This window comes from Pygocentrus nattereri, chromosome 2, assembly GCF_015220715.1.
Source record: "Pygocentrus nattereri isolate fPygNat1 chromosome 2, fPygNat1.pri, whole genome shotgun sequence".
Lineage (NCBI taxonomy): Eukaryota > Metazoa > Chordata > Actinopteri > Characiformes > Serrasalmidae > Pygocentrus > Pygocentrus nattereri.
The window spans coordinates 55,560,978-55,632,250 of record NC_051212.1 but is presented as its reverse complement, the minus strand read 5'-3'; the positions used below and the strand labels follow the sequence as shown (position 1 = coordinate 55,632,250).

Sequence of the window (71,273 nt, the reverse complement as noted above, 5' to 3'; positions counted from 1 at the left end):
TTTTAAATGAAACAGTAGAAGCCGTATCGCCCCCTACGCTTCCTGTAGTGTATTACAGTCTGTCAGAGCGACTGTGTGGATCATATGAACATTATAGAGCTTTTTAAATGAAACAGTAGAAGCCGTATCGCCCCCTACGCTTCCTGTAGTGTATTACAGTCTGTCAGAGCGACTGTGTGGATCATATGAACATTATAGAGCTTTTTAAATGAAACAGTAGAAGCCGTATCGCCCCCTACGCTTCCTGTAGTGTATTACGGTCTGTCAGAGCGACTGTGTGGATCATATGAACATTATAGAGCTTTTTAAATGAAACAGTAGAAGCCGTATCGCCCCCTACGCTTCCTGTAGAGTATTACGGTCTGTCAGAGCGACTGTGTGGATCATATGAACATTATAGAGCTTTTTAAATGAAACAGTAGAAGCCGTATCGCCCCCTACGCTTCCTGTAGTGTATTACAGTCTGTCAGAGCGACTGTGTGGATCATATGAACATTATAGAGCTTTTTAAATGAAACAGTAGAAGCCGTATCGCCCCCTACGCTTCCTGTAGTGTATTACAGTCTGTCAGAGCGACTGTGTGGATCATATGAACATTATAGAGCTTTTTAAATGAAACAGTAGAAGCCGTATCGCCCCCTACGCTTCCTGTAGAGTATTACAGTCTGTCAGAGCGACTGTGTGGATCATATGAACATTATAGAGCTTTTTAAATGAAACAGTAGAAGCCGTATCGCCCCCTACGCTTCCTGTAGTGTATTACAGTCTGTCAGAGCGACTGTGTGGATCATATGAACATTATAGAGCTTTTTAAATGAAACAGTAGAAGCCGTATCGCCCCCTACGCTTCCTGTAGTGTATTACAGTCTGTCAGAGCGACTGTGTGGATCATATGAACATTATAGAGCTTTTTAAATGAAACAGTAGAAGCCGTATCGCCCCCTACGCTTCCTGTAGTGTATTACAGTCTGTCAGAGCGACTGTGTGGATCATATGAACATTATAGAGCTTTTTAAATGAAACAGTAGAAGCCGTATCGCCCCCTACGCTTCCTGTAGTGTATTACAGTCTGTCAGAGCGACTGTGTGGATCATATGAACATTATAGAGCTTTTTAAATGAAACAGTAGAAGCCGTATCGCCCCCTACGCTTCCTGTAGTGTATTACAGTCTGTCAGAGCGACTGTGTGGATCATATGAACATTATAGAGCTTTTTAAATGAAACAGTAGAAGCCGTATCGCCCCCTACGCTTCCTGTAGTGTATTACAGTCTGTCAGAGCGACTGTGTGGATCATATGAACATTATAGAGCTTTTTAAATGAAACAGTAGAAGCCGTATCGCCCCCTACGCTTCCTGTAGTGTATTACAGTCTGTCAGAGCGACTGTGTGGATCATATGAACATTATAGAGCTTTTTAAATGAAACAGTAGAAGCCGTATCGCCCCCTACGCTTCCTGTAGTGTATTACAGTCTGTCAGAGCGACTGTGTGGATCATATGAACATTATAGAGCTTTTTAAATGAAACAGTAGAAGCCGTATCGCCCCCTACGCTTCCTGTAGTGTATTACAGTCTGTCAGAGCGACTGTGTGGATCATATGAACATTATAGAGCTTTTTAAATGAAACAGTAGAAGCCGTATCGCCCCCTACGCTTCCTGTAGTGTATTACAGTCTGTCAGAGCGACTGTGTGGATCATATGAACATTATAGAGCTTTTTAAATGAAACAGTAGAAGCCGTATCGCCCCCTACGCTTCCTGTAGTGTATTACAGTCTGTCAGAGCGACTGTGTGGATCATATGAACATTATAGAGCTTTTTAAATGAAACAGTAGAAGCCGTATCGCCCCCTACGCTTCCTGTAGTGTATTACAGTCTGTCAGAGCGACTGTGTGGATCATATGAACATTATAGAGCTTTTTAAATGAAACAGTAGAAGCCGTATCGCCCCCTACGCTTCCTGTAGTGTATTACAGTCTGTCAGAGCGACTGTGTGGATCATATGAACATTATAGAGCTTTTTAAATGAAACAGTAGAAGCCGTATCGCCCCCTACGCTTCCTGTAGTGTATTACAGTCTGTCAGAGCGACTGTGTGGATCATATGAACGTTATAGAGCTTTTTAAATGAAACAGTAGAAGCCGTATCGCCCCCTACGCTTCCTGTAGTGTATTACAGTCTGTCAGAGCGACTGTGTGGATCATATGAACGTTATTGAGCTTTTTAAATGAAACAGTAGAAGCCGTATCGCCCCCTACGCTTCCTGTAGTGTATTACAGTCTGTCAGAGCGACTGTGTGGATCATATGAACATTATAGAGCTTTTTAAATGAAACAGTAGAAGCCGTATCGCCCCCTACGCTTCCTGTAGTGTATTACAGTCTGTCAGAGCGACTGTGTGGATCATATGAACATTATAGAGCTTTTTAAATGAAACAGTAGAAGCCGTATCGCCCCCTACGCTTCCTGTAGTGTATTACAGTCTGTCAGAGCGACTGTGTGGATCATATGAGCATTATAGAGCTTTTTAAATGAAACAGTAGAAGCCGTATCGCCCCCTACGCTTCCTGTAGTGTATTACAGTCTGTCAGAGCGACTGTGTGGATCATATGAGCATTATAGAGCTTTTTAAATGAAACAGTAGAAGCCGTATCGCCCCCTACGCTTCCTGTAGTGTATTACAGTCTGTCAGAGCGACTGTGTGGATCATATGAACATTATAGAGCTTTTTAAATGAAACAGTAGAAGCCGTATCGCCCCCTACGCTTCCTGTAGTGTATTACAGTCTGTCAGAGCGACTGTGTGGATCATATGAACATTATAGAGCTTTTTAAATGAAACAGTAGAAGCCGTATCGCCCCCTACGCTTCCTGTAGTGTATTACAGTCTGTCAGAGCGACTGTGTGGATCATATGAACATTATAGAGCTTTTTAAATGAAACAGTAGAAGCCGTATCGCCCCCTACGCTTCCTGTAGTGTATTACAGTCTGTCAGAGCGACTGTGTGGATCATATGAACATTATAGAGCTTTTTAAATGAAACAGTAGAAGCCGTATCGCCCCCTACGCTTCCTGTAGTGTATTACAGTCTGTCAGAGCGACTGTGTGGATCATATGAACATTATAGAGCTTTTTAAATGAAACAGTAGAAGCCGTATCGCCCCCTACGCTTCCTGTAGTGTATTACGGTCTGTCAGAGCGACTGTGTGGATCATATGAACATTATAGAGCTTTTTAAATGAAACAGTAGAAGCCGTATCGCCCCCTACGCTTCCTGTAGAGTATTACGGTCTGTCAGAGCGACTGTGTGGATCATATGAACATTATAGAGCTTTTTAAATGAAACAGTAGAAGCCGTATCGCCCCCTACGCTTCCTGTAGTGTATTACAGTCTGTCAGAGCGACTGTGTGGATCAGATGAACATTATAGAGCTTTTTAAATGAAACAGTAGAAGCCGTATCGCCCCCTACGCTTCCTGTAGTGTATTACAGTCTGTCAGAGTGACTGTGTGGATCATATGAACATTATAGAGCTTTTTAAATGAAACAGTAGAAGCCGTATCGCCCCCTACGCTTCCTGTAGTGTATTACAGTCTGTCAGAGCGACTGTGTGGATCATATGAACATTATAGAGCTTTTTAAATGAAACAGTAGAAGCCGTATCGCCCCCTACGCTTCCTGTAGTGTATTACGGTCTGTCAGAGCGACTGTGTGGATCATATGAACATTATAGAGCTTTTTAAATGAAACAGTAGAAGCCGTATCGCCCCCTACGCTTCCTGTAGTGTATTACAGTCTGTCAGAGCGACTGTGTGGATCATATGAACATTATAGAGCTTTTTAAATGAAACAGTAGAAGCCGTATCGCCCCCTACGCTTCCTGTAGAGTATTACAGTCTGTCAGAGCGACTGTGTGGATCATATGAACATTATAGAGCTTTTTAAATGAAACAGTAGAAGCCGTATCGCCCCCTACGCTTCCTGTAGTGTATTACAGTCTGTCAGAGCGACTGTGTGGATCATATGAACATTATAGAGCTTTTTAAATGAAACAGTAGAAGCCGTATCGCCCCCTACGCTTCCTGTAGTGTATTACAGTCTGTCAGAGCGACTGTGTGGATCATATGAACATTATAGAGCTTTTTAAATGAAACAGTAGAAGCCGTATCGCCCCCTACGCTTCCTGTAGTGTATTACAGTCTGTCAGAGTGACTGTGTGGATCATATGAACATTATAGAGCTTTTTAAATGAAACAGTAGAAGCCGTATCGCCCCCTACGCTTCCTGTAGTGTATTACAGTCTGTCAGAGCGACTGTGTGGATCATATGAACATTATAGAGCTTTTTAAATGAAACAGTAGAAGCCGTATCGCCCCCTACGCTTCCTGTAGTGTATTACAGTCTGTCAGAGCGACTGTGTGGATCATATGAACATTATAGAGCTTTTTAAATGAAACAGTAGAAGCCGTATCGCCCCCTCCGCTTCCTGTAGTGTATTACAGTCTGTCAGAGCGACTGTGTGGATCATATGAACATTATAGAGCTTTTTAAATGAAACAGTAGAAGCCGTATCGCCCCCTACGCTTCCTGTAGTGTATTACAGTCTGTCAGAGCGACTGTGTGGATCATATGAACATTATAGAGCTTTTTAAATGAAACAGTAGAAGCCGTATCGCCCCCTACGCTTCCTGTAGTGTATTACAGTCTGTCAGAGCGACTGTGTGGATCATATGAACATTATAGAGCTTTTTAAATGAAACCATCAGAACCGTTCCCAGTGGTGGTGATGGGAACCAGACGTCCCTCTAAAAGCTCCTACAGAAAGTTCCTACATGAACTGGTTCTGAATTCACTGCCTGATGACTGAGACGCTGTTTTATGGTAGTTTTGAGATACATGCAGATACGTGTCGTGTCACCACCACTGTGAAGAAATTCCCCTGCAACTGGTCAGATGCAGACTGACCTTTGTGTTGGAGATACCTGCTGTGGTCCATGGTGTGTGCTGCAGTGTTGAGCAGCTGTGATGGACCTCCTGTGTCTGTCTGACAGAATCTTCCACTCGACTCCAGGTCTCACATTCCTGCTGTCCGTCTGTCAGTGAGCCGTGAGTTTAGTCTGTCTGCTGGAGGAGAGATTTTCGGACGGTCAGCAGAGTGGACGCAGCTTTAGCTCTGGTCCGCCAGGGACAGACAGATTCGCTGCTGTTTGGGGGCCAAAACTTATAGACCAAAATATTGAATCCTCCTGTCTTTCCCTGCTTGCATTCGTTTCCTCGTTGGCTCCACCTTCGGAGAACATTGAGGGTGACTCTCATTTACTGAGTTAAGATGGGAAAATGTGGTAATGTGTAAGAAAAATAGCAAATAATAGAAGTACTTTTAAAAAAACAAATCAGTATAATGAAAGTTTAAAAAACAATAATAATAAAAATAAATAAACAATAATTAAAGCGTAAAAATAAAAGCAAACAGGAGGATAAGATAAAAAAAAAGAAACTAAAATGAAATAAAATGACTAACAATAATAATAACTAGAATAAGAATAATAAAAGTTACTAATATAATGATAATAAGACAATAATAGTGAAAATGGAGAAAAAAAAGCAGCAATAATTGAAATTTAAAGGGGAATTCCACCCCAGATTTCTGCGTAGTTCAGTGGTTGAGTGGTGGTTCTGCAGTGCTGACGACGGCGAAACGGCGGAGGCTTTGTTGAGAGTGTATTCAGAGCTGGAAACTTGGCTCTACAGTGAAAGTCTTCAGCTCCTGAAGAGGTTCTGCTCTGTAATATGCAGAAAGCGCTGAGTCGTCTCCTCCTGCTGTGGTTTATTAAATAAAAGGAAATAAGAGAAGCTGCCAGCTGCTGTAGTGATTTGGTGGCGGTTCACCACCGGATTCACCAGAAAACCACACGCCGCTGCCTCTCTGCTCCCTCTAGTGGCCCCACATCAAAACAGCGTCCTCTTTTAGATCAGATGCTCCTTTATTAGGCCCACGGCGGGGACGTCCACAGAGCTGCAGCGAGGAGCTCAGGAGAAGAAGTGAGACAATGTATAAAATAAAATATATTAACTATCATTAAAAATGCACACTGTGAAGATATTTTAACCAAGTTGCTCATTGAGTATTGATTATATATTGCACATGGGGACGCTGATGAGTTATATAAACATAAATAAAAACAAATAGAAATAGAAAAAGCAAACAAATCTTTACGCTGTGGAGATGTGGAGATTTTAACTTTTAATTGGGGTCAGTTACGGCATTTTCGGGTTTTTTGGTTGTTAATAGAGTTGACTAGTATATTAAGCTTTAATTATTCAGTTTAAGTAATTCAGTCGACCAATTTTAATAATATAGAAACATGTACAAACACATACGAGTGTGTGTGTTATATATACGAATAAAATTAACTTTTCATATGTACCTTTTAATTGAGGTACAATACAGGCCAGCCAATCAGAAAAGAGTTCATTTGCATGTCTCAGTCTGAAAGACACAGTGACAGAAACCGCCTGTTTATTTAAATATGGGCATTAAAGGAGGTTGAGTGATGTTAAATATAAGGAAAATGAAATGAAGTATGAGAAATGTACGATATGGGACCTTTAATCTAAGCTGTAGCTAAGAGCTAATATGTTGACCTCTTGTCTCCTCAGGCCATCCCGGCAGCGCAGGTCCCTCATGGGCGTGGCTAACAGGACCTCTGACTTTCTGACCACGCCCTTTGTTCCCCCCAACACCTCAGCCACGCCCAGTCCAGAGGAGGAGGCAGAAGCCAACAAGATCACTCAGCTTGTCTACGCTAAAGAGTCCACGGTCATCTCCAACCTCAGACACTTCACCAGCTACCAGATCGAGGTCCACGCCTGCAACCACCTGAGCGACCCCACCCGCTGCAGCATGGCCGCATACGTCAGCGCCCGCACCATGCCTGAGGGTACGCAGAGCCATCCAGAACCAGGGTCACTGCACACTGTGTGCAGCTGTTAAATGATCTCAGACAGAAGTCCTGCTAATTCGGATATCTTTAAAGGGGAATTCCACCAACTTTCAAGAATGCTCTGCCTTACTGAGCATCGATGAGAGGGTTTGGTGTGAAACGGTTCAGACGTCTTTACAGTGGTGGTGATGGGAACCAGGCGTCGCCATGACTACAACACAGATATAGACACTTTATTTACCATCCAGAACCACCAGAGAACCTACACGAGTCTTCTGAGCTTATATGGAATGTTGATGATGGAAAACAGTGGAAAATCTGGAATAATGAGTTTTCTTTGGGGACTATTTTGCCGCACAGCGCCCTGCATGTCTCCCTCCACCATGAATGGAGTTGAAGTTCTCTAAACTCTCATAAAACAGCGTCTCAGTCATCAGGCAGTGAATTCAGAACCAGCTCATGTAGGAACTTTCTGTGAGGAGCTTTTAGAGGGACGTCTGGTTCCCATCACCACCACTGGAAACGGCTCTGACTCGGTCAGTTTATCTAGAACAGAGAGTTTCACACCAAACCACTCGGTTTACATCATAACCGTTTACTTATGCAGTACTTTAGGAAAAATTGGTGACGTTCCCCTTTAAGGCACTTGGGTATGTAGTAAAGCATTTAGTATTCTTGGTCCTGTCTGTAAGATGAAGCTAGAAGATCTAGAGGACCAGGTCATAGATCTGTCAAGCAGGTAGAAGCTTCTCCATGCTAGACTCAGTTGCTCTGTATCAGTAATTCATCCAGCTATTCTCACTGTGGAGGTAAAAACTAAGTAAGAGATCAAGATCATGACTGCAGCCCAAAGAATGTGGGAACAGTGCCCTCTTTTTGTTTGGGCATGCCATTACATTGTTAGTAATGAAGGTTCTGTTCATCGAGGTACGAGCTGTGTAAAGGTTCTACAGAGGTTTGAAGGTCTGATTGTGGAGCTTAAATCAGGTCCTCCAGGTGAAAAGTTGGTATTTGTTCCTTTTCATAACCGAATGTTTTAAAACAGAGCAGTAGAGTAAAAGCCTGGAGGCGAGGCGAGGCGGGGTGTGTGGAGTCAGTCCAGCTTAGAACAGATCATTTCAGTGGATTATGGTTCAGTTATGTTCCCTGACTGAAGGTGCTGAGACGGAGCCTTGAGGGATCCACCGCAGTGACCAGAGGGGAACCGACCCAGAGACAGTCTAGAACCTTTATTTCTGAGAGTCTGGAAGAATGGAGCAACAGCTAAGAGATTAAAGGAGTTTGTGTTTGTTTATGCAGATCATGCCGATGACATCGTGGGGCCGGTCAACTTCGAGGTCGTGGACTATTCGGTCCATATCAGGTGGATGGAGCCAAAATCCCCAAACGGCATGATCATCCTGTACGAGGTCAACTACAGGAGGCTGGGAGACACGGAGGTCAGACTCCCTGCTGAGGGTCTAAAACAGTGGTCTGCTGCACTCTGGCTGCACTTCTGTAAACATTTATAAATCGGCCGTGTTGAAATCGCTCTGTCAGCAGGCTATTTTCAGCCGTGTGTTCTGGTCGCCGTGGTTACCGTCTGCACGACTGCTGACCTCTTTATGATGGAATACTTTATTAACTGCAGAGGAAATTGTTATTAAAGAAAACAGGACACAGCAAAGAGGTTTCTGCAGATAAGCGGTTAATGTGGCTAACAAATGGCCCACGCTTATATCAGGGGCTCCAACCCAAATGTTAAGAATTTCAGCAGAAATTCCGCTTCGGAAGCCACCGTATAAAAAAAGCTTTAGCTCACTTTTCCCACATCTCTGGCAGGAAGCTTTTCCTCTAAAGTAGAACAGTTTCTGTAAATTGTCTCTCAACATTACATTTTTTACGAGGCTGAAGTCGCTTCTCATTCTCCAGCTTCTTGTTCAGATTTTCCCGTTCCACCTTAAATAGTGCCTGAGGTGCCAGAATGTAACTCCTGCACCATTTAAGGTGGAATGGACACTTCAAATGAGAAGCTGGTGAATAAGAAACTGACTACAGCTTTGCGACGTTTTAGTGTTCGTCAGTTTCTCTCTGCAGATTAAACGTATGAGGAAACCAGCTGGAGTGACTATAAACACTAATCAATCCAGTCGTCTCCAAATTATCGATGTCCGTCTTAAATCTCTCTCTTTGCCGTTTCGTAGCTACTAGCTGGGCGAGAGTGTTGTTTACACACATCCACCCTACAGTAGTTTAGCCCCACCCACTCACACTGAGGTGATGAGGGGAGTTTCAGCCCAGACTGCTTTTCGCAGGAGGTGCAATACTGGATGGCCAATCAGAACAGAGCTTATTTACATAGATTATTCTTAAGAGCAAGTGAAAAAATGTAATGTAAAAATGAGTTATGACTGTTTTTAGTATAAAAACCCATCACAAAATATAGAAATATGTGTGAAAAATAAAATAGAAAAAGTTTTAGTTTTGTCCATTTTTCTGACTGTGTTTGTTGGCTGAGGTGTCAGTCAGGGCCTGATGGCTGAGTGGTGGTGTGTTTCCAGGAGCTCCATCACTGCGTGTCCAGAAAGAGCTACATCAGTGACGGCGGCTGTAAGCTGAGAGTGGTGCATCCCGGGAATTACACGGTGCGGGTTCGAGCCACTTCGCTGGCGGGGAACGGATCCTGGACGGAACCCACACACTTCTACGTGCAGGACCCCCGTAAGTGAAGTGATGACACTTACCCGGAGCGGTGGGCAGCCCTATCCACAGTGCCTGGGGAGCAGTTGGGGGTTAGGTGTCTTGCTCAAGGACACCTCAGTCATGGACTTTACATAGTGTCAAAAAAGCCTAGAAGACTAAAGAGAAGAAAAAAGGGAGGTTTTTAGCCGAGATCGAAAGGCAGACAGAGAAGAGTTTGGGGGCACCAGCACTGAAAGATCTGCCACCCATAGTAGAAAGTCTAGTTGAGGGAACTGTCCAGAATTAGAAGATCGGAGAGCACGAGAGGGACAATATTAAAAAATGAGATCAGAGCTAGACCATGTAAAGCCTTGAAGGAAAGATGGCCTGTACGCAATCGTAGAACCAATAGGAAGCCGATGCAGCTGTCGAAGAACAGGAGTGATATGAGCTGAGTGTTTGGTGGAGGTCAGAACCCTGGCTGCTGAGTTTTGGACGTACTGAAGACGATTGATTAGTTTAGCTGGAAGGCTGGAAGTTCCAGTAATCGATGAGAGCGATGATGTAGCGTCAGCGTCACTCAGCGCAGGGCGTAAGCGTTCACTGTTGCACAGATGATGAAATGTAGTTTTAGTGATGAAAGTAATGTGAGACTCAAAAGTAAGAGATGAATCAAGAAGACAGCCGAGGTTCCTAACAAATCGGACTGGCTGAATATTGACACCAGCGAAGTCCAATACCCGGGAAAGTGAGGTTTTAGATCCGACTAACAGAACCTCGGTTTGATCAGTATTCGGTTTCCGGTAAGAACTGAAAGCCTGTCTGGAGGCAGAGAGGGAAGTAGTGCTGATATGAATTTGAATGTCATCAGCATAGCAGTGGAAGTTAAAACCATGGTTGATGCAGATGATGTGACCAAGTGAGGAGATGTAAATGATCAAGAGGAGAGGCCCGAGGACGGATCCTTGGGGTACACCTCGATCATGAAAGGTCTTTGTTTCATTTGCTGTTGCTTGTGTTGTCCGTCTGGGAGCAGGTGTGGACCCATCCAACATGCTGAAGATTGTGATAGCCCCGGTCATCTGCGTCGCCCTGCTGCTGATGTTATTGGGCGGCTTCGCCATGTTCAAAAAGAAGTGAGTGTGTTTGTCCAGAGAGGACACATGTCTTAATCATCACATCAGCACACTCGTTTACATGGTTTCGGACACTGTAGGACTCACTGTTCCCTATAAACATGAACTAAAAATGAAGCTACTTTTAACGTACTTTCATGCTTCGCTCGTCTGAAGCCGGTCTTGTGTTTGTATCTCTGCTGATGGTCTGCGTTTTCTTTAGGCAAACTGAAGGGCCGACGGGACGTCTGTACACCTCACCCAACCCGGAGTACCTCAGTCCAGACGAAGGTGAGGAAATGCTTTATTCTTCCTTACCCTCTAAATCTGGGGTCAGCGAACTACAGTCCACCGTATACAACCTGCTCTGCCTTTAGACACAGCTCACAGATGACCATGAGCACAGTCTTCTTCAGCCTCTCAGCTCTGGCCGTCAGTCACAGCATCTCCTCCTCACATAGACTGCAGAGCTGCACACAGCAGAAACGAATTGATTAAGTCTTACATTGCCTGAAATTCTGATTTACAGGGTCTTCGATTTACAGTGTTAAACCGTGCACATTAAACAGTATGCAGGGTTGTGCCTTAAATTAACTTGTTTACCTGCTTTACACCTTCAATAAACTATCAATCCTGACTTTAGACTAGCTTTACCTGCATTGAACCTTTCTTAAACGGTCATTACTCGCATTTGACTGATGTTATCTGTTTTACACCTATGTTAAACTATCGTTAAAATATCGTTAAAATATCGTTAGCTGTGATAAAGTAAATGTGTCTGTGTTAAACTATCGTTAAAATATCGTTAGCTGTGATAAAGTAAATGTGTCTGTGTTAAACTATCGTTAAATTATCATTAAACTATCGTTACCTGTGTTAAAGTAACTATCTGTGTTAAATTTTAGTAATACATCTAGTTTATTTAGTAATAAACCATCGTTAAACTATCGTTACCTGTGTTAAAGTAACTGTGTCTGTGTTAAACCTTCGTTAAACTATCGTTACCTGTGTTAAAGTAACTGTGTCTGTGTTAAACCTTCGTTAAACTATCGTTACCTGTGTTAAAGTAACTGTGTCTGTGTTAAACTTTTGTTAAACTATCGTTACCTGTGTTAAAGTAACTGTGTCTGTGTTAAACTTTCGTTAAACTATCGTTACCTGTGTTAAAGTAACTGTGTGTGTGTTAAACTTTCGTTAAACTATCGTTACCTGTGTTAAACTTTCGTTAAACTATCGTTACCTGTGTTAAACTTTCGTTAAACTATCGTTACCTGTGTTAAAGTAACAGATGTAAGAACGTGGAATGTGAAGTGCAGGTTCAGGTCACGGTTTTCTGATTAGACTTGATCCCCTGTGGAGTGGCTGAGTGGTCAGGACTAAAGTCTGAGCCGTGTGTGAAGCTGCCTCTTCCCCAGATTTCACCGTGAGGCTCTTTATCTGTTGGGATGATACGCAGTCACAGATACCCAGTCTAGGTGCATAGAAACAGACCATAATACTCACAAACAAAATAGCATTCAGCAGCACTGTGACCGCTCACTCCCTGCACGCTGACCCTTACACAGCGGCCTTCTATATATATATATGCCCCATATATATATATATATATACACACACATATGGGGCATATCTCAAATCTACATACACAGTAGGTGCTTACATACGTATGAGACTTACTGCCTATAGTTGCTTACATATATATATATATATATATATATATATAATACATAAGGAACACTTTACATATAGGTACATAGATAAATATAAGACACATGGGACGCATTATTATTATTCTTCTTCTTCTTATTATTATTATTATGGGACGTTGTTGCGAGTTTGTTCCTGTGTGTGTTCTCAGTGTACGAGCCGGACGAGTGGGAGGTTCCTCGGGAGAAGATCAGTCTGCTGCGTGAGCTCGGTCAGGGCTCCTTCGGCATGGTGTACGAAGGTATAGCGAAGGACATCGTGAAGGGAGAGTCGCAGACGCGCGTGGCCGTCAAAACCGTCAACGAGTCGGCCAGCCTGCGGGAGCGCATCGAGTTCCTCAACGAGGCCTCCGTCATGAAGGCCTTCAGCTGCCACCATGTGGTGAGAATAAACACCACACACTGTGCTCTCACACTGCTGATCCACTTACATCCACCCAGACTGCTCAGAGTTCACCGATACACCTGCTCACACAGAGGAAACGGATTTACCCAGTTTTCCCCACTTACTGCGAAGAGTCGAGGCATTCTGCAATTTCCCCCTGGGATCAATAAAGGAATCTGAATCTGAATCTGAATCTGAATCTGAATCTGAATCTGAATGTTTCGTGTCTGAAGATGTTGAATACCTGTTCTGCTGGACAATCAAGTCAATGAACCAAACTCTTTTTGGGGGGACTGTCATGTTTGAAAATGGCATGAATGCTGGTTTAATTAATGCTGTCAAATGACTGATTTCCTTTTTTTGTGATTAATAAATTAATAATAATAAAATAGTTCATGTAATTAAGATAAATCGCAGGTGTTATATTTGCTTTTATTTGGTCCTAAATTTTTTTTTTAACCCTCAACGGTGAAGTCGGTTGTAGCTTCATGTTGATTTCCACAGAGCGAATGTAGTTTCTAATGTTCATCGCTGTCGTCCTGGGAGACGTGCAGACGCTGTTGCTCTCACTGGAGGTCGGTGATGGAAATCGGAAACTGTGTTCACTCTGTGATGTGCTGCCATGGTAACCGCTGTTTTATTGGTTGATAGGTGAGGCTGCTGGGTGTGGTCTCTAAAGGCCAGCCCACTCTGGTGGTGATGGAGCTGATGACCCATGGAGACCTGAAGAGCTACCTGCGCTCCCTCAGACCGGACGCTGAGGTGAGAACACACACACACACACACACAGACACACACACACACACACACATACACACACACAAGGGGGCAGTAGAGGGACTGTGGAATATACAACCTGTGGAGGGTCAATCTGCAGCTTAAAAGAGCAAAATAGGACAGGTGGGCTGCAGTGAAGAAGCCCCCCTTATCATGTACAGGATGATGGTGTATAAACCTGCACACAGAGGAAATAAAATGGAGCAGCACAAAAAATAAACCAGCAGTGAAACCACAGCGTAAACAGCAGTAGCGCCAGCGCTTCATTGATCAACGACCATTTCACATTGCTAAAAATGACAAATTGCCATAGCAACTGTGTCCTTTTGGTGAAATTTATGTAATAATAAATTAATGTAATTTATTATTATTATAAATTATAAGGAAATAATATGTTTGTGTTAATCTGCTAAAGGGGGCCTTGTGTCCCCTGTGTGGGGGCAATTGTTACCCCAGAGATCTAACTTTGTTCTAGAAGAAAAACTGTACATGTTTTGAAGTGAAAACAGTGTTTTTCAACCTGTTGGCTGCCCCCTAGTGGACTGTGGTGGTACTGCAGGTGGGCCTTTGGTGCTGTTTTTGTTTTGTTTGTTGTTGTTTTTTGGTAAACACAATTACAGAACATAGACAGTTAACCAGGTCTAGAACATGAAAAATATTCATGTTGTGCTGATTATTTGGTAAAATGAAGAAATGAAGCATCAAAAATACCAAAATACTTCGGACAGAGCCAGCTGATTATGTGAACATAATTTTAGTAAAACATCATCGTATTGAATTTCTGTGAGCTTTTCCAGTGGACTTTGCGTTATTTGTCTTATGCTGGAAACAGTGGGGCCGGTTTAATCTTCTAGTTGGCTCTTGTGGCCGGTTATGTGGGCCGCAAGTTGGAAAAGGTAGTGAACCTCTTTTCTAGAACTTCATACAAATGCATAGATCACTTTTAAATAAGATCTAATAAGAGAGCCCAGAAGGTTTATGGGGGTAAATCTCAGTGAAATCTCAGATTTTGACCACAGCCTTTCAGCACACGTGTGGAGATTAGCTCTTAGTTTAAGACCCAGTGGAGATGGTATGTGGTCAGTGGGTTGTGGTCACTCTGTCCATATGAACTGCTCCATGTCTCTGTGTTTGTCAGAATAACCCCGGCCGGCCGCCCCCCACACTGAAGGAGATGATCCAGATGGCGGCGGAGATCGCGGATGGCATGGCCTACCTGAACGCCAAGAAGTTTGTGCACAGAGACCTGGCGGCCCGGAACTGCATGGTGGCCGAGGATTTCACCGTGAAGATCGGAGGTGTGTTGCCTGTTTTACAGCTTACAGACACACCTGGAGCTTCTGTTTCCCGACTTGGCTGATGAAATAATTAGGGAAGGGCAGTTGATCCATCTCTGGGCTATTTTAAGATTTATTTTTTATTTACAGCGCTAGCTTAACCATGTTTCAGTGAAAGTTGGCTCACTGATCCTCATTAAAATCCTAGCACCGTTTCATTTTCCACGTTAAAATATTTGCACAAACTTCCACGTTTAATGACCGAGTCCAGTGGCCCGGACACAGAATCAGAACTGGATCGAGATTAATCCAGGATATAATTTGGTTTGTGTTTGTTTTTCTTTCTGTCTCCTGATCGCGTCTCCTGGAAGACTTTGGCATGACTCGAGACATCTACGAGACGGACTACTACAGGAAAGGTGGGAAGGGTCTGCTTCCGGTCAGGTGGATGGCTCCGGAGTCGCTGAAGGACGGAGTCTTTACTGCCCACTCGGACTGCTGGTAAAACACTCACTAATCCTACTCTAATCCTAAACTAATCCTAATCTAAATGTAATCCTAATGTAAACTTAATCCTAAAGTAAACCTACTCCTAACCTAAATCTAAACTTAACCTAATCATAATCCTAACCTAACTTAATCCTAACCTAAATTTAACCCTAAACCTAACCTAAACTTAATCCTAACCTAATCCCAACCAACCTTAATCCTAACCTAATAGTAATCCTACACCTAACCTAAATGTAATCTTAATCTAATCCCAACCAGAACTTGATCTTAACCTAATAGTAATCCTACACCTAACCTAATCCTAACCTAAACTTAATCCTAACCTAATCTAAATCTGAACTTAATCCTAGCCTCATCACAGTCCTAACTTGATCCTAACCTCAGTTTCTTGATTACAGCTTCTTATAATCATGTTATTCGTAGTTGTAGCAATAGTAAAAGTATCAGATGTTTTGCTGTTATTATAATTAGTAGTAGTAATAAATAGCTGTAATCGTCTTTTTAATTAGTAGCAGTAAAATAGTAAAAGCAGAATTAATTAATGTTTCTAATAACTAATTAGTAAAAGTAGCTATAACTGATTTACTACAATAATAAAAATAATTATTAGTAATGTAGTGGTATCTAACAATAATTGATTACCTTTTTGTTTATTAATAGATGTGGTGGTAGTAGTAGTAGTAATGGTAGTTGTAGTAGTGGTAGTTGTGGTACTAGTTGTAGTGGTAGTAGTTGTAGCAGTGGTAGTAGTTGTAGTAGTAGTGGTGGTGGTAGTAGTAGCAGTAGTGATGGTAGTAGTAGTTATAGTAGTTATTGTAGTAGTTGTACTAGTGGTAGTTGTAGTTGCAGTAGTTGAAGTAGTTGTAGTAGTGGTGGTAGTTGTAGTAGTGGTGGTAGAAGTAGTTGTAGTGGTGGTAGAAGTAGTAGTTGTAGTGGTGGTGGTGGTAGTAGCAGTAGAAGTAGGGGTGGTGGTAATTGTAATAGTAGTGGTAGTTGTAGTTGCAGTAATTGAAGTAGTTGTAGTTGCAGTAATTGTAGTAGTAGTGGTGGTAGTTGTAGTAGTAGTAGTAGTAGTAGTAGTAGTAGTAGTGGTGGTGGTGGTGGTGGTGGTAGTAGTAGTTATAATAGTTATTGTAGTAGTTGTACTAGTGGTAGTTGTAGTTGCAGTAGTTGAAGTAGTAGTTGTAGTAGTGGTGGTAGTTGTAGTTGTAGTAGTGGTGGTAGAAGTAGTTGTAGTAGTGGTGGTAGAAGTAGTAGTTGTAGTGGTGGTGGTGGTAGTAACAGTAGAAGTAGGGGTGGTAGTAATTGTACTAGTAGTGGTAGTTGTAGTTGAAGTAGTTGTAGTTGCAGTAATTGTAGTAGTAGTGGTGGTAGTAGTAGTTGTTGTAGTGGTGGTAGTTGTAGTAGTTGTAGTGGTGGTAGTTGTAGTTGTTGTAGTGGTGGTAGTTGTAGTAGTAGTTGTAGTGGTGGTAGTTGTAGTAGTAGTAGTAGTAGTTGTAGTGGTGGTAGTAGTTGTAGTGGTGGTGGTAGTTGTAGTGGTGGTTGTAGTGGTGGTAGTTGTGGTTGTAGTGGTGGTAGTAGTAGTATTTGTAGTGGTGGTAGTAGTAATTGTTGTAGTGGTAGTAGTAGTTGTTGTAGTGATGGTGGTAGTAGTAGTTGTAGTGGTGGTAGTAGTTGTTGTAGTAGTTGTAGTGGTGTTAGTAGTAGTTGTAGTGGTAGTGGTAGTAGTTGTAGTGGTGGTAGTGGTAGTAGTTGTAGTGGTGGTAGTTGTAGTAGTTGTAGTGGTGGTAGTTGTAGTAGTTGTGGTGGTGGTAGTAGTAGTTGTTGTAGTGGTGGTAGTTGTAGTGGTGGTAGTAGTAGTTGTTGTAATGGTGGTAGTTGTGGTGGTAGTGGTGGTAGTAGTAGTAGTTGTGGTGGTGGTAGTAGTAGTTGTTGTAGTGGTGGTAGTTGTAGTGGTGGTAGTAGTAGTTGTTGTAGTGGTGGTAGTGGTGGTAGTTGTAGTGGTGGTGGTAGTTGTAGTGGTGGTAGTAGTAGTTGTTGTAGTGGTGGTAGTTGTAGTGGTGGTAGTAGTAGTTGTTGTAGTGGTGGTAGTGGTGGTAGTTGTAGTGGTGGTGGTAGTTGTAGTAGTATTAAAGCATGTCTGTGTTGTGGTCGTCAGGTCGTTCGGCGTGGTCCTGTGGGAGATCAGCACATTAGCTGAGCAGCCGTATCAGGGTCTGTCCAACGAGCAGGTGCTGAAGTTCGTGATGGACGGTGGATACCTGGACCGGCCGGACAACTGCGCTGACCGGCTGTAAGTCACAGCTCTTAGTGCCAGATTTTACTGACACAGACGGTCAAGCTAGAAAAGCTTAAAACGACCGGTCAGAATATTCAGTCAGAGTTGGTTCATGTTCAGTTCTCAGCTGACGGAGGCCAACTGTGAGCGTAATCAGTGTGTAATGACCTTAATAGACAAGCATCATTAGCTCGGGGCTAACGTGTTAGCTTAGAGCTGACGTTTTAGCTCGGGGCTAACGTATTAGCTTAGAGCTGACGTATTAGCTCGGGGCTAACGTATTAGCTTAGAGCTGACGTATTAGCTCGGGGCTAATGTATTAGCTTAGGGCTAACGTATTAGCTTAGCTCTAACGTATTAGCTCGGGGCTAAAGTATTAGCTTAGGGCTAATGTGTTAGCTCGGGGCTGACGTGTTAGCTCGGGGCTAACGTATTAGGCTGGGGCTAACATATTAGCCTGGGGCTAACGTGTTACCTTGTGGCTGACGTGTTAGCTTGGGGCTAATGATATTAGCTTGGGGCTAATGATATTAGCTTGGGGCTGACGTGTTAGCTTGGGGCTGACGTGTTAGCTTGGGGCTAATGATATTAGCTTGGGGCTAATGATATTAGCTCGGGGCTGACGTGTTAGCTTGGGGCTAATGATATTAGCTTGGGGCTGACGTGTTAGCTTGGGGCTAATGATATTAGCTTGGGGCTGACGTGTTAGCTTGGGGCTAATGATATTAGCTCGGGCTGACGTGTTAGCTTGGGGCTAATGATATTAGCTCGGGCTGACGTGTTGGCGCTCCTGTGTTAAAGTGCATTTCGGCTCATTGTTTACGTGTCAGTTCATGGCGAGCGTGTTGGGCTGATATGGGAGTTCGGGGCCAATACTCTATTATATAGTGGGCCAATGAGCTCGATGCCGATCCTGTCCCTGCCTTCCTTCTCCCTCAGACACAACCTGATGCAGATGTGTTGGCACTACAACCCCAAGATGCGTCCCACCTTCCAGGAGATCATCGAGATGCTGAAGGAGGAGCTGCACCCGTCCTTCCAGGAGGTCTCCTTCTTCTACAGCGAGGAGAACAAGCCCCCGGAGAGCGAGGACTTCGACATGGACATGGAGAACATGGAGAGCATCCCTCTGGACCCTTCGTCCTACTCCCAGCGCGAGGGCAGCGCCGACGGGGACGAGGGGTCTGCCGTGGGCCTGAGGGGAAGCTACGACCAGCACGTGCCCTACACGCACATGAACGGCGGAAAGAAAAACGGACGCATTTTATCCCTCCCTCGCTCCAGTCCCACCTAACGCCGCCCCCGCCCTCCCGCCAGACAAGCTACGCTAGATTCATTCGTTCTTTTATACGGTCACTTTTATCACACACTAGCTCCACGGTGCCCTCGGACAGACAGCGAGACACTCAGGACTTTCATTTCCCATTTTTTCTCCGCTGTACCACAGTGCAGGGTGCCACCCATTCATTTCTCTTTTTGTATTTAAAGAAGACGACGAAGGAAAGTGCACATCGGCACCTGCTTCCCTGTTTTAATATTGCCAAGTTTCCAGAACTAAATGGAGCAAACTGTGAATCTGAACCTCAGACAACCAGACGGCTGCTTACGAACCCCCTCCAGACTCTTCCCTCTCCTCCTCCAGCTGCGGCTTTCCCTCCAAAAAAAACGAAAGAAGACGAGGAAGACGGAAAGCAACATTAAAAGTGGCCTTATCGTATTTGTGGCCTGTGTCGAGGTCTTTTGTATTGAAGGTGGACGTCCTAGAACAAACTGCTAAAGGCTCCAGGAGCCTCCACTTCTCTCTCTCTCTCTCTCTCTCTCTCTCTCTCTCTCTCTCTCTCTCTCTCTGTCCGTCTGTTTATCTGTCTATCTATCTGTCTGTCTGTCTGTCTCTCTCTCTTCAGTATTTCACATCACACAGAGAATGCGCCGCTATATGGACTTTGTCTTATTTATTTTGCTTTTTTTTCTTCTTCTTTTTTTTTTTTTTTTTTTGTTTTGAAACATTTACAGCTGAAGGATATCAAACCCGTATTTTCAGGACATTTGGACAGAAACAGTTCCTCAGATTGACCAGTAGTTGCTGCTTTGATATATTTTAGTAGACATAGATGATGAAAAAAAGTATATATGAATATATTATTGATGTTTTTTTGTTTTTTGTACATAGTCAACGTGTCGTCGTTGAAGAGCTATTGCCGGTTGTAGAAATGTTTTTACATGTTTATTTTTTGTCTGTCTGCCTGTGACCTTTATTTTTTTCTAATTCAGAAATCGTACTAATCCCGTTCTGAAGCTCTGAGCCGCTCGCTCAGGTGGACGTATTGTAGACGGCTTCGGATGTCAACACTTGATATCGATTGAAATTACTGCTGTTAATAAAGCAGCGAGGTGCATTCGAGACGAGAGCACGACGCACTTCTGTCGTCTTTCCTGACGTGTGATGTGGCTCTGTGTGGTTTTCCAGGGACGTTCGGTCGAACCAACGTCTTTGATGAGAAGACGGTACTTTTAACTACTAAATTGTAGTTGATTTTGATTTAATTTGATATTCCTGCTACCAAAAGATATTCGGACAATAATGGACCTTCTTCACCCACCAGCAGTTACAGAAAAAAGCAGGGAAAGAATATTAAAATGGCTAAAGCTGCACTGTGTAGTAATCTACAAATCCCCAAAACTTAGTGTTCCAGAAATGAAGTCATTTTAAAAGTCCAGTACGGTGGAAAGTCTTGCCTGAGAAAACGATCCAAAAAGCGATGTATCTGGGCAGTAAGCATTTATTGGAATATCTGATGGGGGGAAAAAAGAAAATTTTAGAAGAAACACAAATAAATAGTCCGTTCTAACCATTTAACCATTTCCAAATCTCTTCTGCAGGAAGTCCAGCATTTACAGTTGCCATCCAGCACCTGCAATCTAATTACTTCATTAACCCCTTCAAATCTCAGGCTTATTATACACTGAGACTTATTATTCAGTAACTACAGGGACTTCAGTGCAAACTGGTTATTCTTTGATTATAGAAGTGTAATAAAACTTGGTCATGACCATTTAAGGGGTCAGATTAAATCAGATGCCGCTGGAAGAGTCCTTGACCAAATCAAGCTTCACGTCTCATTCGGAGCCCACAGAACCAACCTGAAGCTCTAACCTAGGATACATTATGAGAACCAAAAGACTAGAGCAGTACGATAAATTGTATTTGTACCATTATCACGAAACAAGTTTCCCTGATAAACATCATTAGAGCTGTGATCACAGATCATATAGCCTCATAACTGGTTAATGATATTGACACGTTAATCATTAGAAGCCTAATGAGAGCTTCTCTGAGCTGGGACTGAACTCTGCTCTCCCACATGGAGGAGTGACTTAACCATCAGGCTAAACAGCCAAACTGAACATACACAGCAGCTCAGACACTCAAACTTGTGTTTTAGGTGTGTGAGGTAGACTGTCATAAAATATTTAATAACAAACAAAATAAATAAATATAGTAATTCTATAGTTATTTTGTGCCTACGTGGGAATAAAAACGTTTATTTGATCTTGTAGTCTTTATAGAAAAGGCTGTTGAGGTGATGCTGACCGTTTCTCAGCTTTGCTCTCAGTTCTGATGCAGCAGCCGTCGGTATTTTTTATTTTGCACAATGTTGACCGGTGTTTCTGTAATTTTGTATTCTGCTATTTGCTTGATGGAAAATTTGGTCAGATTTCTGTTTAGACGTCTTAAGAAGTTTGTGCTTGCTTCACATCCACACTATTTTAATAATTGATTGCTAATAATTTATCACTTTTTCATATCGCCATTGTGATATCGGACAGATTTATCAGACATCGCGTTTCATATCAGTATCATACAGCCCTAGAAAAGACCACTTTCCTCAGAGCAGGTGAAGGCAGAAGACGACGACCAGCTAGAGGATGGAGGGATGGAAACATTTACAGCATTTGGCTGATGTTCTTCTCCAGAGCGACTTACAGTTTGATCAGTTTACACAGGGAGGTGAAGGTGGTGTTAGGAGTCTTGCCCAAGGACTCTTATTGGTATAGTGTAGGGTGGTTACCCAGGCGGAGCACTGAACCCCAGTCTACAGTGTAGTAGGTGAAGGTGGTGTTAGGAGTCTTGCCCAAGGACTCTTATTGGTATAGTGTAGGGTGGTTACCCAGGCGGAGCACTGAACCCCAGTCTACAGCATAGAAGGTGGAGGTGTTGCCCACTACACTGACCAACCACACTGGCCACTAATCATTTTGGGCCCATCCGGTTAACGGCACTTATCAGTAATGACAATATTAAACCATTTAAGAGGAATTGAAGTGAAATATATTGTGATACTTACAGAAAATTTCACGATACGTGATGCATAACCATATTTATTTTTTCCAGACGTCTGATCAGAGAGAAAAGAAACTACTGTCAAAACGGATTTTTACTCACTATTTGTCACTAAATCCAGTTAAATGGACTAAATTTGGTCTCTTTATAATGAAACATGCCGTTGTTGAGTTTCTGCAAGCGCTGGTGCTCAGAAAAGCCGGCCGCACTGGGGCATAATTTAACACGATAACCATAAATGTTATGTTGTCCAGCTGTTTTACAGACACAACAGGAACCTCTTGGCTGGAACAAACAGCTGTGCAGCTGTTCGCGCTGGTGAACTTCATGTCCACCGTTAACAAGCTTTGTTGGCAGCTCTTGTACATGTTATTCATTTACATTCATTACAGCTCATAATTTCCTGTTTATGCGACAGACGGGTCACAAAATATATCCACCACTTTATTTATGAAGTGTAGCGCCTGAAAGTCGCTCAGTGCTCTTTCACCAATCAGCTATAGAAGTGAACCGATCGGAACGCAGCCGACGTCTCGGGGATAACCATTAAAACCTTTAGAGTAAATTTCATATTCAAATAAAACTTCTTAACAATTATATCGCTGCGGTCAAAGCAAAACCTCGCATATCTATTTTCGTCATTTTATACTTTTCTTGAAATGCTAGCTGACCCTAACAATGTGCCAGAGGTTCATGATGAACAGAGGCAGCAGAAATGCTCCAAAAGTGATTGGAAGTCTGGTTCCATTCACTTCCATTAAAAGTAAACCGTTTTGCTTCTCCTGTAAAAGTTACCACCGTTTTCATTCTAACAGCAGCGAAATGTGATCCTTATTTGTTCATCAGTGCATTTCTTCCACAAGCGTTCAGCTGTGAAGATTAAATATGCTCAAAAAAAAAGTTTTCTTTATATATAAGATGGATTTGTTCTTATTAAGGAAGAGGAACTTAAGGAACTTATTGCCAGTTTTCCTTTGTAATTTTATATTAGTTTTATATAAAAAAAATTATACACTAAATACAATTTAATGACTTGACTGAAAGACATAATTTCACATACACTATCTCAGGACGGGCCCCCAAGCACAAATTCACTGTTGTTCTGACCCACACTCCTCCATTGGTCTTTTTTCCCCATCCCTCGTTTCTCCCATAGAGACCCACTCATTTCTGCCATCACTCAAATCCGAGTCTCACCAAAGTGCATGTCCTCACTCAGGACAGGTCCTCAAGCTCTAATCCACAGCCATACTGACCAGCACTCCTCTATGTGTCATTTTTTCATCCCTCGTTCCTCACATAGACACTTTCATTTGTGCTCCCAACAAAGCCCAAATCTTTCTTTTTTCCAACAGCCAACAAAATACATGTCCTCATTCAGGGCAGGACCCCCAAAGAAACATGAAAAGAGAGGAAAGCATGAAGGAGAGAGGAAAGCATGAAAGGAAGGAGGAAAAATTAAGAGATGAAAGGAGAGGAAAGAATGAAAGGAAGGAGGAAACATGAGAGGAAAGCATGAAAGGAAAGAGGAAAAATTAAGAGAGGAAAGAATGAAAGGAAGGAGGAAAAAATGAAGAGATGAAAGGAGAGGAAAGAATGAAAGGAAGGAGGAAACATGAGAGGAAAGCATGAAAGGAAAGAGGAAAAAATTAAGAGAGGAAAGAATTGAAGGAATGAGGAAAAATGAAGAGAGGAAAGAATTGAAGGAATGAGGAAAAATGAAGAGAGGAAAGAATGAAAGGAAGGAGGAAAAATGAAGAGATGAAAGGAAGGAGGAAACATGGAGAGGAAAGCATGAAAGGAAAGGGGAAAAATTAAGAGAGAAAAGAATTGAAGGAATGAGGAAAAATGAAGAGAGGAGAGAATGAAAGGAAAGGGGAAAAATTAAGAGAGAAAAGAATTGAAGGAATGAGGAAAAATGAAGAGAGGAAAGAATGAAAGGTGAGAGGAACGGTAAGTGAATCCTAGACACTCGTCTTAATGAACTGAATGCTGATCTTTTTAAAGCGTTCACTGATTTTGTTTTCGGTGGAAAAGTCGCTCACGACTGCTCATATTAGCTTCATGCTACCTGGAGAAAATCAGCCAAGGATGCCTAATAAAGCCACAGGAGGCCGTGCGTTACTGAGATTGGACCACGGGAAAAGGGTGTCATTAGGCACGAGGCGAAGCGGCGTAAAGCCATAGACGTAGGAGGGTGGACAGTAAGGCTGTAGACCTCCATACTACACAGTGCACCGAAGCAGTAGCGCAGAATTGAGTTAGTGTGTCCGAATGCACGGCGTTCATTCAACAGTACGCCAAAATTCCCGGCTGGTGCGTCGGGAGAGATTTTGAAGTATGTGACCAAAGCACACTGTCCTCTCCCATCTATCCCATGATTCCATTTCTTTCAACTGTGACGCCTCGTCAGTAGCGCCAAAGTTTAATAGGCTTGATCACCGCTGCTGGTCCCCCCTCGGGCCACCCAGATTACTGTCCTGCATAAAAGCTCTAGTTTTTAATCTCCCCAAACAAATTTAAATGCACTTTTATTTTAAAACAATAGGCCTAATGTAGTAGTGTAGTATATAAGTGAAGAATGAGTGAAGATAAGTGGAGTTGAGCAAAATGCCAGTGGACCACCAGCTGTGCCATTAGTGGGCCAACAGTGGTACAGTTGCACCACCAGTACCGTTAATCCAAGTTTTAGATTTCAAATATTCTCTGATTATAAACAATCGTTCATTAGAAACAACGCCAACAACAAATAACTCATGCAAACTGCACAGTTTTTCTGATGCATTTGCTGTTTTGCTCAAAAATTGAGACATTTCACAAACTTTTCTCATAATAACGAATCTGATAACGCAGCACTGTTTTGATTCAAAAACCTACTTTTTTGGTCAACACGAGTCTTATTTAGCACCAATCCAGCGGCGCCCTCTTCTCACGCTGGGGCTGAATCTCAAAAGTCTCCCTGCTCCCTACATAGTGCACTACGTAGGAATTTAAATACCGGTTCCTGCAACCAGACAGTGCTTAATATAGTTAACAAATAGTCACACTTGACAAAGAGGGCTAGAATAGAAGCTAGAATTTTAAATCATATATCGTGCTCTGTTTAGGGAGTACAGAGCCATTTGAGACTCAGCCTGAGTCTGAAATACCGACATTTGAAGCCTGTCAGACATTTAAGTGACCTTTTTAGACTCTTATTGTAGTTTTACAGTGAGTCATATTGTAAGTACTTTTATTCAAGCCTGTGATTTGTTTAACGTGTTTGCTGTCTTTCAGCCTGTTAGCTGACCAGCCTAGTTCTACTTAAGTAGAGTTCTTACTTTGCCTCTGCACTCGGTGCTCCGTGCAAGCAGGATTAGAGTCAAAGATAGTTGCATTAACAGCACAAGGATTTTTCCTTTGGGGCCATCCTACCCACCCAGAGAGCGAGGCCAATTGTGCTCTCTTAGACACCCGGCTACCGAAGGCTGTAGCATCACCAGGAATCGAACTCGCGATCTCCTTATGACGGAGCCAACGCTTAGATGGTTGCGCCACTTGGGAGAAACATGCTTCTAAGCTTGTCCAGAGGAATAAGATGTCATGAAGTAAATGTTAACTATGTCGTCTGGTGTTCTGCTGTGGTGAGGTAAAGCATTTCTTATGGTTGAAAATAATTAAGGCAGCATTGATGTTCAATTTTTGTTAAACTTTCAATGTTTCAATTAATTCAGGGTAGAAAAGTGATTAATTAGTGACTGTCTTCAGTGACTGTTTGCTGACATAGTTGCAAACATACATGCAGGTTGTTCTGAGGCAAGGTAGTCCCCAGAAGCGTATCTTGAAACATTTTACCATTTGGGGAATGACCATGAATGGAACTCCTCTCACTCCCTTTCCTACATCCAAATACACCCTTCTCTTACTTCTGCGTCTCATGATGAAAGTTATCACTGATTGAGCTTCGCACCACTCACCTGCTAATGCTGGCCCGACATTATTGCCTCTAACGATGGCCTGTTCACTGGAAGCCACCACCTTGGCTTCTCCCTGTGACTGTAATGTTCCACCTTCATGTCTACCACCTCCTTCTCCATCTCAACTCCTTCCTTCTTCTTCTTAGCTTCTTTCTTCTTCTACCCAGACCCTTCCCTTCTTCTTACCAGATCCTTTGCGGCTCCTTCAAGGTGAGGACATCAACCACCCCTCTGCTGACATTTCTCTCACCCATAAGTTCCCTGACTCCCATGCCTCCAAAGTCCTTGGAAGTTCCTGAGTTTGTCATCCTTATCCACTCTGACAAATCCGTAATTATTCACATCATCAATAAAAGACATTGCGAGACCCTAACACTTCCTCAGTCATCTCACTTGGCAATCATTCTCCAAACCCAGGAAACAAATTAAGTGCATTTACCCCTCGCACCCTGTTAACACACTGTTCAGTATGAAAATCCTTCCAGCACTTTCATGCATCTCAAAGCATTCCTTGGTCTTTCAGCAACATCTCCGATCTTTACCTTTGCCAGTTTACACCTGGTCATTCAACTCTTACACCTTGCGAATCTACTTAGTTGGGATTAACTTCAACAAACACATGTGTGGATCTCTGATTGCTACTGCTAACCAACCTCAGATCTCAATTCTTCTAAAAGGGATCTTCATGAAACAAACCTTGTCCTCTACCTCTGTTGCTGCCCTTAACCTCCAACATCTTGCACCACTCAAAGCTAGACTCTTCCCGAAGGCCATCTTCACCACATTAGAAGGCCTTTTTCAGTTCCTTTAGATGTTCAGAACACAGCTCCTTCAGACACCTTCAGCTTAACAATCCATCCCTGCCTGTCCAACTTTACCAAGTGAAGCAAAACAAACCAACTTGGCAAGAGATCCACTTTTTTCAGTCCATGGAAACTGCTGGTGCACCTAAACCAACTCAGGCTGTCTCAAAATGCCCGACAGTCTAATTCAATCTTTGTCACAGAAATGGGCTCCATCATCTCCCATCACTTTTTCCACAACTGCTCGTGCCAAGTTCTCTCACTAAGTGCTTCCCCTCCAGAACAGCTTTCAGCTCATTCTTTCCGAAAGCACAGCATCTTCAACTACTCGCCTTACCACACCATCCCAAGCGTACCATGGCTACATGTGGACAGGAATCCAAGACCTCTGACAAGCCCATGAACGGTTGGCCTCTATCTGTCTTGGAGGTCATGGGGGTTGGCCTTCTGGCAAACAGCAGAAGCTGCTCAGAACAGTCCAGTCAGGTTTCTCAGAGCTCCCCTCCTTGTGCCATTTCCCTTTTCTTCAAGGTGTAGTTGCAAAATCCTCCTACTTGCCTTCATACATCCTCTAAATATTCTTACTCCTCCTTCTCTTGAATTTTGCACCCCATCTCCTCCCCTTTTTCCATGCCCACACTAAATCCCTAAGGTACAGGGGGGCTGGCCTTCTGGCAACCAGCTGAAGCCACTCGGAACTCCAGCTCAAGTTTCTCAGAGCTTCTGTCCTCTTACCATTTCCTTTACTTCAAGGTGTGGTTTGCACTCGCAGCTACACATATAAACTCAGAAGACTCGTGTAGGTTCTCTGGTGGTTCTGGATGGTGAATAAAATGTCTATAGTTGTGTTGTAGTCATAGCAACCCCTGGTCAACATCACTTCCACTGTAAAGACGTCTGAACCACTGTTTACATCTCAAACAATGAATAATGCAGAAATATTTTGATATCTTTTCCCTGATACTTAAGATCATTTTTTGAGAAATGGCCGATGAGAACTTTGGAGAGGAGCACATAGAGGACTCCCAGAATGCCTTGCACTTCTCCAAAGCTACTTTTTCAGCACCAGCACCACTGTATGAACTCAAACAGAGGGACGGGGCTTGTTAGAAAATGGGAGGGGAAAGATCTGAGACAGCTCCCTTTGTTAAGTGTGGCCAGCAAATAATTTGTAATAGTGAACAATCAAGCACAAATGGTTAAAACGTGCAAACAAGCACACCTCAGGAGACTGTTTTCAAGACTAATGAAGAAAAGCAGAAATATGCATGCTTCAAGCACAAACACGCTAGATTCAGTGGTCAGTTTTCCGCTGTTCTATCGAGTGTCCACTAGAGGGCATTTAGCACCAATTTCCATCTGCCGAGACGAGGGCACTGGAGTTCTCCAACTCCCAATACTCACACTGATATACACTGATTTCAACAACAACTGGAACTACTGCTGCACCCATGACGACTGCCTCTCAACTATAGAGGCAAAACCTGCCTGACCACCCGTGTGGCTACTACAAGAAGAGTTACCTGTGGTGCTACACCACTGATGGGACAAATGGGACTACTGTTGCAAGCAATGTCGGTCAAAGACGTTAGAAACCCGTCAGTGCATCTGTCACTGAAGTAGGGCTCCGTGAAGCTGAGATACTAGAGCGTCTAATTTAGGTCACGTAACATCGAGCTGACTTAAACGAGCTTCACTGATTAACACAGCACTGAGATTTCAGCTGGACTGTTCAAACCTGCATGACTGTATTTCTTGCTTAATATCTCCTTATTAAACCACAAAAACCAAACTTCTATAATACATTTTCAGAGTAGAGATTGTCTTGTGTCAAAATTCTCAGTATGATTTGCTTGCTGTTGTCAATATTCTTGCAAAAAAAGAAACCTCCAACATTAATAATTATGCTGATCATTAAGGAGAAAAATTGAAGAGGAATAACTTTTATGGGATAATGCAGCAAAAGATCGCAGCATATTATGATATAAACACACAGTGCTCTGTTGTTTTTCTTCTTCGTGGCTATAACTGAACAAAAAAAGTGTTTTGGGTTTGATTGGACTTTTAAACTGTGTATTGATGTCTTTGCACTCATTTCGAACACATATGCCATATTAGGAACTCCGGGTCTAATTTCTCTATTGGCCAGAATGAATAGGGTTTTAGAAAAATCGCCTCTAGCGCCCCCTGTGTTAAATAAAAATCTTCGGAACCCGATACGATTAGTCCTGTGAACGTTCTTCTGTCGAACGCCACTGGATCCTTGAAAGTTTTGACTGTAAAATTAAACGTGGGGAATGGTGACCTCTTGTGGTTTCAACCTCACTTTTCATCAGCCACATAATTCTACTGAATTTATGGTTAAAACATCATTTACATCTATAAAATTTACATTAATAAAACACAACCTTCTGTTTAAACAATAGCAGAACCTTTTTGGTACTATATAGAACCCTTTTCAAGAAAGGTTCTATATATAACCATATATCTGAAGAACAAATCCACTATGCAGAGAACCATTTAAGCATGAACTGGTTCTACATAGCTATAATACTTTAATCGCTGTGTTTTGTAAGGGGCTCCATGAAATGTGCTCTTTAAAACGTGATAATTGCTAATGTCTCTCTGGTTCTGCTGACAGTAGTCAGGGAAATTCAGTTTTCTTTTAGGCTAAATGCAAGTATTGCTTTAAAAAAATGGGGACAAAATGGGGACATTGTAGAAATGCACAGGAATGGAATGAGTGTGTTAAAAAGCAGTGGAGACAAGATTGAGTTATTTTAAAAAGTGGTCGGGACAAATTGGGGACATTTTAAAAACTGTCAGGGACAAAATAGAGCATTTTAAAAGTGCTGGGGACAAAACAGACGTTATAGGTAGTTTCAAATGGAGACATTTTTAAAGTGTTGGGTACAAAATAGAGATGTATTAAAAAGTCATGGGACAACATGAGGATGTATTAAAAGTGATGGGGACATAATGAGGACGTATTAAAAAGTGATGGGGACATAATGAGGACGTATTAAAAAATGATGGGGACAAAATGAGGACGTATTAAAAAGTGATGGGGACATAATGAGGACATATTAAAGAGAGATGGGACAAAATGAGGACGTATTAAAGAGTGATGGGGACAAAATGAGGACGTATTAAACAGGGATGGGACAAAATGAGGACGTATTAAAAAGTGATGGGACAAAATGAGGACGTATTAAAAAGTGATGGGACAAAATGAGGACGTATTAAAAAGTGATGGGACAAAATGAGGATGTATTAAAGAGTGATGGGGACAAAATGAGGACGTATTAAAAAGTGAAGGGACAAAATGAGGACGTATTAAAAAGTGAAGGGACAAAATGAGGATGTATTAAAAAGTGAAGGGACAAAATGAGGACGTATTAAAAAGTGAAGGGACAAAATGAGGACGTATTAAAAAGTGATGGGGACAAAATGAGGACGTATGAAAAAGTGATGGGGACAAAATGAGGATGTATTTAAAAGTGATGGGGACATAATGAGGACGTATGAAAAAGTGATGGGGACAAAATGAGGACATATTAAAGAGTGATGGGACAAAATGAGGACGTATGAAAAAGTGATGGGACATAATAAGGACGTATGAAAAATTGATGGGACAAAATGAGGACGTATTAAAGAGTGATGGGACAAAATGAGGACGTATTAAAAGTGATGGGACAAAATGAGGATGTATTAAAGAGTGATGGGACAAAATGAGGACGTATTAAAGAGTGATGGGGATAAAATGAGGATGTATTAAAAGTGATGGGACAAAATGAGGACGTATTAAAGAGTGATGGGACAAAATGAGGACGTATTAAAGAATGATGGGACAAAATGAGGACGTATTAAAGAGTGATGGGACAAAATGAGGACGTATTAAAAAGTGATGGGACAAAATGAGGACGTATTAAAGAGTGATGGGGATAAAATGAGGACGTATTAAAGAGTGATGGGGATAAAATGAGGACGTATTAAAGAGTGATGGGGACATAATGAGGACGTATTAAAGAGTGATGGGACAAAATGAGGACGTATTAAAAAGTGATGGGACAAAATGAGGACGTATTAAAAAGTGATGGGACAAAAGGAGGGTAAATGACAGCCACCCTGACACTGACTGTCAGCACTAATGCGGTCAGCTGAGCTGCAGGCCTGCAGTGTGTGAATGAGGACGGTCCCTGACCAGTAATGAGGAATAGAACGTAACAGCTGTGGCTCCTGCTGTCCTGTGCATGGTGAGGCAAGGCTGCCCCCTGTTGTGAACTGACCCTGAGGTAAAGCCCTCTCTGCTGCCTCTCCGCTGAGGGGAGCCCTGCTCTGTGTCCAGTGATGATGGACCTGGTTTCTCTGAGGTTTTGACCGAGGAATTTTAACATTAAGCCTGGAATTGCTGCAGCTGTCGCCCGTGACCTCAGCGGGACGGCCGGGAGGGATACAGTTACGCTTTATAACTGGTTTATAAAGGCAGATTACACCCACTGCACGATCATCCGCAGGAAAGATCCACCCAAATATACTCGCACTGTGTTTAACGCTGCAGGCCATGAAATTACATTTTAATAACTAATCAGGTTCCACAGCACAGTGTATACACACGAACATGGTTCTGTGTAGCACCAAAAAGGGTTCTGCTGTTGTTATAATGTATAACGGTTCTCCCGACTGAAGGAGAATGTGCTGTATATGATTGTGTATAGCACCAATAAGGGTTCTTCTATTGTTACGATGTCAAGCTCTAGAACATCCAGCATCTATCAGCACAGAAACTATGAGATTAAAAGTCATTTTCAGTTCCACCTTAAATGGTGCAGCTGGAACCTTCTGGCGCCTGGAGCTAGAATGTTACACCTGCGCCATTTTAAGGTAGACTGGAAAGATTAAGGCATCCAGAGTATCCAGACCCAGGACACACTGGTGTGACTATATTGCCCAGCTGGCCTGGGAGCGCCTCGGAATCCCCCTTGGAGAGCTGGTGGAAGTGGCTGGGGAAAGGGAGGTCTGGGCTTCATTGCTTAGGATGCTGCCCCCGCGACCCGAACCCCGGAGAAGCGGAAGATGATGGATGGATGGATGGATGGATGGATGGAAACTTTAAGGCATCCAGAGTATAACTGCTGCACCATTTAAGGTAGACTGGACAGTTTAAGGCATCCAGAGTATAACTGCTGCCCAATTTAAGGTAGACTGGACAGTTTAAGGCATCCAGAGTATAACTGCTGCACCATTTAAGGTAGACTGGACAGTTTAAGGCATCCAGAGTATAACTGCTGCACCATTTAAGGTAGACTGGAAAGTTTAAGGCATCCAGAGTATAACTGCTGCACCATTTAAGGTGGACTAGAAAATTCAAAAGACTGAAGTTTACTAGGCCCTTTTTGATATTCTGGATCAAATTAAAATCATTTAGCAAAAAGCAGAATGTGTTGGGCTGATCCCCCCCCCCCCCCCCCCCCCCAACACCCCCCCCCCCCCCCCCCCCACAACCCCCCGCTTGCTCACATGCACAGGCATGTGTGTGTGTGGGGGTGTGTGGGGGTGTGAGGGGAAACCCTGCATTTCTGCCGGAAACGAACTCTTGGGTTATGCATCACTTTAACCACATTTTATAAATACTCCACAAACACGCATCTGGTTTCCATGGACACTGTCGCCCGGCAATGTCAACAAACGGAGGATGTGATGCGTTAGCTGGATACGCTGCATCAACAGCAGCATTAATGTTGAGCTGGTTATTAATAGAAAACGCCACTAAGATTTTTCAGCTGCATCTGCACTGCAGCATGAAAGTTATTTTACATATAAATAATCAAACAAATAAAAACAATACAGAGTTACTGTCCATCTTACTGACTTTTATGTTTTAGTGCAGCGAAGCAGAACTACCATGGAAGCCCATTCCATGAAGCTCTCTACGCTGTTCTTCAGCTGATCTGAAGGCCACATGAATTTTGGAGGTCTGTAGTGATGGACTCTGCAGAAAGTCGGTGACCTCTGCGCACTATGCCCCTCAGCATCCGCTGACCGCTCTGTCATTTTACGTGAGTGTCTTTTTCCCTTCATTCCAGCTTCCGTTCATCTCAGGATCCTCACTTTCAGTTCCTCAAAGAACCTGCAGACACACCTCCAAAGCTCAGTCTGAGAAGCTGGTTGATGATTTTCTGAACTAATCAAACCCAAGCAGTGGTGCTGAGGTCTGGACTCTGGGGCGGTCAGTCCACTGTCCAGCTTCTTTGTTTGATGTGTCCGTCTCCTTTTCTCAGTGAGGTTCTTCTTGATCAGCTACACGTCCTTTCAGACCCACAGCGCTGAGTGGTCTTCTCACAGTGGAAGGATGGACAGAAACCCCTGTGGATGTTTTCAGATCTGAAGCAGCTTGATGTTCTCCTCTCTCTCAGAGATCAAAGCTTTCAGTGCTGTTTATCTGATGGGGGCAGTTTTGGGGTCGCCCGGCTCTTCCAGGTGGTTGTTAGGAGTCTGATGTTGGAAGCTCCTGTTTTATTCATCTTATATATATAATCTACTCTGAAACTATCACTGTAGTACCTTTATTAGTTTAAGGTATTACAGTGTTTTTATTTAAAGCCATGAGTTCTATATGGAACCTTTCCATGCTTAAATGGTTCTTTGCATCGTGAAAGCTGTATAGAACCTAAAAAGGGTTACAGGCTTGGCATCATAAGAGTAGCAGAACCCTTTTTGGTACTATATCAAGCTCTTTTCCAAAGATTCTATGTAGAACCATAGAAAACACATTCTCCAGCAATGTGAAGAACCATTTCACCATGCAGAGAACCGGTGAAGCATAACATTTTTCTATATAGAATCCATGGCTTAATATAGAACCATCATTTTAGAGAATAATGTAAACTGTAAGGTTAAATTTACACGATGAACTTTCCATGCAGCCTGAAACTAAGTTGCCCTTGAGTTGCCCTGCAACTTGTTTGAAACTCGGAGTGGAGTTTTATGAAACTAATCAAAATGCAGACAACACATCATGTGATCACGCTGAAGGAAATACTTTCCAACGGCTGATTTTACCAGAAAATTGGACAGGAAGATAAAACAGAAGACGGTAACTGCAGAGTGGAAAAGGAGACAATGACATCAGAGAGATAAAAATAGGCGATGACAGCTGGGAAAATGCTGCAAATCTATACATTACGCCTCACAGATGACTTTATGTAGGGAGAACAATACTGCGTATAAAAATATGAGCTGCTAAATTGCCAAACTAGTGGAGTAATTCAATTGGCGCAGCTGAGTTGCTCTGTGTTTCTGTCAAGCAGCACCGAAATTAAGTTGCATGCAAATAGTTGCATGAAAGTTTCACTGTGAAAGGCCAGGCTGAAAATACCACCCAGGGGAATCTATTCTTTTCTCCTGAGATGTGTCTCAGCTCAACGTACTGCAAAGACCATTTGTCTGTGGACAGCGACAAAAAATGTTCACGTTTAATCACTAACGTTAACACAGATCTCTTGGGAGGAACCCCAGCATTGGTGTAACTGTGTAAAACAAAGAAAACGTGTAGTGACCGCGTATAAAAGCCCCTCATGGTCAGATCTGCCTTCAGAGAACATTATAGAGTACATTTCATTGAAATGTTTCTTTGGGAAAAACTAAACCAGGAGCAACCACCTAGCAACACCTTAGCAACCACATGGAACACCATAACAACAGCTTAGAAATGCCTTACCAGTCATGTAGGATAACACAGGAACAGCTTAGCAACCACCTGGAATACCATACGAATAGCCTAGCAGCTCCATAACAACCACCTAGGATACCATAGTATCTTAGCAACCACATAGGATAAAAAAGGAATGGCCTAGAACACCTTAGCACTGCAGTGGAACGTCTTAGTCCCTCCAGCACCATCAGCACTGGAGCTCTGAGGATGAAACTGGCTTTATTTTTTTTGTTCCACCTTAAATGGTGCAGGAGTTACATTCTGGAGCCCCAGGAGCCTGAAAGTAACTGCAGGCCTGTTTAAGGTGGACCTGAAAATCTGAGTATGAAAAAGGCAGACAGGAAGCCGAATAGAAACTTTGTACTTTATTCTTCTCTGATTGGTCTAAAAGAAAAAGCCTAAAGCTCCAGCGAGAGGAGTGGCCAGCAGGACAGCACAGCAGAGTGATGTTAGAGTGCAAGAGAGAAAGAGAGTGAGAGAGAGAGAGAGAGAGAGAGAGAGAGAGAGAGACAGAGCGAGAGACAGGGAGAGGGAGAGAGAGAGAGAGACAGAGCGAGAGACAGGGAGAGAGAGAGAGAGAGACAGAGCGAGAGACAGGGAGAGGGAGGGAGAGAGAGAGAGAGAGACAGAGCGAGAGACAGGGAGAGGGAGAGAGAGAGACAGAGCGAGAGACAGGGAGAGTGAGAGTGAGAGAGAGAGAGAGAGAGAGAGAGAGAGAGAGAGACAGAGCGAGAGACAGGGAGAGGGAGAGAGAGAGAGAGACAGAGCGAGAGACAGGGAGAGAGAGAGAGAGAGACAGAGCGAGAGACAGGGAGAGGGAGAGAGAGAGACAGAGCGAGAGACAGGGAGAGGGAGAGAGAGAGGGAGAGAGAGAGAGAGAGAGAGAGAGAGACAGAGCGAGAGACAGGGAGAGGGAGAGAGAGAGAGAGACAGAGCGAGAGACAGGGAGAGAGAGAGAGAGAGAGAGGGAGACAGAGGGAGAGACAGGGAGAGGGAGAGAGAGAGGGAGAGAGAGAGAGAGAGACAGAGAGAGAGAGAGAGACAGAGCGAGAGACAGGGAGAGGGAGAGAGAGAGAGGGAGGGAGAGAGAGAGACAGAGGGAGAGAGAGAGAGAGAGAGAGAGAGAGAGAGAGACAGAGGGAGAGAGAGGTTGGGGGGAGTGGGAGTGACCAACACAGAGAGAGATACAGAGACAGGGGGAGTGACTAACAGAGACAGAGAATAAATCAACAGTGTTTTGTTTTCTCTCCTTATGTGGAAAGCTCTGGGTGGAGTGTGCGGGCGAGCGAGTGAGTCAGTGAGTGAGAGGGTTTTCCTGCAGTGCCCACTCTGTCTGGACAAAGCCCCGGTAGAGGAGAGCCGGACTGACCAGCAGGTAAGAACAAACTCCAGAAAATCCCTCCTGCTTTTTATCTGCCTTGTTTTCCTGCAAAGTGGCGCTGCTGTTGGAGTTTTCAGGGGCTCGTACTCGGCAAAGCCCACTTTACATCAGAAACCACCTGTTAATTAATTAATTATTAATTAAGTTTGCGTTATCTATGTCACTGCTGTCGGACCAAAACCTCGTATCTCCAGAATAGTAACTTTACAGGAGAAGGAAAAAACATACTCTGCTTTTAATGGAAGTCAATGGAACCAGACGTCTTTCCAAGTCATTTTGGGCCGTTTATTTTGGTCCATTCATCACGAAATTTGCACACAGTGTAAAGAACAACAAACACTTTCAAAATAGGTCAAAAACTGGAAAGTGACACGAGGTTTTGTTCCTGCAGCAGTGACTTATTTGTGTCTAATTTTCCATTCCACCTTAAATCCCTTGAATTGTCTGATCCACCTAAACGATGCAGTTGTCATATTCTGGATCCAGGTGCCAGGATGTAACAGCTGCAGCATTTAAGGTGGAGCGGAAAGTCAGCGAATACGAAATGAACTATGATTTCGGCTCCTTTTGGTCTAAATATCTAAATATCTAAAATAAGATTTTATTAAAAAATCAGTTCAAAAATCAGTTCCATCCCCAACACTGTAACTATGTTCAAATAGACTCTGTTCATATTTCATACGTATCTCCGAGTGTTTGAGCAGGGCTGGACGAGTCGGTCCCCGTCGTGCTCGCTGGGTGCGGCGTGTTGGGGGACACACCCACCACAGGACACCCACAGATGTGTGTGATCATTTCTCAGTTCACCAACTGACTCTGACTTCTGCGCTTTCCATCTCAGACTCTGAGAACATAAAATAAAAGCCCTGTAAGACTTTATGTCGTAATTCATACTAAACACTGAATAGTAATAATAGAGAGAAGAGACGATGTAAGCAGCTGTCAGATCTATGAACACTGAGAACCGAAGGTTCTGCTCAGGAACGTTTTTCATCATCAAGGTCCAAACAGTGTAGATGTTCCCTCAAAGCTCCAGCAGTGGTTCTAAGGTCTGATTGTGGAGCTTAAATCAGTTCCTCCAGGTGAAAAGTTGGTATTTGTTCCTTTTCATAACCGAATGACTAAAGGTGCTGAGATGGAGCCTTGAGGGTTCCACCCCAGTGACCAGAGGGGAACAGTGACAGTTTAGGGCCTTTTATAAATAAATAAATATATATGTATATATATATAAAGCCTATTTAATAATAACTGATTACTATAATAACTGTTAATAATAACTGATAACTAGAAACTCTTACTACCAACTGTTGTTAAATCATATTTAAACGTATGCAGACAGATTCCTCTTATATACAGAACTTATAAATGAGTTTAATAGCAGGTACTGAATAATTCATAGTAGATACTGAATAATTCATAGTAGATACTGAATAATTCATAGTAGATACTGAATAATTAAAAGTAGCTACTGAATAATTCATGGAAGACACTGAATAATTCAAAGCAGATACTGAATCAGTCATAGTAGGTAATGAATATTTTATAGTAATTCATCAGTAATTAATAGTAGTTAGTGAACAATATACACTATTTACACTGTTAATAAATCTATAGTAGTAATGAATAATTCATAGTGGGTGGTTAATAATTAACGGTAGCTGCTTAATGAAGTATTTATAATTGAATAATTGTATAAATGAATAATGTCTGCAGGCTGAGAGTCGCGCCCAGACTCCCGCCGCTCAGCTGCAGAACTGAAGTGATCCGAGGGGTGTGGAGTGTGTGTGTGTGTGAGTGTGTGTGTGTGTGTGTGTGTGTGTGTGTGTGTGTGTGTGTGTGTGTGTGTGTTACAGCGGTGACTCACTGTACGGGCCTCTAATGATGATTATGTAACTGCCTGGCTGAGCTCAGTGGCTGCTCTGTTCTTTGGAAGGTTCTACAGGATTAAAGGTGAAATCGAGTTAGTGCTGGACAGCCGTGGTCAGCGCTGTTTGGGATAACTGGGGTCTTCAGTCCCACTGTGCTCGGACGGCCTCCTGTAGATCATCTACAGACGTTCTCAATATCTGATGAAGCTCATTTGATTAGGTTTAGGGTTGTGGGCTGTGGTTACAGGGTTAGAAGCAGAACTTAACAACTAAAACATTGGTCCTAATGACCTCCTTATTAGTGCTGAGACCTCCCCCTGACTGTGATTGGTCCTAATGACCTCCTTATTAGTGCTGAGACCTCCCCCTGACTGTGATTGGTCCTAATTACCTCCTTATTAGTGCTGAGACCTCCCCCTGACTGTGATTGGTCCTAATGACCTCCTTATTAGTGCTGAGACCTCCCCCTGACTGTGATTGGTCCTAATGACCTCCTTATTAGTGCTGAGACCTCCCCCTGACTGTGATTGGTCCTAATGACCTCCTTATTAGTGCTGAGACCTCCCCCTGACTGTGATTGGTCCTAATGACCTCCTTATTAGTGCTGAGACCTCCCCCTGGCTGTGATTGGTCCTAATTACCTCCTTATTAGTGCTGAGACCTCCTCCTGGCTGTGATTGGTCCTAATTACCTCCTTATTAGTGCTGAGACCTCCCCCTGACTGTGATTGGTCCCCTCCCCCTGGCTATGATTGGTCCTAATTACCTCCTTATTAGTGCTGAGACCTCCCCCTGACTGTGATTGGTCCTTAATACCTCCTTATTAGTGCTGAGACCTCCCCCTGACTGTGATTGGTCCTAATTACCTCCTTATTAGTGCTGAGACCTCCCCCTGACTGTGAGTGGTCCTAATTACCTCCTTATTAGTGCTGAGACCTCCCCCTGACTATGATTGGTCCTAATTACCTCCTTATTAGTGCTGAGACCTCCCCCTGACTGTGATTGGTCCTAATTACCTCCTTATTAGTGCTGAGACCTCCCCCTGACTGTGATTGGTCCTAATGACCTCCTTATTAGTGCTGAGACCTCCCCCTGACTGTGATTGGTCCTAATTACCTCCTTATTAGTGCTGAGACCTCCCCCTGACTTTGAGTGGTCCTAATTACCTCCTTATTAGTGCTGAGACCTCCCCCTGACTGTGATTGGTCCTAATTACCTCCTTATTAGTGCTGAGACCTCCCCCTGACTGTGATTGGTCCTAATTACCTCCTTATTAGTGCTGAGACCTCCCCCTGACTGTGATTGGTCCTAATGACCTCCTTATTAGTGCTGAGACCTCCCCCTGACTGTGATTGGTCCTAATGACCTCCTATTAGTGCTGAGACACTCTGCACTGAACGGATTTATCTGTACTCAAGCAATCCATCCAGAAAGCTCCTATTACTTTCCAGATGGATTGCTTGAGTACAGATAAATCCGTTCAGTGCAGAGTGGATTCGATTTGCCTGGTTTCCTGTCATCAGTCAGCGACTACATGCGGCAGGAAAGGCAAAGAGTTCAGGTGACAGTTCAGAGAAAAATCTAATTTACCAAATTTCCACCGTACCCCAAATGTAGTGGATCAGTCAGGACCATAAGTGGAGCCCTAGACAGCTGATGATGTCATTGTATATGCTGGCACTAGGCTAGGCCCCCTGTCTGTGCTGCATTCACAATCGCCTATAGATGTGATGTCAACAAATTCCTGAATCCATACCAAACATACCAAACAGACCTCCCCAGACTGTGATTGGCCCTAATCACTACACTGTTCATTCTGAGACCTCCCCCTGACTGTGATTGGCCCTAATCACTACACTGTTCATTCTGAGACCTCCCCCTGACTGTGATTGGCCCTAATCACTACACTGTTCATTCTGAGACCTCCCCCTGACTGTGATTGGCCCTAATCACTACACTGTTCATTCTGAGACCTCCCCCTGACTGTGATTGGCCCTAATCACTACACTGTTCATTCTGAGACCTCCCCCTGACTGTGATTGGCCCTAATCACTACACTGTTCATTCTGAGACCTCCCCCTGACTGTGATTGGCCCTAATCACTACACTGTTCATTCTGAGACCTCCCCCTGACTGTGATTGGCCCTAATCACTACACTGTTCATTCTGAGACCTCCCCTGACTGTGATTGGCCCTGCTCAACTAGCAAGACCATGCTGGGGTGACCAGCTAAACCAGCACTAGACCAGCTTAGACCAGTTTAAACCAGCATGAAATGCTTGCTGGTCTGTGCTGGTTTGTTCAGCGGGGTATAGCTGCCATTCTGGAGAAAGGAGGTTTTGTTCGGACAGTTAGGAAATGTTACATGCATGTCTTAGTTAGTGAAATGTACATCACCATTAGCTTGGTGCTACCACAGGGAACGTCCTAGAGATGCTGGACGTTGTGGTAACTTTCCAATAGAAAAAAAAGAATCCCTTTATCTGAAAACATCATCTGAAAACAAGAATACGTTCCATTCCGTCTTGTGACTTAAACAAAAATCGTAAATCAATGAGACTCTCTTTGTGGGGAGTAGCAGAGTCCTTATAGCCCATCTTTGCAAAGCTCCAGGGCAGCTATTTAAGTCCAGACTCCCAATCTTACCAAAACCTCGTAAACAGTTCGTAGCATGTGGTGCAAAGATGTACAATGACGTTTCTACGTCACAGCTTAAACAGCAAGCTGATTGGCTGTTTGTCCTGAAGGGTGGGACTTCCTCAGACGCCATGTAGAGTGTTATGAGCTTCCGTCCTAAGCAAACTTTCAGAAACCCGACATGACTTAGCTGATCGGCTACATCTGTAAAGGGCAAATCACTGGCTGATTTAGCTGAAGTCTCACTTTAAGGCTCCTCTGAGGGAGCGAGCTGGAAGGGCACGACTGTGGAGGAGGAGTAGGTGGTGTTGGAGGGAATGGAGTAGAGGATGATGGAAAACATTACGCATCTCTCCCTCTCTCTCTCTCTCTCTCTCTCTCTTCTCTCTCTCTCTCTCTCTCTCTCTCTCTTTGTTCTCTCTCTCTCTCTCTCTCTCTCTTTCTGTTCTCTCTCTCTCTCTCTCTCTCTCTCTCTCTCTTTCTGTTCTCTCTCTCTCTCTCTCTCTCTCTCTCTCTCTTTCTGTTCTCTCTCTCTCTCTCTCTCTTTCTGTTCTCTCTCTCTCTCTCTCTCTCTCTCTCTTTCTGTTCTCTCTCTCTCTCTCTCTCTTTCTGTTCTCTCTCTCTCTCTCTCTCTCTCTCTCTCTCTTTCTTTCTGTTCTCTCTCTCTCACTCTCTTTCTGTTCTCTCTCTCTCTCTCTCTCTTTCTGATCTCTCTCTCTCTCTCTCTCTCTCTCTCTCTTTCTGTTCTCTCTCTCTCTCTCTTTCTGTTCTCTCTCTCTCTCTCTCTCTCTTTCTGTTCTCTCTCTCTCTCTCACTCTCTTTCTGTTCTCTCTCTCTCTCTCTCTCACTCTCTTTCTGTTCTCTCTCTCTCTCTCTCTCTCTCTCTCTCTCTCTCTCTCTCTTTCTGTTCTCTCTCTCTCTCTCTCTTTCTGTTCTCTCTCTCTCTTTCTCTCTCTCTTTCTGTTCTCTCTCTCTCTCTCTCTCTCTCTCTCTCTCTTTCTGTTCTCTCTCTCTCTCTCTTTCTGTTCTCTCTCTCTCTCTCACTCTCTTTCTGTTCTCTCTCTCTCTCTCTCACTCTCTTTCTGTTCTCTCTCTCTCTCTCTCTTTCTGTTCTCTCTCTCTCTCTCTCACTCTCTTTCTGTTCTCTCTCTCTCTCTCTCTGCTGTTTGGAGGGATCCTAAACATCTGGGAAACATCATAAAGCTGTAAACTCTGACACACAGCCACAGAGAAAAAGAAATGGGAATGAAGGGAGGGGAAGAGGGAAAAGTGAGGGAGGAGTGAGTCATGCCTGTGCTATTCCAGCTTGTGTTTAAGAGTCTCTGAGGTGAAAGGACACACAGTTCTCTCACTCTCTCTGTCTCTCTCTCTCTGCCTCTCTCCCTCTCTCCCTCACTCCATCTCACTCTCTCTCTCTCTCTCTCTCTCCATATCTGGCTGGTCTTTCACTTGCCTCGGGTTTTTCTCTCTTGCTGATTCAGATTCAAACGGCTTGCACTAGTTGTGATTAGCAACCGTTGCCAAAGCAAACTATTATAAATGACTGACTTTGAATTAGTCATTAGCTACTTACATTATTCAGTAACTGCTATGGATCATTCAGTGATTACTATGATGTTTCCATGACTACTATACATTAATCAGTAGCAACTATGAATTGTTCACTATCTGCTAGAAATGAATAATTATCTATGAATTATTCAGTAACTACAAGAAATTATTCAGTGCCTCCTATGAATTATTCAATATCTATGATGATTTATTCAGTAGCTACTATGAATTATTCAGTAGCTACTATAAATGAATCAGTAATTACTATGAATAATACTTATGAAGTTTAATTAGGTGACACTTGTCCACTTTTTAATCCGACAAACGGGGAAATCCCATCTCCGCATTTAACCCATCCGTGAAGTGAAACACCACATACACACTAGTGGGCAGTGAGCACACTTGCCCGGAGCGGTGGGCAGCCGGGGAGAAATTGGGGGTTAGGTGTCTTGCTCAAGTCGCGTGCTGTCGGCACTGGGGATCGAACCGGCAACCTTCCGGTCACAGGGCCAGTTCCCTGACCTCCAGCCCACGACTGCCCATAATAACAGTGGTAAGGGTTTCTAGTCATTAGTTATTAGTGACATCGGGCTGTTACATTCACACAGATAATCCACAGATTAGCTGGTTTCATTCGTCTGTCTGTGGGCGTGACAGCTGGTTACATTATCTGTCTCTCTCCTTTTAAGGTGAGTCTTCCTTCACTTTCATCCCTCACTCCACTCACTCCCATGAGCCTGGTGTGAAGATTGGTGTGTAAGTGGAAGGCGTGTCCGCTCTGTCTATACCAGCCTGTTTGTGAGTGTGAGGGACTCCGCTGTGTCGGGCTGAAGTGTAGGAGAGTAAACAGGGGGGGTCTGAATGCTGCCATTGTTCTGCTATCTGGCTCCTCCCACACGCGCTGATGACAGATGGATTGTGGGGTTGAGTAAAGGTCTCGGTTAGGCCGTGCCGGTCTAAATAGCCGGAATACATTACTCACGGGCTCTTATGGGGCCGCTGGCCGACATGCAGGGATTTTTCAACTGCTGCTCTGAGACCTTTTTGTCTGAGTGCTGATGACATTAAACAGGAGGAGAAGAACTTGTTAGCATTTCACTCGTTTTTGCGTAAGCAGCACAGCCGCATGAATATACAGCTGGCCGTGCTGCTGAGTCTTCAGTGTAGCTGTAATGCAACTTCTGTTTCCGTTTACCAAAATAATTTTCAACCAAACGTCCACTTTTATTAGGATCTACTTTCTGATTCCCCTAACTGGCCACTTTATTAGAAACGCCTGCCTTGTGCTTCCACTCACTGGCCACTTTATTAGAAACGCCTGCCTTGTGCTTCCACTAACTGGACACTTTATTAGAAACGCCTGCCTTGTGCTTCCACTAACTGGCCACTTTATTAGAAACACCCACCTTGTGCTTCCACTCACTGGCCACTTTATTAGAAACACCTACCTTGTGCTTCCACTCACTGGCCACTTTATTAGAAACGCCTGCCTTGTGCTTCCACTAACTGGCCACTTTATTAGAAACGCCTGCCTTGTGCTTCCACTAACTGGCCACTTTATTAGAAACGCCTGCCTTGTGCTTCCAATCACTGGCCACTTTATTAGAAACGCCTGCCTTGTGCTTCCAATCACTGGCCACTTTATTAGAAACGCCTGCCTTGTGCTTCCAATCACTGGCCACTTTATTAGAGACACCCACCTTGTGCTTCCACTCACTGGCCACTTTATTAGAAACGCCTGCCTTGTGCTTCCAATCACTGGCCACTTTGTCAGAAACACCCACCTTTGACCACTGCTAGGTTAACAGTGGTCCACCACCCAAAAATATCCAGCCAAGAGTGACACTGCAGTCAGAAACCCACTGGCGCCAGTATTAGAGAACAACAAAGTATTGTGTTATTACTGTCCATGTTGAAATTCTCTTACTAATTCTGCTTTCTCTTGTGTGTCTAGGCACCCCAAAGACTCAGAAGGCTTTAACAACGTTCCCCAGTCTTCCTCCACCCTCTGAGGTTAGTGTGTGCGTCCCATCATGGCGATGGTTTTTCGCTCCTCTCCGCTGCTGTGGACTCGCCTGGTGGCCCTGATTTTCTCCTGCGTGGCATTCAGTGTGGCCCTGTACGGTGCCCAGCTCACCCACGGCACAGGCGACTGGTGCATCTTCTGCTGGAGCTTCAGCTTCGTGGGGACGCTCCTGGTGGTTCTGGTGGAGCTCTGCGGCCTGCAGACCCGCATCCCGGTCTCCTGGAAGAACTTCCCCATCACGTTCGCCTGCTACGCCTCGCTCTTGTGCCTCTCAGCCTCCATCATCTTCCCCCTGTACTTCCTGAAGGGCTACTCTGGCCGCGATGAGGTAATGAACTGCCGCATTGTCTCCTGCGTCTTCTCCTGCCTGGCCACCGTGGCCTACCTGAGTGAGGTCAGCCTGAGCAAGGCTCGGCCGGGAGAGGTGTCCGGATACATGGCGACTGCGCCCGGCTTGCTGAAGGTGTGCGAGACCTTCGTCGCCTGCATCATCTTCGTCTTCATCAACGATCCGATTTCCTATAACCAGAACGCCGCCACCAAGTGGTGCCTGGCCGTCTACTGCATCTGCTTCATCCTGTCGGCGGGGATAATCGTGCTCTGCGTAGCTGAGTGGACGGGATGCCTTCCGTTCCCCTTCGCCCGCTTCCTGTCCACCTACGCCCTGCTGGCCGTGGCCTTGTACCTGTCGGCCACCATCATCTGGCCCCTGTACAAGTTCGACGACAAGCATGGCGGCACAAGCCACAGGCAGAGCTCCTGCGGCTCCATGGCAGGACTGTGCTGGTGGGACAAGCTGCTGGCCATCGCTGTGCTGACCGCTCTGAACTTCATCCTCTATCTGGCTGACCTCATCTACTCAGCCAGGCTGGTGTTCGTTTCTGCTTAACCCTTGTGCTTTTGAGATTGCCTTTATTTCCTCGATGTTTAGGCTCCTAGAGACCCCACAGTATGTTTATATGCTACATGGGCTGTGACCAAGTACACGTACCGACGTAAATAAATGTTTGCCATTATGTGTAATTTTTAGCAGAAGTCTTCTGAAAAGTCGAAATCACGTTTGTGAGCATGCCGTTGAGAAATGTTATCAGTATTAAGCTGGGAAATCAGTCCTAGGTGGTAGTTTTTGAGTTGCTGGGGTCTCCAGGACCCCAAACAGAAGAGGGATTAAGGGTGGTAGTAGAGGTGCAGGGGAGAAGTCTGGCTTATGGTCAGCGAGGTGTCTGCAGTGTTATTGTCATCGACATGAAGCTCACTTTATCTTCAAGCTTGGTAGCCCACAGTGCTGAAGCTTGTCCTTAAGAGCTTTTATCATTGGCTGATTTTGTCTTTAATAGCCTAAAATCAATTAGATCAATTAGATCTGTTGAACGTGGCGTTTTAATGTCTGTATTGCTCTGCTTTTAGTGTATCAGCAGTTTTATTCATTAACCCAGCATTTTTTCACCCTTCATTGCTATCAACTTAGTTAAGGTTACTGTAGCTAGGATAACTTATCTAGATAATGCTTAAGCGTCACAGCTCTCATGGCAAGCCCAGTTTTGGGTACCCTAGTTTTATTTCTCCAATATTCTTCCCAATTCAATCATGTCCAGATTTAAAATGGATTCCAAATATTTGTGTTAATTGTTCTAAAATTAAACGAATTCTGTTTTAAACACTGAAAACAAGCTCCTGCTTCTCGGCGCCAAAGTCTTGAAACGACGTCGCTGAGCTGTTGAGAACTTGACCTCTAAATTTACGAGTTGGATTTACAGATTTTTAGGGATTTTTTTTTAGATTTACAGGGATTTTTCCTACTTGTGGGTTCCCACTTGGTCCTGAACGCGGCGTTAGGCCTCACCACGAACGCTGCAGACGCCTAAAGCACCAGCCGTAACTCAAGCCGGTTTTTATGAAGTATTTTTTGAGCTTCCTTTTTTTTTCACAGATATATTGTTTTATGTTTGTGTTACATGTCGTTTTGTCACTTTTCAGCAATCATATTATACCAAAGAGGCTTTCAGATAATGTACGTTCCAATTCAGGTAGAACCTTTCGGCGTAACGTCTGCTCTGCTGAACTCGTCTCACGTCGGCGTAGACAGGGACGTTTATCAGTGCCAGAGTTCCTAACACTCTTCCCCCGTAACATTCAGGTCAATTCACGTATGTTGATGATCAGACCTGATCTGATCAGAGAGCTACGATACTTGATACAGTGCAACATGTAACACTGGGGTTTTGGGACTTGTTCATAAAATACGTGCCTTTTTTTACTTAGCGGCTCCTTTATCTCGTCTCCACTCTTGAAGCTGCATTACGATGGAGAATTACGTGTATATTCTGACATTTCGCATCATGCATTTTTAAATATAAAGCAGTGTTAAGCCTGTTGATGGTATTTTGAGTATATTTTGCTGTCCAGTGCTGCAAGAAATGATGTTTTGACGAGAGGAATCATCTCAAATCCGGTCAGTGCTATCCAGGAGTTTGTGTAATTGTACTGTCGTATGAGTCAAATTAAATCCAATTTTTTTGTTTTTTAAAAACATCCAAATCTCATACTTATCCATGCAAAATTGAGCTGCCATTAGTGAAAGGATCATTAGTGTCTGCACCAAACATGTCAACACTGTTGGCGTGCCACGTTTCTCCTTAGGTTTCAGGTCAGCACGATTCATTATATCATCTCATTTAAAATCTATCCAAACGTAAGGGCTTTAGCCCCGCCCCCCTCTTCTGATTATGTTTTTTTATGATGCACCAATGGGCAGGGCAAAATATTGACCAGTAACCTCCCCATCCCACCAGCCCCACCTAGCTAGCTCAGAAATATGCATCTAGTCCCGCCCACTTACTTTCAAGGGTAAAATCATATGAATTTATAACCAAAAAAGGGAAAAAAATTATATATTATATGTTATATTCAAAATTCCTTTTTCAACATCCACCAATCAAAATCCAATTCCATCACAGTAACATACAGCATGCCTGCGGTTCTGCAGTCAGGTCTAAGATGGGTCTAATGCAGTAACAGCGTGTGTGTGTGTGTGTGTGTGTGTGTGTGTGTGTGTATATATATTATTTCAAAAACTGAAAAATTATATATATATATATAATTTTTCAGTTTTTGAAATAATTTGAAAATACCTGCTGCTCTAAACATCATGTGAATCATTTCATGATGAATGGACTAAAAGAAACAGTGAAGAATTACTTATAAATATTCTGGTTCCATTGACTTACATTCAAAGTAAAGCAGGTTTTTCCTTCTCCTGTAAAGTGACCGTTGGAGATACGAGGTTTTCCTCCTGGCCAAATTACATGTTTTGTATGTTAACACGTCTACCACATGGAATGTACTTAAGTACTTAATACTTAAAAACGGCCTTTTTCTGCAAATGTCACTGTACAATTTCAGTTTTAATGAAAGTACAATTTCGGCATGTTTAGTGAAATAATTCAACACAAAATGTAAGATGTGCGCTAACGTTCGCACAGGCCACATTTTTGGCTCTCTTTTATTTTTCCCTGGTTTGTTAAAATCAGCAAATAAGAGCAATTGTGTGTTGAAATGAGTGGAAGTGTGTCTCTGTACTGGATGTACAGCTTATTTACATTTACAAAACCCTGATGAACACAGGACTGGAGCCCAAACCTCTGCACGCGGCTGTGCGAGTGCGTTTGAGATGATTTCTCCCGGTGACTTTTCGCAGTGAAGTGGTCCAGCAGTTATTCTGGGTGCGGTCGTCAGTGTTAGACGGACGTGTTCGCGCTGTGCAGAAGCTGCTGTGAGAGTGTGTTGTGTGTAACTGTGTGTGTATCCGCTGAGCTGTATCAGTTACACACTCACCTCACAGCAGCAGAACAATGACACGTCCCTCTGTGTTTGCTGTGCTGGGGGTCCGGGGAATGGGGGGCTGTCTCTGACTGTTACGGCGTTGGGGGGTGGTGATTCACTGCGTGGCGTAGTGCTGTTTTCCTCTCTGTGCTCCCTCTGTTACTGTGGAACTCCAGCTCTGAATAAAAGTCGTCTAAAGGAAATGACAGATCTCTCTCTCTCTCTGTGTTCTTGTGTCGTGTGCTAGACCCAGCCTTATGTCCTTCCTGGATGGTTCTGTGCAGTCAGGAACCCTCAGAGCCTCCAGAAAAGGCCCATTTCTGTGAAATAAATAAAAGAAATATATGGGTGTGTAATTTTTCGCTCATTTCCATTCAACATAAATATCAAACTCTCTAGGTATTGTAGAAATATTCTCTCTGCGGTTCTACACTGATTGAGTTGAGCTGTTCTCCCATTGGTTAGGGCTTCAGGAGCTGGACTGAAGGCCTTACACATTAAATTTCCTACCATCATAATTAGGAAGTCACAGAGGAATCAACTGGTTCCAGTTAGTCTAGCAGTCGGCAACATTGCGGCTCCACAGCTGAAATAGACTTTTCGTTAAAATTAAATAATCCTCCTTTACAGTAAAATAAAGCTTTGCCTGTCATTTTAACACAGTTTATCAGTAAATGGTCTTAAACGCTTTAATTAAGTGCTAATTTATCGACCTATAATGCTTAAGATCAGCACAAACTGCTGGTCACCATAGCAACACAGACAACAGTTTCGCCCAGCTAGTAGCTACGAAACGGCAAAGAGAGAGATTTAAGACGGACATCGATAATTTGGAGATTAATGGACTGATTAGTGTTTATAATCAGTCCAGCTGGTTTCCTTTAATCCTCGTTTAATCTGCAACGAGAAATTGAAACACTAAAAAGTCCCAAAGCTGAAATCGCTTCTTGTTCACCAGCTTCTTGTTCGGATTTTACGTTCGACCTTAAACGGTGCAGCAGTTACATTCTGGCACCTCAGGCATCATTTAAGGTGGAAGGGGAAATTCTGAACAAGAAGCTGGAGAATGAGAAGCGACTTCAGCCTCGTAAAAAGTCAAAACATTGAGAGATGTTTTAGAAGAAACTGTTCTAGTTTTAAGGAAAAGTTTCCTGCTGGAGATGTGAGAAAAGCAGCTGAGCTGAAGATTAAAGCAGAGCAAAGTGAGTCTCTGTTTTCATTTATATTATCATTTTTATGCCGTACTAGCACATCAGCACATACTGAGACACATTCACTGCCAAGATGGTAAAATGGACGTAAAATATTGCGGCTCCTAAAGTGGTTTGATTTTGTAGAAAGGACAAAACAGCTCTTCTTAACATTTAGGTTTCCGATTCCTGGTTTAGTTGTTAGGAATGGAAACCAGTGGCTGTAGGACGCTGATGAAAAAAGACCATAAAGACCTGTTAGGATTAAAACCTGGTCTTTTTGCTTTCTGAAAGGAATTTTCCTAATAGCTACCATTAGAGACCACTGTAGAACACTTTTAGATCCCATGGAGTGGGTGGAGACGGGTGTCAGGGCTGATGTGTGACAGAAGGATAGCAGAAAGAGTGAAAGGGAAGGTCTACAAGACAGCAGTGCGTCCTGCTATGATGTTTGGTTTGGAGACTGTGGCTCTGTCTAAAAGACAGGAGGCTGAGCTGGAGGTGGCGGAGATGAAGATGCTGAGATTTTCGTTGGGAGTGACCAGGATGGACAAGATTAGAAATGAGCAGATCAGAGGGACGGTGAAGGTGGAGCAGTTTGGAGATAAAGCCAGAGAGGCCAGGTTGAGATGGTTTGGACATGTGTTGAGGAGGAATAGTGGATATATTGGGCAAAGAATGTTGGAGATGGAGCTGCCGGGTAGAAGGAGAAGAGGTGGACCTCAGAGAAGGTTTATGGATGTAGTGAAGGTGGACATGGAGATGGTTGGTGTGAAAGTAGAGGAGGCAGTGGAGAGGGCAAGATGGAGGCAGATGATCCGCTGTGGCGTCCCCTAAAGGGAGCAGCCGAAAGAAGAAGAAGAAGAAGAAGAAGAAGAGAACCATCAAATGCATCTGGAATCTGTCCCAGAACACCTGTTGAAATTTGGTACAATGGTTTCTACATGCATTAATATTTTCTCAAGGTTCAAAGAAAACATACAGATTGTTTTATACAAGCTTCAAATGTCTGTGTTTAATCTAGAATAATTCAAACATTTTCACATAAATCGTTGTTATCTTAGTGCTAACATACCAACAGAGTCCCACAGGGGCGCTAGCAGATAGAAGGGCTTCTCCTCACGTTCAACCAGGTTTTAACATCTATAGCCTGAACTGAAAGGCCGAGCTGTAAGAGTCACGGTTCAGCTCTGAGTGAGTGTTTGTAAAGAGAGATCCAGAACAGCTGCTGCTCTCTCCACACTCAGAGCTCCATTCGGTATCAAACATAAACAAAGAAATGTCAAACACACTCACACAGACATGCAGGGGCCAGTGGTGATGGTATGACTGGGCCCAGCAGGTCTAGGCCCACCTACTTTTATCACTGGCCCACCCAGTGACTGGGTTACTTTCAAAGTGTTACTTTCAGTATTAAAATCTTATGAATTAATTAACAAAAAAAAATTAAATGACTCACTGATGACATTCAAATACCACTTTAATGTGTTCTTAAAGAATTAAAGGGAATGAAAAAGATTTCTGCATAATTAAAGAGCTGAAATATAAACAGAGTAACTCGGAGCGGTTCGGTGTGAAACGCTCCGTTCTAGATAAACTGATCGAGTCAGAACCGTTCACAGTGGTGGTGATGGGAACCAGATGTCCCTCTAAAAGCTCCTACAGAAAGTTCCTACATGAACTGGTTCTGAATTCACTGCCTGATGACTGAGACGCTGTTTTATGAGGGTTTAGAGAACTTCAACTCCATTCATGGTGGAGGGAGACATGCAGGGCGCTGTGCGGCAAAATAGCCCCAAAAAAAACTCATTATTCCAGATTTTCCAACATATTTTCCATCATCAACATTCCATATAAGCTCAGAAGACTCGTGTAGGTTCTCTGGAGGTTCTGGATGGTAAATAAAGTGTCTGTATCTGTGTTGTAGTCATGGCGACGCCTGGTTCCCATCACCACCACTGTAAACACATCTAAGTCTAATTTTCTCTGCAATGACCCATGTTGCATCAAACCGCCCTTAATGACTTTGTTTACATCACAACAGCAGAATTATAATTAGGCCAGCCCAGCACCTGCAGTCTCTGACCATGAAGATGTAAAATGCAAAATGGTCTTGCTGAAACAAGCATGGACGTCTCTGAAAAAGACGTCATCTAGATGGCAGCATAAGTTCCTTGAAAATGCAGATGTACCAGCATAAATGGTGTTTTCACTGATGTGCAGGTTACCCACTAATACCCCACCAACACCATGACAGACACTGGCTTTTGAACTTTACACTGGTAACAATCTAAATAGTCTTTTTCTTCCTTGGCCTGGAGAACATCATGTCCATAATCTCTGTAAAAAATCTGAAAGTTTGACTCATCAGACCACAACACACATTTCCACTGAGGATCAGTCTATTTCAGATGAACTTCAGCCCAGAGAAGTCAACAGCGTTTCTGGTGTTTGCTGATTTATATGGCTTCCACTTTACATTGTAGAGACTTGTCTTGCATTTGTGGATACAGCAGCTGATGATGTTTAATGAGAAGTTTTTGGAAGTACTCCTCAGTCCAGGTGGTCATGCCTATGTTACTGCAGTGAGGGATACATTATTTGTGGTGAGTCTCGACTCACTCAGAAAAGGACTTGGTCTTTCCTGGGTGCTCCTTTTATACCCAAGCATTATTCACTCTCAGAAATAAAAGTACTAAACTGTCACCCTCTGATCACTGGGGTGGTTCCCTCAAGGCTCCATCTCAGCACCTTCAGTCAGGAAACATAACTGAACCATAACCCACTGAAATGATCTGTTCTAAGCTGGACTGACTCCACACACCCCGCCTCGCCTCGCCTCCAGACTTTTACTCTACTGTTCTGTTTTAAAACATTCGGTTATGAAAAGGAACAAATACCAACTTTTCACCTGGAGGAACTGATTTAAGCTCCACAATCAGACCTTAGAACCTCTGCTGGAGCTTTGAGGGAACATTTACACTGCTATTACCTTGATGAATGAAAAATGTACCTGCACAGAACCTTTGTGTCAAACAGTGTTGGATCAGCTGTTTGAGATGTTCTTTGAAAGATTTCACAACAATCCTAGTCTCAAATTGCTTCTGCCCCAAATTTTGTGGCAGATGTTGCAGGCCTCAGTTTCGCAATGAGCATATATTTACAAAAATAATGAAGTTGACAAGATAAAAGATGTTTTTATTTAAAACGCAGATCAAAGTTTATTAACAAATCCCTACTTTCTGTTTAGACTCAGGTTTTACCTGCAGTTCCCACTCTCTTGGAACTGGGTTTTGTAGGAACATGTGTATGAGCTGATAGCTGAGTGCACTAGATATGAAGTACATGATCTAGAGCATAAGACTGAATGTTCAGATCACAGTGCACAGATGTTAATCTCACAAGACACACAGAAACCTTGTGGTGGTTCCGGTCGTAATCAATTTAGGTGGTTTACTTTCAATAACGCATGTTTCATTTTCACTGATTCTTGAGGGCAAACAAATGCTCACTTCAGTTTGATTGGTAGTTAATATACTTCCTGTGCAGATATCCCATTCAAATTTACATGCACAATATCTTCTGACTGTTTACTTTGCATGTTCTCCCTGTGTCTGCCTGGGTTTCCTCTGGGTTCTCCGGCTTCCTCCCATGGCCCATAGACATTCAGTCAGGCCAATTGGACATGTTACATTTCCCGTGTCTATCTGTCTGCCCTGTGATGGACTGGTGACCTGTCCAGGGTGTATCCTGCCTTCCGCCCGATGACCACTGGGATAGGCTCCAGCACCAACCAAGCGATCACTCTATGTGAGGGTTTGGCAAATCCAGCTCTTTTGAATTGAATTCAGAACTATTAGCAAACTGTGTTTGCACACTGTGGAATTAGACCTCTGCATTTAACCCACCCGTGCAGTGAAACACCCTCATACATGCACACTAGTGAACACACACACTAGGGGGCAGTGAGCACACTTGCCCAGAGCGGTGGGCAGCTCTATCCAACGGCGCCCAGGGAGCAGTTGGGGGTTAGGTGTCTTACTCACATACTGTCAGCTGAGGGGATCGAACCGGCGACCTTCCAGTCACAAGGCTGGTTCCCCGACCTCCAGCCCACGACTGCCTGATTTCAAACTGAGGATCTTTCGCGTGTTAGGTGAACGTGATAACCACTGCACTACGGAACGGAGCAAAGATATGTATTGTAAGTATTGTGGTCTCTTTTCCTGCCCTGTCGTGGCTCCACAGCTGAATCAGATCAGTAGGTAATAATAAAATAATCCTCCTCTACAGTAAAATAAAGCTCTGCTGATCCTTCAACACAGTTTAACAGTAAATGGTCTTAAACGCTGGAGTTAATGTAGAACTGCTGATTCACCCTTTAACCCTGAAGATCAGCGCAGACGGCTGGTCACCATAGCAACACAGACAGCAGTCTCGCCCAGCTAGTAGCTACGAAACGGCAAAGAGAGAGATTTAATCTCTCGTTAATTTGGAGATTAATGGACTTTATTAGTGTTTATAATCAGTCCAGCTGGTTTCCTGATACGATTAATCTGCAACAAGAAACAGACAAACACTAAAAGTCACAAAGCTGAAGTCATTTTCTCTTTCGCCACTTTCATTTGTTCGTCTTTTCTCGTTCCACCTTAAATGGTGCAGCTACTGGACTCTGGCACCTGAGGCACCATTTAAGGTGGAACGGGAAATTAAAACAAGAAGCTGGTGATGAGAAGCGACTTCAGCCCCGTATAAAATCAAACATTGAGAGACATTTTACAAGAAACTGTTCCACTTCTGTGGAAAAGTTTCCTGCTGGAGATGCGAGAAAAGCGGCTACAGCTGAGCTGAGCTGGGGCTGTGTGATAGAAAGAGTCCCAGCTAGTGGAGTAAACGAGAATTGTTTATGTCGCTGAAAAACAAAAAACGAGAGCTGTGACAACTTTAGACTAAGAAGTTTGAGCTGAGTGAACTCTGGTGTAGTCAAGGTGACTTAACCTGAGAAAAGCAGTGTCTTCTCATCTGCTACCATCTTTAATTATGCAGAAACATCTAAAATTAAGGGAATTCTCCATTAAATCACACAGACTTGCATTGCCACACTGCACATGCTCCCACACAGACACACTAGGGCGTGGCTCAGCCCGCTAGCGGCGCTGATAACACCTGCCTTAGTGCCCGGCTCTCCCACTTCCCCCAGCTCTCTGAAGGACAATGGCCCAGGTGGAGCAGCTTCTGGGCCGAGAGCAGTTCACCTGCCCCATTTGCTTGGACTTGCTCCGAGACCCTGTGGCCATTCCATGCGGGCACAGCTACTGCATGAGCTGCATTGACGTCTACTGGACAAACAATGACACGCGTAAGGCCGTTAGCTGCCCCCAGTGCAGACAGAGCTTCAACCCCAAGCCCATCCTCAACAGGAACACCATCCTGGCCGAAATGGTGGAGAAGCTGAAGGTTGCGGTGCAGCCGTCCGTCCGTTCGGTGGCCAGTGAAGTCGAGTGTGATTTGTGCACCGAGACGGGAGGCAAAGCCGTGAAGTCCTGCTTGGTGTGTCTGGTGTCTTACTGCGAAGCTCACCTCCAGCCGCACTACCGGTCTCCAGCGTTGAAGAAACACCAGCTGGTGGAGGCCTCCAGGCACCTTCAGGAGAAAATCTGCCCTCAGCACAACAAGCTTCTGGAGATCTACTGCCAGACGGACCAGCGGTGCATCTGCCTGCTGTGCGTTATCGATGGACACAAGGGTCACGACACGAGCTCGGCCGCTTCGGAGGGCGCAAAGCAACAGGTAAAGAGGCCAAACGTGGTCACTTTGACTCTTTTTTAGGATGCAATACCCTGGCCCCTCCTTCACGTCACATTTCAAAATAAAAGTTCTTTGGTTTCGGTTGTGCCGTCTGACGTTTGAGGAGGTAAAAACTTGCGGACAAGAGTTTTTCTGTGAGTTGAGCGCTTTAAAAGTTGCCTTAAAAGTTTTCAAACATAAAATCATTCCAAACTTTACTAAATTACCTGTTTGGATTGTTTACCTGGTCAACATATATGGCTGAACTTTTGCCCCAGCATTTTTAGACTTTTGGAGGTTAAAAGAAGGTAAAATGGAAATTTTATGGCTGTATTGTAAGCCCAGCTGCTTTTTCAGGATTCACCATTTTCACATTAATGTCCAGCATTATGCAAAAGCATTGTACAACTATTGGGAATCCTTGAGGTGTCACCCAATCCTGACTGCTGAGACTAATCTAGAGGCTAATAAACACACTCGTCAAAAAAATGGCAAAATAATTAAGCCTTTAATGGTCTTAACGACAAATCATTAAACAGTCAGCTGCAGTGAGTCGGAGTGGGCGAGGTTTTCTCTAAATGCTGGAGTTTAGTGTGTAAACTTTCCGTTTTTTACAGAAAGAAGAGTCAGTGTTGATCCACTCAGCACCGACGGCTTCACTACAGGGTTTCACTACAGGGTTTAAATCTGGAACCATCAGGAAAAAACACAATCTTTTGGGTGTTTCCCATTTTTGGGTGTTTCCCATTTTTGGGTGTTTCCCATTGTTTCCCAGGAGTGTAGATTGCTATTGAGCTCCTTATGGAAGACCATTGCTGCCAGACAGAAATCTCCGTCTGTTTCCGGCAGCAGTATATATACTGTCCAAAATATTGGCTTAATATCTCAAAATAATTACTAATTTTCTCAAAATGTTGAGATTCTATGTTGAAATAAAGAGTTTCATGAAAATTGCAGAAGGTAAATTATTGATCTGGGATAATAACTCATAACCATAAAATACTAAGTCCTTTCGAGATGCTAAGTCAATATCTCGAGAGACTAAGTCATTATTTCAGGATTTTTGAGAAAACAAGTCATTATTTCAAGACGCTAAGTCAATATTTTGAGAGAACATCATTATTTCAAGTTTTTTGAATTTTGATTATGTAAAGATACTAAGAGAGAATTTTAAGAGCTGGTTTGTGTTTAATGTGAGACCAAATATTCTCTATAGGGTTTAAGTCTGGACCAGCCAGAACCAGCAGTAAAAACCATTAGTATTTGGATGTTTCCCCTGTTTTTTTGCCCAGCAGTGTGGACGGCACCAAAACCAAACTCAAGTCATCTGAAGGTTAAGAAGGTTAGAAGGTAAAGTTATTACAATTTGATGATCTTCTGTGTTAATACGGCCAAACAGTTTAAATAGAGATATAATATTTTTTATTCCTTTATATTAAAATGAAATTTCATTGAGGTTCACGAGTGCAGGGCGCTGATCGTCCTTTGATCCACGTTTCAAGCAAAACCTCAGATGGCCTGATTGTTATCCAACACTGAGCGGCAGCTAACGGGACGATGAGAAAGAACCCATTGTCTCCCATTCAAATCTCAGCCGTCTCACCCGCCCTCCTCTCTCCACAGCTTCCTCTATTGTTATTAGCTGAGATAGACATCTCCAGCTCTTATACAATCAGAGGCTGGGTTGGCCTGATGCCTTTGGCAACCTGCTCTACTGTTTTGAATACGGTGTGCACAGGATATCCGCGTATACACGTTCCTCATGATGAACATATCCCAATATATCATCATCCTTATCAGTTATTAAAGACAAATTCCTCTTATTTTTCTACATTTCTGCATCACTCAGTGTGTGAGATGTTATCACAGAGATCCAGAGGGTTTGGTGTGAAACGGTTCAGACGTCTTTACAGTGGTGGTGATGGGAACCAGGCGTCGCCATGACTACAACACAGATATAGACACTTTATTTACCATCCAGAACCACCAGAGAACCTACACGAGTCTTCTGAGCTTATATGGAATGCTGATGATGGAAAACAGTGGAAAATCTGGAATAATGAGTTTTCTTTGGGGACTATTTTGCCGCACAGCGCCCTGCATGTCTCCCTCCACCATGAATGGAGTTGAAGTTCTCTAAACTCTCATAAAACAGCGTCTCAGTCATCAGGCAGTGAATTCAGAACCAGTTCATGTAGGAACTTTCTGTAGGAGCTTTTAGAGGGACGTCTGGTTCCTATCACCACCACTGGGAACGGTTCTGACTCCAAGTTTATCTAGAACAGAGAGTTTCACACCAAACCGCTCAGAACCGCTCGGTTTACATCTTTTGGTCAAACGTCTCCATCACGTCATGCCTGGATGTTCCTCCACAGAAGCAGCTGGGGTTGACGAGGCGGAAGTTCAGGCTGAGAATCCACGCAAAGGAGAAGGAGCTGATGGAGCTCAGACAGTCGGTGGAAACTCTTAAAGTGAGAATTTAGCCCTTCTCTCAAACACAAGCTCCTTGGTTTAGTTCCTGATGAAAGTCCATTCCAGCCAGATAGAGGTGAACCATAACTTTTCACCATCTGTTTCAGGCAGCTGTTTATATTGGCCAGAAATATTAATATCTCAAAATAATTCTTATTTTCTCAAAAGTTTGAGATACTACATTGAAGTAAAGAGTTTCCTGAAATTTCCAAAAGATAAGTCATTGTTTTGGGATAATAACTCATAAATACTAAGTTATTATTTCAAGATGTAAAATTAATTTTGAAAATTTTTGAGAAAATATGTCATGATTTTAAACTTTTGGAGAAAAATCATTATTTTAAGACTTTAGAGAAAATCGCCAAGACTTCGACAGAATGTTATATTTCAAGAAAGTGCTTCAAAATTTGGAGAAAATGATTCATTTCAACATGCTAATTCAACGCTTTGAGAAAACAAGTGATTATTTCAAGATTTTTGATACTAAGTCATTATTTTGACAGAAAATGTCATTATTTAAAAAAAGTCATTTAATATTTTGAGAAAATAAGTAATTATTTTGCGGCTTAGAAAAATGAAAAAGTAATTATTAATTTTCCAAAAATAAGTAATTATTTCAAAATGCTAAATTAATATTTAGGAGAATTTTTTTAAAGATACTAAGTCAATATCTTGAGAAAATAAGTAATTATGTCAAGATAGTGAAGCTGGAAACAGAGAAGGGAAAGAAGCAGGTGATTTATCTCCTCCACTTGGTGTGAAGGAGCTTCTGTAGAACCCATTTCTCAGTACAGTACCGGGTCCGGATTGGAGAGCTACTGTCTCCTCTCACAGATCTCGGTTCACTCATCGGCGGAGGGCAGTGACCAGATCTTTGGAGAGCTCGTTCAGTCTGTGCAGAGGAGGTGCCAGGAGGTGAGAGAGCTGATCCAAGACCAGGAGCGGATGGCTGTGAGGCTGCTGGAGAAACTGGAGCAGGAGATCCTCGAACTCAAGGAGCGGGACCACAAGCTGGAGCTGCTCCTGCACACAGACGACCACATCCATCTCCTTCAGGTAGCCAGAGGTTCAGAGAGAAGGACAGAAACACAGCTCAGCTCATCCCGACTCGCTCAGTCGCCCGCTGATGATGACCGGTGGTCCTACACATTGGTACAGTTATTGGTGTATCTGTCTGTATTCTGGGTGTTTGTGTTTCTCTCTTGGTATCTATAGACCTACAGGTTGTTCTCTGCCCCTCCTGGACCCCCAGACGCGCACAGCATCTCCATAGCTCCATTCTCTGATCTCAGCAATGTGACCAGTGCCATCACTGCTCTCAGGACAAGGCTGGAGGGGGTTTTTAAAGCGGAGTGGCCCAAGATCGTCAGAGCAGGTAAGAGAAAAAATCAGTGGTGGACGAAGTTCATAACCATGTACAGGAGTTAAAGTCAAGACCCCCAAGGTAAAATATTCCTCCAGTAAAAGTAGAAGCTCCTCCCTTTAGACCTCCACTGGAGTAAAAGTACTAAAGTATTTGCCTTCAAATGTACTTAAGTATAAAGTAAAAGTACTAAAAGAGTAATTCTGGCTCTGATGTCCTGTTATCATTTTTATAACCAGACTGGCTTCATGAACTCATTTCAGGTGAAAGTCCTCCAGCGTCTCTCTTGGTAAACCAGTCTTTTAATAGAACGTCATTAATTAGTGACGCTGACGTCTATTAAAATGATCAGAAGCACAAAACACTGAAGGTAAACAGTTTCCATCAGGGAGAACCGAGTGGCTCTGAAATCACTTTTTACACACAAGCAAAGTTTCAGTTTCAGATTTATTTACAACTTAGTTCCAAGTTTAAGTTGAATAAAAACTGGCTTTAAACTCAGGATCACAGATGAGCTCCTTTACTATGTTGATCTGTAGGCGTCTGTTCATAAACATAAACCAGCCCAAACTCATTTACTATAAAATGAAATGGTGTTTGTAGAAATTCAGAAAAAAGCCGCGTCAGTCTCGACTGCATATGTGGACATATTTCTATATTGAGCTCTATTTACACAAAGTTAGGTTAGTTCATCATTTATGTTGAACAGACTCTCCCAAAGTTTTACGCTGCTGCGCTGACGTTGAACCGCGTGCTGCACTGGGTCGGTATGACCGACAGGTCAAAACCAGCTCTAAACAAAGTGACCGCTGGGCCCTGATTGGTGCTCTGGCTTTGCGCTTCTTTCGTTTTGACATGTTACGTTTTTATACACACAGAAACCAAAAGGAACCACAGATTTCTCAAAATGTAGGAGGAAAAAGTCGGATATTAGACTCTGAAATGTAGTGGAGTGAAAGGAAAAAGTCCAGAACGGAGAAACTTCAGTACAGATACACCAAAAATACTAAAGTACAGAAATTAATTACATTTACTCAGTTACTCAGTTACTGTCCAGCACTGGAAAAAAAGTATTACCATCTACATCCAGGACCCAAAAGTGTCCAGGGAGCTACTCATCCAACATTTCTTCAGAAAGGGTCTTCACAAGGAGATTGTCCCCCTCTACTCTCCTGCAAAGGCTTTCCAAAACAGGTTGGAACACTGCTGGGAATTAGCCACAAGAGCAATAGTGAGACCAGCTGATCCCGAAGGTTTTTATTTAGCAGGTGAACATTTTTAGGTTCAGGAATCCAAAAACAAAGAATATAAAGAGCCGTCAATAACTTTATTTCTATCTTTCTTGTTTGCTCACACACTCACTACGAAGTGAGATCAGAGAACTCCCACTCTGCAGTGTCTTCCGGGTTTCTCGGACACTAGGTGGCGCTCCCGAGCGAGTACAAAATGAATGGGTTGATATCGAGCATCTGAGCGAAATCATAGTTTATAAATTCTTAAACATTTTAATGTAAAGGAATTCCTTCATTTCCAGAACAGCATAAAACACTTTAACACCGCTGTGATATTTAAGAGCTTTTAAACTCGAGTTATAGGAGTTTAAACCGGCGCCTCGTGACATCAGAGAGCGCGAACAGCCAATGAGCTGCTCCGCTCGCCCATCAATCATCCCGCTCTAGCAGTAAAGCCCCGCCTCCTGCTGCCCAAACCCGTTTACTGTAGAATGAAGGAAACACACCGGTGAGTTTTCTCTGTTGTTTTAGTGAAACTCCACCTCCTGCCATCCAAAACTAAAGGAAAGTTCTGTGATTAGAAACTATTTTAACTGTTCGTTTTAAGCCATTGTGCTCCATCCACTCCCATTCACTGAGGCTTCGCTCGCTGGCGCCCTCTGCTGTATCTGTTTTTGATATAACGGGGGAAATAAGAAGTGGACAGGTTCCTCATGAACCGGCTCTGGTGAGGTTAAACTAGTTGTCTTGTCAGCTGGTTAGCTGATGTTACCTAGCTGATCTTTACCTCACTCAAGCCCAAAGCTACAGTTTAAAAGCAACCAAGCAAAAACAGATGTCCAGCTATACTGACCGCAATATGCCACACATCCATACTGTAGGCGGATATTCACTCAGTTTCACTGTGCTACTCTGGATATTATAGATTCTGAATGAGGTCTAATGTTTACTTATTTATCCTGTCTTCAGCTCGGCTACCGATCACTGTGCAGCGCACAAACAGAGCCTCATATGATTGGCTAACAACGTATGAGGTCTGATATGATTGTCCGAACGTTACGTCAGTCAATCTCAGGTAGAACCGCAGAGGTAGATTTAAAATCTATGCCATACAGAGAAAACAGAGTCAATATATCCACCTAAAATATGGATTTTATCATTTTTTTGGTTTATTTTTGTTTTCTTTTTTCTTTAACAACAGTGCCTCCCCCAGGTCGCACCCTGCTATTACAGTGCAGTGTGAATGAGAATGAGCTAGAGATGATTTGGCCTAGTAATGTACATTTACCCAGGAGGGGGCGGGGCGGTGGTGGTAAATAACATTTAAGGACTAAAGCCCCCCTAAAATCGGCCTAGCAAAGCCCATGGAGCTTCATCACCCAAACTCAACTAAAGGGTGTTCACCAAAGTCCCTTCGCCCAGAGATGTTCAGTGGAGCTTCATCACATCATCTCATTCCAAGGATGTTTACCATTCCAACTTATCTCTTCCCTAAATGATGAGCTCTACTTCTTCAGTACTTCCCAAAGGACACAAATAGACCTTCGCCAGTCCAGTTCATCCTAAAAGTATTCCAAGGAGCTTTATTTCCCCAACTCGTCCCTTATGTGTTCAGTGGAGCTTCACCACCTCAGAGAACCTGATTCCACGACTCTCCATTCCAACGGAGGGAGTTTTACAGCCCTATGCCCTGAGCCTAGTGATCCTGGGGTTGCTTGTTGATTTTCCAGAGCTTCATTCTACTGTCAGTGCTTTTCTACTGAGAATACGCAGGTGCATGTTTTGCAGTTGAACATCTGTGTCAGCAATAAACAGACTAATCCACTCACTGGATGTGGTGTCTGGATACTTTTGGATATCTTTGTGTATCTTCCCTGATAGCAAGAGGACAGTGGACCCCTGTGGGCACACTGTGGGTCTTGCTCAGCGTTTTCTGGAGGGTCCACTGATGGTTAAACAGAGTATCACACAAAACTCACAGTCCAGTTTACTGATTTCCCTTCCTTCTTGTCTTTAGTTGTACTTTGTAAATGAATAGATTAGTAAGTAATTTTAATCCAGCTCAGTGTCAGCAACAACATTTTCAGGCTTAGTCGTCATTTATTCTCTGCCAGTTGTTTGCAGAGGTGTAAAATTCAGATCCAGAAAGTTAAAATCCTTCCCAGGATTTTGTTCCAACTGCCTGGCTTGTCTAGTTAGGTCAAACCACCAGCAGAGCTGTCCGGGCAGTTGGAACAAAATCCTGGGAAGGATTTTTACTTTCTGGATCTGAATTTTACACCTCTGAGTCTATGTGAATTTAAAATGTCTTTGGGGAGATAAAAAAAAGCTTGTATGCAGGACAGTAATCTGGGTGGTCCGAGCCGAGGGGGACCAGCAGTGGGGGGGTGCTGACCTCATCAGGCCAGTGGACCGATATACGCTTGCTATCTGGGTTAGAAGTCATTGTGTAGTCTGTATCATTTGTGAGTCGTTGGGTAAAAGTGTCTGATGAGTTTTTGTTGTTTTATTCCCAGCCAGCACAGTGAAGTTCCTCCAGAGTCCACTTCCCAAAATCAGACCGGAGTTCCTGTACTGTGAGTACTGCAGGCCTTAAATACACAGTGCCTACGTGAATGAAGTGCTGAGGGATCACAGTGACGTGTCCATCACACAGCTGTGTAATTTGCTTTGTGGTTGAAATGGATGTGTATAAAAGTGAAGTTCAACAGTTTTCACTGGCACGGTTTGCATAATTGAGCTGTTGAGTTGAGCCACGTCGTGTGACGTAACCTCCTTCCTTTTTGCTCTTCTCCGTTTCTTCTCCAGACTCCCGCCAGCTCACGCTGGACCCTCGCTCGGCCCACAGGGAGCTGAGCGTGTCTCCCGACTGCAGGACGGCGTCGGTGCGGGCGCGAGAGCACTCCTGTCCTGACCAGCCCGAGCGCTTTGACTACTGGTGCCAGGTGCTGGGCTCCCAGGGCCTGCAGGGCTGCTGCTACTGGGAGGCCGAGTGGAGCGGGATGGGCATCACCGTGGCTGTGGCCTGCAAGGACCTGGCCAGGAAAGGGGATGGCAGTGACGCTCACTTTGGGCGCAACGCTAATTCGTGGAGTTTGTTCTGCTCTAGGAAAGCTTACGCTTTCTGGCACAACAACACAGTGACCAGGATCCCGGGGCCAAGCTCATCCAGGATAGGGGTGTATCTGGACCACAATGCCGGCACGTTGGCCTTCTACAGCGTCTCTGAGAACATGAGGCTCCTCCACAAAGTTCACACCACATGCACCCAGCCCCTCTACCCCGGCTTTGAGTTCACGTGTTATGGAGCACTTGTTACATTATGTCAGATGGAGTAGGGCTCACAATTTGTGGCCACTTTATTAGAAACACCCACCTTGTGCTTCCACTCACTTATAGCCAGTTTGACCACAGCAGAAAGGACATTACGCCCCCTGGTGGTAAATATAAAACTTACGTGCCACTTTATTAGAAACACCTACCTTGGGCTTCCACTGACTGGCCACTTTATTAGAAACGCCCACCTTGTGCTTCATCATCAGCAGCTGTTCTCTTCTTGTTTTCTTGCTCAAGCTTTCATATAAAGCTACAAGATGAAGTCCAGACTGTACACAGTACCGTTCACTTCAGCTGAATCAGAAATATATGTAATCACATTTATCACCTATTCATGACGTTTCAACTTGTGTTGATTATTTAACTATAATCTATTATTATTATTATTATTATTATTATTATTGTTATCTTTTATTATTAGTAGTAGTAATATTTCCATATTATTTTTGCAGCCTGTACTGTTATGTTACTATTGTTTAATATTACAAATATTAAAAAATATAGTTTGTCTTTCTTTTAAATTTCACATAAAGCATGTTGAGCTGCATTCATATCACACATTGTTATTATTAATATTATTAATGTGCTATGTGATTTTGAGTCTACTTAATCTGTGTAATACGATACTACAGGAGACTCTACAGAACCTCCAATCTTATAGTTTTTCCCGTCTCCTTAACAGTAAAGCTGTTTCTGTATGTCTGACACTTTAATGCGCAATTACTGTTTATTTGCTAAATTTCACATAAAAAATAAAAATACAACAAAAATACATACCTTGTGCTTCCACTCACTGGCCACTTTATTAGAAACACCCACCTTGTGCTTCCACTCACTGGCCACTTTATTAGAAACACCCACCTTCTGCTTCCACTCACTGGCCACTTTATTAGAAACACCCACCTTGTGCTTCCACTCACTGGCCACTTTATTAGAAACACCCACCTTGTGCTTCCACTCACTGGCCACTTTATTAGAAACACCCGCCTTGTGCTTCCACTCACTGGCCACTTTATTAGAAACACCCACCTTGTGCTTCCACTCACTGGCCACTTTATTAGAAACACCCACCTTGTGCTTCCACTCACTGGCCACTTTACTAGAAACACCCACCTTGTGCTTCCACTCACTGGCCACTTTATTAGAAACACCCACCGTGTGCTTCCACTCACTGGCCACTTTATTAGAAACACCCACCTTGTGCTTCCACTCACTGGCCACTTTATTAGAAACACCCACCTTGTGCTTCCACTCACTGGCCACTTTATTAGAAACACCCACCTTGTGCTTCCACTCACTGGCCACTTTATTAGAAACACCCACCTTGTGCTTCCACTCACTGGCCACTTTATTAGAAACACCCACCTTGTGCTTCCACTCACTGGCCACTTTATTAGAAACACCCACCTTGTGCTTCCACTCACTGGCCACTTTATTAGAAACACCCACCTTGTGCTTCCCCTCACTGGCCACTTTATTAGAAACACCCACCTTGTGCTTCCACTCACTGGCCACTTTATTAGAAACACCCACCTTGTGCTTCCACTAACTGGCCAGTTTATTAGAAACACCTACCTTAACATCATCTAACTGGCCATCTCACCTGCATACACTCTACACTGAAACAGATGGTTCTTCATTATGGTTCTATATAAAATCAGTGGACCTCAGTCTCCAGTTTCCTCTTTAGTGTGTTCTTGAGAAAGATCCCAAGATAAAGTCAGATTCATGTTGGGTTCTTAAAGCACAGAACCGTTATCACCTTTGTGCTCTTGAGAATGTTTAGATTCTGTCCTTACCTGAGAACAAACCCCACACAAGAGAACATGAATGTTAGAATCTTAGTCAAAAGTTCTTCTTAGTTACGGTGGGAGAACAAGGCCTACATAGAACCATGCAGGTGAAATAGTTCTTCAGACTGATGTAGAATGTGCTGTGTATGGTTCTATGTAGAACCTTTTTGAAAGGAGTTCTATATAGCAAGGAAAGGGTTCTGCTAGTGTTACAAATTTGACATCACACCCATAGATGGACCCTTTTCGGTGCTACATAGAACCACACACAGCACATTCTCCGTCTGTCTGTAGAGCTGCAGATTGTTCATGGTTCTATACAGAACCTTTTTCTTTACTAAAGAGCCCATCTTCTTAACTGTACTGTTAGGACTGTATCGGCATCTCAGACCCCAACAGAAAGGACACTGCGCCCCCTGGTGGTAAACACAAAAGAAAGCAAGTCGGGTTCTGAGAGTAAAGGAACAGTTCAGGCCACAGACGGTCACTGTGCACCTCTGTAGTGATGGACAGACCTGACGCTGACCACAGATTACAGTGCAGAATGTAGTCAATACCGTAATCTTATTATAGATCAGTGGAAACTGGCTGCATTACTCAGCTACATGCACTACAGTAAGTAGTTACTTCTGTTCAACCCTTTTATTCGTTAAAAATTAGTCTCTAATTCTTTTATTTGGGTTTAATTTCATTCTGTTGGATCCAAAAACAGAAGAAAGGACTTCTTATTCACCAGCTTTGTATTCAAATGTCCAGTTGAAATGAGAAGCCAGTTTATAATTCCTAGGCTGAGAGATGATGGAGCAGCTGCCTGATTCAAGGTGGAACGGAAACAGGTGCCCCATTTAAGGTGGAAGATCTTCCCCGTTTAAGGTGGAACAGAAATTCCATGCCCATGAGAGGCCAGTTTAGCCGTGTAGTTTCTATCCCGAATAGATGCTGGACCCAGACATTCCTTCAAAGTCCTTTAAATTTGAGCTTTTTATTATTTATTAGAGCTGGAGATGCGCCTCTCTGCCGGCTCTTGGCTCCCTAAAACAAACCCGAAACGTCAGCGTAAGTTATTCTTCAGACCACTGGCTTTTTAAATATTTGTATCGTTTGCTATTCGACTCAGTTTAAACCTAATACTTAGTTTAAAGTGTCTCCTCAGCCGCCGTCGCTCCTCTGCTGACTACGCCACGTTCCCCAATCCTCGCCGGCACACAATCCACCTGTTGGTTTCTTTGTTGCCGTGGAAAAGGAGGACACATTTCTCGGCCGCATATGAAGGAGCCTTCGAAATGGGACGGCCTAGTGTATAATAGCAAAGGCCCAACAACAACATAGCAACCTAGAATATTGCTATGGTACTCGAGGGGGTCGGTAAAGTGTTGCTTGGCCAATGGTATGATATTCCAGGTGGTTGCTAAGGCATTGCTAAGCTATTGCTATGTTAACCCAGGTGGTTGCTAAGATGTTGCTAAGCCATTGCTGTGCTACTGCAGATGGTTGTTAAGGTGTTGCTAGGCAAGTGCTATGCTACCTCACATGGTTGCTAAGGTGTTGCTGGGCCTTTGCTATGCTACCTCATATGGTTACTAAGGTGTTACTAGGACATTGCTATGCTTCCTCACATGGTTGCTAGGTCATTGCTATTCTACCTCAGATGGTGGCTAAGGTACTTCTAAGCTCTTGTTATGCTATCCCAGTTGAATGCTAAGGTGTCACAAGGCAATTGCTATGCTACCTCAGATGGCTGCTAAGGTGTTGGTGGGCCATTGCTATGCTATCCCAGGTGGTTCCTAAGGCATTGCGAAGTTGTTGCTGTTATCCCAGGTGGTTGCTAAGGTGCTGCTTGGCTATTGCTGTGGTATCCCAGGTGGTTGCTATAGTGTTGCCAGGCCATTGCTACGGCATACCAAGGAGTTGTCAGTATGTGAGCATATGCGGGTGCTAGTAAGTGTGGATTTGTATATCTATGAGCGTCAATGTAAAAAGTGACCATTGTGGATTAATCAGTGTCGTTTCAGTGTTGAAAAGCATGTTCTAGTATTGTTTTAGTGCTGATTTCTGACCATTAATCAACAGGTCTTGACCGTATTTCAATGCTGAACCAATCGTAATTCGCTTCACTCTGACTCAGAGGAGAATCTAATAGAGAGAGAAGAGCGAATGCTTTATTCAATTCAAATTTGTGCCATACAAAAAAAAACAAAAAAACGACCCCTCTCAGTTTGCAGGCCTCCAGGACCTCACCTTCACCAGAACATCTGACTGAGGCTCGTCTGCAGCAGCTGGAGCGAAAGAGCTGGGAAAGACTGATGAGCAACCAAATATGTGCGGGTGACGTCATCCAAACCCCCTAAATAACATTACCATAACACGGGTAAACAGCTCTGGAAAACATGCCGCCTTCGCTGGAAGGTCACCAAGGTGCCTTTGAGCTTGTTTTGGAGACGGAACAACATTCCCGCATGGCAGACTTTCACACAAGCGCTGGAGGGATTCAGATTAATTACCGTGATTTGCAGCTGAGGGAAGCATTCGAGACCAAATCAACCATTCTGTCTTATTAGATCCAGATTCTGAAAGGTTACTCGGTGTCAAAGGCGGCTCCGTGATTTTTGGCTCGTGTCTGTTGGCAGAGCCACTGTGTGAAGCAATCTGACCACACAGTCATGCAGAGTCAAAGATCCAAAAATTGTTTTTTTGGTAGTGAACCACATAAATTTGCGTCAATGCCTTAATGTGCTTTTCCAAACAGATCATTTTACATGTGATGAGGTCATAGCTGAGCACGTTCTGTCGCCGAATCTCTACCCACAGTCAAGGCAGCGGAGACCTCTTGGTGCTCCTGAGCCGAGGAGTCAAATTATATCTGCTGTCAGATTATTTGAAGGCTTTGAATGAGGTTAGACATTTGTCATTTCCAAGCAGTCTCTCCACCAGGGGGCGCCGTCCTTCACCCTAATTTATCTGTTTATGGGACAGGTTTACTAACGCTTTGCACTGTGATGATCATGACTACGTCTGAGATACTGTTTCATGATATATATGATATTAAAATCTCTCTGATAACATCTCACACACTGGATTAATACAGAAAATTGGGGGGAAAAAAAGTCAAAAATAAATGCTCATTATTATTAATAATAATAATCAATAATAAAAACTCATTTTTGACCTAGTAGGTCAAAATTTGGAGAAAACAAGTATTAATTTCACCGTTTAAACCCGAACTGAAGGATTAAGCTTTCTTTTTTATATCGGTTGTCCAAAAGCATCTGGTTATATAGCGCTGATCATATGGTAATCACGAAGTTGCACCTGTGCTCATTTGCATAGAAGTTATAGAAGCACACCTGATCTGGCTTCCCCAACTGGCACAATGCACCAGCAGACTGTCTGCAGTTGGCGCCTCTTTTAGTAAATCTGCCTGTGTATCCAAAAGTGTACGGACACCAGTTTATCTGGCGTTTGGCAGTGACAGCCTCTACTCTTCTTTGCACTAGATGTTGGAACATTGCTGTGAGGATTTGATGGAGCATTAGTGGGGTCAGGTACTGATGTTGGATGGTCAGTTCTGGACCACTTCAACTCCAGATGGAGCTCCATCACTCCAGAGAACAGTTCCACTGCTCCACAGCCCGATGCTGGGGGACTTTATACCCCTCTAGCCCACCCTGGGCACTGGGCATGGTGACCTTAGGCCCATTCTAGTGGATGGTGCTTTTCTATGGATGGGTGACGTCGCAGTCGCTGAATTCACTCAGCAGAAGGGCTACACATAAATGCACAGATACTGCAATGATAATTTATTTGGGCAGATTAAAAACATTAGTTCCGCTCAAAGACGCGGTCATGAAGTAATCTATAAACATACTTACAGCCTCGCGTTCTGAATTTCAACACAGCCAACACTGTGGCTCCTCATATTGCCTTATCTGAGCAACATACCATAAACAAATATAAACTCGTACATAAAGGGAGTGATATGACATTAATAATGCACTTGTTATGGCAGGTTTATGAGACGGCAGGACGTGGTCATCCGGGTCTGCTGTCTGTGTGAGGGCCCGTCTGAAAAGCCCTGATGTCCTCACCAATGAACTCATTTACTGCAAGGAGAAGGAGAATATTATAATTAATTCAATAATCAATATTGATTCCATAAATCAGCTAAAGATCATGGGACACGGTAGCAAACTTCAGTACTGAAGTAGTAAGCAGCTGTTTCAAAATCTAGACTGCTGGTTGGCTGTCTAAAGCTTCACATTACAGGCCTCGTCGCTCAGATCCGATCTCTCTGACTCGGTGGTTCTCACTCGTTTAGGTCAGCGACTCTAATCGGTCATTAATGTGATGAACCGGCTCCTGAACTGACCCTCATGAGCTCCTCCTGCTCAGTGACGTCACGTGACTGAATCACTGCATCATCAGCACAAACTAACGAGCAGAACGAGCTTCGCTGAGAAGATCATTAACTCTGATCAGCTCTCAGCTTCATTATTAGAGCCAGACGGAGGAGAAAAAGGTGGGATGAGCTGCTTTTCCACCGTTTACAGGCTTTAACGTCTGTTCGGTGCTGTTGCCATGGCTACGCCGAATGATTGCGCAAAAAACACATGAATTCCGATCTGAGCGTCAAGTTAGGGTCCCACGGCCACGAATCGGATACGTATCTGATCTAGGACCACATATGAAAGTGGCTCAGGTCAGATTTGAAAAGATCAGGTTTGTGTCCACACAGCCCTGAAAACATCAGATCTGAGTCACATTAGAGTAAAGATCAGATTTGTGTCCACACAGCCCTGAAAACACCAGATCTGAGTCACATTAGAGTAAAGATCAGATTTGTGTCCACAGCCCTGAAAACACCAGATCTGAGTCACATTAGAGTAAAGATCAGATTTGTGTCCACAGCCCTGAAAACATCAGATCTGAGTCACATTAGAGTAAAGATCAGATTTGTGTCCACACAGCCCTGAAAACACCAGATCTGAGTCACATTAGGGTAAAGATCAGATTTGTGTCCACAGCCCTGAAAACATCAGATCTGAGTCACATTAGAGTAAAGATCAGATTTGTGTCCACAGCCCTGAAAACACCAGATCTGAGTCACATTAGAGTAAAGATCAGATTTGTGTCCACAGCCCTGAAAACACCAGATCTGAGTCACATTAGGGTAAAGATCAGGTTTAAGCAAATCAGATTTAAGCAGTAGTCCAGCACCTAACATTCAATACAATAGTTTAAAGAACACTTACAAGTGCTTCACTAAGAGGGTTAGGATGTATCTGAATACCAGTATTAAGACTATATACTACAGTCTTAATAAAGTATCTGTATTCGGTCCAAGTTACGTTTTATAAAGGCCGTATTCAGAATACAGTTACTTTTTACATTTTTAGGAGTACTTTCAGAATATTTACTCAATATACATATATTGATGTGAATATATATGATATATTGAATGAAACACTATCAATTTAGACAATTTAGTTTATTAAGTATTTTAAAATCGGTGCACAGCGTGGGAAGGTCCTACTAAAACCTGAGGGGACTGATAAACCAATGTGGGTTTTAAGTTATAAACCTCTTAAATGGCCAGAGTTTTACTACACACTTACACCGGTCAGGCATAACATTCTGACCACCTCCCTGTTTCTACGCTAACTGTCAGCTCCACTGACCGTACAGTTCCACTCTGTAGTTCTACAGTTACAGACTGTAGTCCATCTGTTTCTCTGATACTCTGTTACCCTGTTCTTCAGTGGTCGGGACCCCCGTGGTGCTGGTACTGTGATTAAGGTCGTCAGTATTGGTATTAAAAACAAAACCCAGATCAAGAGATAATATTTTTAAATACCATCATAATCAATAATTAAATAAAAACATAACATTTAAAACTGGACGCAGCTGAATCTCCACATTCAGTCTGATGCATCTCATTGTATCTGTGCGTTTTTACACCCATAACATCAGCGCAGTCCAGTCCGAGGTGCTGAGTGTGACCCACCTTCTTCTAGCGTGATGTGCATTGGCGGAGCTCCACTGAAGCCCAGCTGCCCCTCCTGCTCCTCCGTGTCCTCTGGGAGGGGAGCTTGGTGCTCCCAGCCCTCGTACGGAGGGTAGGAGCACATTTCCTGAGGGTAGGGTGGGCAGTGTGGGTAGGGGGAGTGTGGGAGAGGGGGCAGTGGGGAGGTGGAGATGGGGCTGCTGGCAGGGAAGGGGCTCAGAGAGGAGGAGTGAGAGGGGGAGGGGGAGGAGGACAGGTAGGGGGAGTCCAGCCAGGGGGAGGGGGAGGGTGGGGCGGGCGAGGAGGGTCGCTGGACACCCCGCGGGGGGTATAGAGGGGGTAAAAGC

The 71,273-nt window shown here is 43.5% G+C and overlaps 4 protein-coding genes across 5 annotated transcripts in view; 3 read left to right on the top strand and 1 right to left on the bottom strand.

Annotated features, from left to right (window-relative positions):
* The window catches only part of insra (insulin receptor a), a 99,766-nt gene extending 79,705 nt beyond the window's left edge, over positions 1–20,061 (top strand). The window contains exons 11-21 of the mRNA XM_037533124.1: positions 6,661–6,941; positions 8,244–8,383; positions 9,485–9,644; positions 10,642–10,741; positions 10,944–11,011; positions 12,579–12,808; positions 13,463–13,573; positions 14,727–14,886; positions 15,237–15,366; positions 17,534–17,668; positions 18,593–20,061. Of these exons, the coding sequence (XP_037389021.1) occupies positions 6,661–6,941; positions 8,244–8,383; positions 9,485–9,644; positions 10,642–10,741; positions 10,944–11,011; positions 12,579–12,808; positions 13,463–13,573; positions 14,727–14,886; positions 15,237–15,366; positions 17,534–17,668; positions 18,593–18,947 (1,870 nt within the window). The 3' untranslated portion in view covers positions 18,948–20,061. The remainder of the gene's footprint in view (positions 1–6,660; positions 6,942–8,243; positions 8,384–9,484; positions 9,645–10,641; positions 10,742–10,943; positions 11,012–12,578; positions 12,809–13,462; positions 13,574–14,726; positions 14,887–15,236; positions 15,367–17,533; positions 17,669–18,592) is intronic.
* A 15,633-nt stretch (positions 20,062–35,694) lies between these two features.
* On the top strand, positions 35,695–47,960 carry si:dkeyp-66d1.7 (myeloid-associated differentiation marker homolog). Its single transcript, XM_017686557.2, has 2 exons — positions 35,695–35,843; positions 43,859–47,960. Exon 2 carries the CDS (start codon positions 43,938–43,940, stop codon positions 44,817–44,819), a length of 882 nt encoding a protein of 293 aa, XP_017542046.1. The 5' UTR covers positions 35,695–35,843; positions 43,859–43,937; the 3' UTR covers positions 44,820–47,960.
* A 6,196-nt stretch (positions 47,961–54,156) lies between these two features.
* ftr66 (finTRIM family, member 66) lies at positions 54,157–63,465 on the top strand. Its single transcript, XM_017686554.1, has 6 exons — positions 54,157–54,732; positions 57,105–57,200; positions 58,036–58,257; positions 58,417–58,576; positions 62,313–62,372; positions 62,605–63,465. The coding sequence occupies exons 1-6, from the start codon at positions 54,157–54,159 to the stop codon at positions 63,132–63,134; spliced, it is 1,644 nt and encodes a 547-aa protein (XP_017542043.1). The 3' UTR covers positions 63,135–63,465.
* Positions 63,466–68,707: 5,242 nt separating this feature from the next.
* The window catches only part of nfatc4 (nuclear factor of activated T cells 4), a 45,017-nt gene continuing 42,451 nt past the window's right edge, over positions 68,708–71,273 (bottom strand). For both annotated transcript variants that reach the window (XM_037545587.1, XM_017686556.2), the window contains exons 12-13: positions 70,927–71,273; positions 68,708–69,025 (exon numbers count right to left, since the gene is read on the bottom strand). The exon at positions 70,927–71,273 is cut by the window's right edge and continues 274 nt beyond it. In XM_037545587.1, coding sequence (XP_037401484.1) covers positions 68,955–69,025; positions 70,927–71,273 — 418 coding nt within the window. In that variant the 3' untranslated portion in view covers positions 68,708–68,954. The remainder of the gene's footprint in view (positions 69,026–70,926) is intronic.

Coding starts and splice junctions, on each gene's coding strand:
- si:dkeyp-66d1.7 (XM_017686557.2), top strand. CDS start 43,938: ATGGCGATGGTTTTTCGCTCCTCTCCGCTGCTGTGGACTCGCCTGGTG.
- ftr66 (XM_017686554.1), top strand. CDS start 54,157: ATGGCCCAGGTGGAGCAGCTTCTGGGCCGAGAGCAGTTCACCTGCCCC. Junction 58,577..62,312: donor GCCCAAGATCGTCAGAGCAG/GTAAGAGAAAAA, acceptor TTTTATTCCCAG/CCAGCACAGTGAAGTTCCTC. Junction 62,373..62,604: donor CAGACCGGAGTTCCTGTACT/GTGAGTACTGCA, acceptor TTTCTTCTCCAG/ACTCCCGCCAGCTCACGCTG.